The sequence below is a fragment of the Hippopotamus amphibius genome, chromosome 2, assembly GCF_030028045.1.
Source record: "Hippopotamus amphibius kiboko isolate mHipAmp2 chromosome 2, mHipAmp2.hap2, whole genome shotgun sequence".
Classification (NCBI taxonomy): domain Eukaryota; kingdom Metazoa; phylum Chordata; class Mammalia; order Artiodactyla; family Hippopotamidae; genus Hippopotamus; species Hippopotamus amphibius.
Genome location: NC_080187.1, coordinates 187962483 through 188034571, shown reverse-complemented (window position 1 = coordinate 188034571; position 72089 = coordinate 187962483). Strand labels below are relative to the sequence as shown.

General features: G+C 39.0%; 2 protein-coding genes and 1 non-coding gene across 5 annotated transcripts in view; 1 reads left to right on the top strand and 2 right to left on the bottom strand.

The window, feature by feature from the left end:
* Positions 1 to 22430, bottom strand: part of SORD (sorbitol dehydrogenase) — a 35382-nt gene extending 12952 nt beyond the window's left edge. Inside the window, exons 1-4 of one of the 3 annotated variants that reach the window (XM_057724440.1) lie at positions 22225 to 22430; positions 10857 to 10890; positions 5437 to 5601; positions 420 to 579 (exon numbers count right to left, since the gene is read on the bottom strand). In XM_057724440.1, coding sequence (XP_057580423.1) covers positions 420 to 579; positions 5437 to 5601; positions 10857 to 10890; positions 22225 to 22287 — 422 coding nt within the window. In that variant the 5' untranslated portion in view covers positions 22288 to 22430. Of the gene's footprint in view, positions 1 to 419; positions 580 to 5436; positions 5602 to 10856; positions 10891 to 18144; positions 18220 to 22224 lie in introns of those variants that run through there. The other 2 variants (XM_057724438.1, XM_057724439.1) reach the window with 2 other exon arrangements.
* Positions 22431 to 43493: 21063 nt separating this feature from the next.
* Positions 43494 to 43600, top strand: LOC130847100 (U6 spliceosomal RNA). Its single transcript, XR_009051894.1, has one exon. It is a non-coding gene; the product is annotated as a U6 spliceosomal RNA (small nuclear RNA).
* Positions 43601 to 49659: 6059 nt separating this feature from the next.
* On the bottom strand, positions 49660 to 69199 carry TERB2 (telomere repeat binding bouquet formation protein 2). Its single transcript, XM_057725267.1, has 7 exons — positions 69114 to 69199; positions 68918 to 68999; positions 68019 to 68158; positions 65928 to 65989; positions 62935 to 63020; positions 54687 to 54775; positions 49660 to 49808 (listed from the first exon to the last, which is right to left on the bottom strand). The coding sequence occupies exons 1-7, from the start codon at positions 69175 to 69177 to the stop codon at positions 49666 to 49668; spliced, it is 666 nt and encodes a 221-aa protein (XP_057581250.1). The 5' UTR covers positions 69178 to 69199; the 3' UTR covers positions 49660 to 49665.
* Between the last annotated feature and the right edge of the window lie 2890 nt (positions 69200 to 72089).

Below are 72089 nucleotides of genomic sequence, written 5' to 3'. Positions count from 1 at the left end.
AGCTCATGCCCTGGCTCCACGCCACAGTAAACCCCCGTTGTTGCCAAGGTTCCGCCTGTTACCAGATCCCTTTCTTGTAGCTGCAGTGGAAACCAATAATGGAGGACAACCGCGATAACTTATCTCCACAATGGCTGGAGAGGAGTGAGTGATTTCAGCAATGATCTTCTATTATTGCTCTAGGTGAGGGAAAGTTAGATTGAAAGACTAAAAATAAGCACTGTGAGTCAGTCTTAGCCCTAGCCAGACTACCCCTCCCTCAGTGCCTCCAAGAAGGGCAGGCCTGCCAAGGATGCCTCATGTCTGGAATTATGAGTTAAAAAGAATGAAGAAACCACTATAGGAAACTAGAAGAAAGAACACCAAAAGAACATTGGGGAAGAGGTCCCAGGTGGTACAGCTGGGCCATGGGTACTAACTTGTAGCAGAAGTTAGCATTGTGCTTGTAGAACCGGCAGAGATTCCCGTCATCGGGGGGCGTGGCACAGAAGAAGATGGTTGGTGACAGATTGTATCGGCCAATCTTGCAGAATTCATCAGCTTCTCGGGGAGCACCAGGCTCGATGGCAACACGATCACCTGCAGGAAAAAAAACACAGGCAGGGGCAGAGATGCCATGAAGAGACAGGTGCTCATGGGCAGATGCCAGCAGGGGAATCTGGCCAACTGAGTCTCCCTCCGCGCTGGGGACCGAGGGTACTCCAGGAAGCCCAGCCCATTAGCGCTTCCAAAGGAAACACCAAATGCAACACATACACCCTGGAGGAAAATGACCAAATCAATTCTCCACAGACTGGTTTGGTCTGCCTGCCCTTTTACCGGCTCATGGAACAAGCCAACCTGCCCCTCCAGCTCCACAGCCACCTGCCAGCTTGGGAAACATACAACCAGTCCCATCAAGCCAGTTTAACTTCTCATCTCAAACTGCTGCAAAAGAAGTGGCTAGTGTGTGGAATTTGCAGACATTTTTTTTCTTCACCTGTTTTGATAATATGCTAAAAGGAGTCATAACAATGGCAGGTCTTATGTTCACTGTCCTAGACAATAACTGATTCCTGGTTAGCAGAACCAATAAGGCAAATAACCCACAGAGGCCTCAGACTCTGGTTCAAGCTTGTGAACAGCTGGCTCTATCGTACTTCTCTCTATGTCTCACTACGCCCACTTGGAAATCCAGCCTTAGAACGGCCCTTCTATCTTCTTAGTATAAAATTTGCAAACATATAGCAAAGTTGAAAGAACTATATGGTGAACATCCAGATGTTCTCCCCTTAGTTTCTTCAAGTAACATTTAGCTACATTCACTTTATCACATACCCATCCCATTATCCATCTCTCTTCCATCCATCAATCCACCTTCTTTTCTAACGCATTTCAAAGTAGGTTGCACACATGGAGACACATCACTCAGCTTCCTATCGTTATACTTCAGCTTGCATGTCATTAACTAGAGTACAATACTTATTTATGGCTCCTTATTAAGGTAAATTTAGATGCTGAAAGAATGCACAAATATTAAGTAGATCATTAGATGAATTTGATAAAGGCATTCACCTGTGTAATATAAACCCCTACCAAGACACAGAACATTAACACTACCTCGTAAATTTCATCCCTTTAAGTCCCTTCCCAGTCCCCAGAGTTAGGGCCCACCTGTGCCTGAGGACTGTGTTAGGAGCCTGAGAAGAACCTGTGAGAGGTCTGCCCTTCACTAAGCAGAGACATGTTAAGGTATTTTTATGTCTTTTGTGTTAAAAGGACTTACAGGATAGTGTAGAGTCCTGGTATGTATTAAGTGCACATTAAAAGTGCTGGTAGTGATGATGATTGTAGTAGTAGTAATATATAATAGCATTAATAAAATTTTTTATTGAATTTTTCATTATAAAAGCTCAGGCTGGTATTATCACAGAGGAAATTCAAACAATAAGATAAATAGGCAGGAGGGTGTGACCAAGATGGTGGGAGTAAGAAGAACCTGAGCTCGACTTCTCCTAAAGGCACACCAAAATTACATTTACAGAGCAACTCTCAAAGAGAACTAGCAGAAAAGATCTTCCACAACTAAAGATATAAAGAAGGAACTACAACAGATGGGTAGGAGGGGCAAAGATACAGTATAGTCAAGACCCACACCTCTGGGTAGGCAACCCACAAACAGGAGAAAAATCACAAACGCAAAGGATCTCCCCCAAGAGAACCCAAGGTCAGAGCCCCACATCGGGCTCCCCAGCCCAGGGGTCCTACACTGGGAAGACGAATCCCCAAAACATCTGGCTTTGAAGGCCAGTGAGACTTTTGGACAAGAGAGCCAGAGGGGGCTGTAGGAAACAGAGACGTCACTCTTAAGGGCGCTCACAAAATCTCACACACTGAGAACCAGCGCAGAGGCAGTCATTTGAAAGGAGGCTGGGTCAGAACCACTTGCTAATCTTGCAGAGCCGCCCAGAGGGGCAGGAGGTAACGGACCCCTTCTGGGAACACAGGTAGTGGCAGCAGCAATTTGGGGGAGCTTATGCTACCACAAGAACCCTGGTGCTAACAAGTGCCATTCTGGAGTTTTCCCTCTTGCCTGTGAGCGCAAAGGGCTTATACGCCCATCAGTCAGTCAGAACCAGTCCCAGGACCCCACAGGCTGCACAGCCAGCCATGCCAGGACTCAGCCTCAGCCACCAGCAGCTGGCAGCCTCAGCACAAAGCGGGGCATGGCCGCCAATTAGGCCAGGGACCAGACCCACCAACCCACAGTGGTCAGCTTGCTACAACAGAAGACCCCATGCAGCCCACACGGGTGACATCCCTCTGGTGACCAGAGGGAGTGTGCTGCAGGCCCCATGGGACACCTCCTACATCAGTCTATTTCTCTAAGATTGGGAAATGAAACTGACCTAACTAATATATAGGAATAAAAACAGAATTAGGCAAAATGAGGTGGCAGAAGAGTATGTTTTATACAAAGGAACAAGATAAAACCTCAGAAGAACTAAGTGAAGTGGAGATAAGCATCTACCCAATAAAGAGTTAGTTCAAGGTAATGATCATAACATTGCTCAATGAACTTGGGAGATGAATGGATAAACACACTGAGAAGTTTAACAAAGAGTTAGAAAATATAAAGAAGAATCAAACAGAGCTGAAGAATACAATAAGTGAAATTTAAAAAAATACACTAGAAGGAATCAACAGATTAGATGGTACAGAGGAATGGATCAGTGAGCTGGAAGACAGAATAGTGGAAGAGAAAAGAATTCTTTAAAACAAGGATAGTGGGACTTCCCTGGTGGCACAGGGCTTAAGAATCCGCCTGCCAATGCAGGGGACACAGGTTCAATCCCTGGTCCAGGAAGATCCCACATGCCAAGGAGCAACTAAGCCCGTGTGTCACAACTACTGAAGCTCGTGTGCCTAGAGCCTGTGCTCCACAACAAGAGAAGCCACCGCAATGAGAACCCTGCACACTGCAATGAAGAGTAGCTCCCGCTCGCCACAACTAGAGAAAGCCTGTGTGCAGCAATGAAGACACAATGCAGCCATAAATAAATAAATAATACAATAAATCTTAAAAAATAAATAAAACAAGGATAGTTTAAGAGATCTCTGGAACATCAGGCATACTAAAATTCACATTATAAAGAGCCTAGAAAAAGAATAGAGAAAAAGGCAGAGAACTTATTTGGATATATGATAGCTGAAAACTTCCCTAACCTGGGAAAGGAAACAGATATGCAGGTCCAAAAAGTACAAAGTCTCAAACAAGATCAACCCAGAGATCTACACCAAGACACATTGTAAATAAAAACAGCAAAAATTAAAGAGAAAAGGAACTAGTAGCACACAAGGGAACTCCTATAAAACTATCACCTAGCTGACTTTTCAGCAAAAACCCTGCAGGCCAGGAAGGAGTGGCACGATATATTAAAAGCAATGAAAGGGAAAAATCTACAACCAAGGGAAAAGTCTACCTGGCAAAACTATCATTCAGATTTGAAGCAGAGATCAAGAGGTTTTCCGAAGCAGCAAAAGCTAAAAGAGTTCAGCACTACTAAAATGGCCTTACAAGAAATGTTAAAGGAACTTCATTAAGTAGAAAATAAAACCACAACTAGAAATATGAAAATTATGAAAGGAAAAATGTCATTGTTAAAGGCAAATATACAGAAAAGATAACAGATCAATCACTCATAAAGACAGTAGGAAGGTTAAAAGACAAAGTAGTAAAACCATTTATATCCACAATAGGAAGTTAAGGGATACACAAAACAAAAATATGTAAAATATGATGTCAAAAACACTGAGCATTAAGTTTGGGGAGTAAAAATGCAGGTTTGTTAAAATGCATTCAAACTTAAGAGATCAGCAACTTAATCACAGGTATATATAGGTCTTTTACATATACAGATATTTATGTATATGCTGATATCTGGTCTCCTCAACTAAATTGAAGCTTCCAGGGATCATATCTTCTCAATTTTCTGTATCCCCCAAAGCACCAGGCACAAGGCTGGACCCATTGTAGATGCTGATTAAGCACCTGTTATAACTTAAATTTAGAGAAACCCACTTCCTATTTTGACATATAGAGATACCTTGTCCCATAGGTAAAAACCAATCAGTGGCTATTGGAAGCTACGAACCTTCCACTTTGGGATAATCCTGTGAAACTTCAGGGGCTTTCTTGACTTCACTGATGATAAATGCAGGGCCTTACTTAACATTCCTAAATGAGACACCTGTCTAGCTTCTTCAGAGCTAGTGGATCCCTCACCTGAGCCAGGCTCAGAGAGCCTTATAACTAACACAGGATGGCACGCATCTCCTGAGACCTGCCTCCTTCCCCCAAATAATCCATCATCTCCAGGCTATGCAGCGGCCTCATCAGGAAAGGAAGGTTAAAGCCAACAGCTGGCTATTCCAAGACAGCCTGGATTTAATTCACTGAGTTGGAGAATATCACAATCTGCCACAGCTGAGAATTCCTCCCTGAATTAAGCAAATCTAGAAAAATATTGGTGATTTCCCAGTCATTCAATAAAATCGATGCTGCACAGAAGGCCCTGGTTCTTAGCATGAAGAGGCACTCTGTGGTTCCTGTGGCTGGAATGTTTTTCCCCTCCCCTTTACCTGGCTTATTTCTTACTTGCCTTCAGGTATTGAATTAATTGTCTCTTCCTCAGATGAGGCAGGGGTCTGGAGGGTAGTATACACTGATTGCACCCTGTAGTCTCCTCTGCTGCCCTCAACACAATTTTAATTAATTTACTCTCTGTTCCAGCTGCCTTCCCCTGTGGAACCTAAGATCCATGTGTGTAGGTACTGAGACTGTCTTGTTCACTACTGTAACCCCCGTGTTTAACAGAGGGCCTGGCCCTGAGTAATCACGCACAAATATTTGTGTTGAATGAATAAACAAATCCACTGGTGGAAGGCTTTGCTGACCTGGTTTTAGGTGCTTGACCAATGATCCCACTTTTACCACTGTTCCTGAAGCTTCATGCCCCAGCACCATTGGATTTTTCACAACAAAATCTCCAATTCGACCATGCTGCCAGTAGTGGACATCTGAGCCGCAGATTCCAACAGAATGCATCTTCAGCAGCACCTCTGATAAGATAAAGGAGAAGGAGAAAACAAGTGAGGGAGGAAAGGCCCCGTCTATCCCTCTGAGGCACCCTGGCATTCTTCCTCTGGACAAAGGAGAGCGCTTGGTTTCAAAGGCCAGGTACAAAATTTAGATCACAGAGAAAAACAAGCTAAACAGCAAACTTGATCAAGTCTTGCAAGGCAAGAAAGCTTCCACAGAACAAAAGAATCCCATGTGAGGGCTAATTCTATGTATCAACTTGCCTTGGATATGGTGACCAGTTGTTTGGTTAAATGCTAGATGTTGCTGTGAAGGTATTTTTTAGACATGATTAACATTTAAGCACATTCATGTTTACTGCAGCATTATTTACAACAGTCAAGATATGGAAACAATTTAAGTGTCCACTGATGGACAAATGGACAAAGAAAATGTGGCATATATATACAATGGAATATTATTCAGACATAAGAAAAGGAAATCTTGCCATTTGCAACAACATGGATAGACCCTGAGGGCATTATGCTAAGTAAAGTAAGTCAGAGAAAGACAAATACCTTATTTTTTTGTTTAAAAACATTTTTTATTGGAGTATAGTTGCTTTACAATATTGTGTTAGTTCATACTGTACAGCAAAGTGAATCAGCTATACATACATATATATCTCCTCTTTGTTGGATTTCCTTCTCATTTAGGTCACCAAAGAGCACTGAGTTCCCTGTGCTATAGGGTAGATTCTCATTAGTTATCTATTTTATACATAGTATCAATAGTGTATACATGTCAATCCTAATCTCCCAATTCATCCCACCCTCCACCTTTCCCCCTTGGTATCCACATGCTTGTTCCCTACGTCTGTGTCTCTATTTCTGTTTTGTAAATAAGACTGTCTGTACCAATTTTTTCAGATTCCACATATATGTGTTAACATACGATATTTGTTTTTTTCTTTCTGAGTTACTTCACTTGTATGACAGTCTCTAGGTCCATCCATGTCTCTACAGATGACCCAATTTCGTTCCTTTTTATGGCTGAGTAATATTCCATTGTATATATGTATCATATCTTCTTCCTTTTTAAAAAAAATTATTTATTTATTTACTTATTTATTGGCTGCGTTGGGTCTTCGTTGCTGCACACAGGCTTTCTCTAGTTGCAGCGAGTGGGGGCTACTCTTCATTGTGGTGCATGGGCTCCTCATTGCAGTGGCTTCTCTTGTTGCAGAGCACGGGATCTAGGTGTGTGGGCTTCAGTAGTTGCGGCATGTGAGCTCAATAGTTGTGGCTCACGGGCTCTAGAGCGCAGGCTCAATAGGTGTGGTGAACGGGCTTAGTTGTTCCGCATGTGGTATCTTCCTGGGGCAAGGATCAACCCGTGTCCCCTGCCTGAGCAGGCAGATTCTTAACCATTGCGCCACCAAGGAAGTCCTACCATATATTCTTTATCCATTCCTCTGTTGATGGACGTTTAGGTTGCTTCCATGTCCTGGCTATTGTAAATAGTGCTGCAGTGAACATTGGGGTGCATGTGGGATAATCCTACGAAACTTCAGGGGCTTTCTTGACTTCACTGATGATAAATGCAGGGCCTCACTTAACATTCCTAAATGAGACACCTGTCTAGCTTCTTCAGAGCTAGTGGATCCCTCACCTGAGCCAGGCTCAGAGAGCCTTATAACTAACACAGGATGGCACGCACCTCCTGAGACCTGCCTCCTTCCCCCAAATAATCCATCATCTCCAGGCTATGCAGCGGCCTCATCAGGAAAGGAAGGTTAAAGCTAACAGCTGGCTATTCCAAGACAGCCTGGATTTAATTCACTGAGTTGGAGAATATCACAATCTGCCACAGCTGAGAATTCCTCCCTGAATTAAGCAAATCTAGAAAAATATTGGTGATTTCCCAGTCATTCAATAAAATCGATGCTGCACAGAAGGCCCTGGTTCTTAGCATGAAGAGGCACTCTGTGGTTCCTGTGGCTGGAATGTTTTTCCCCTCCCCTTTACCTGGCTTATTTCTTACTTGCCTTCAGGTATTGAATTAATTGTCCCTTCCTCAGATGAATTGTGATTTGGATTACGGTTTTCTCTGGGTATATGTCCAGTAGACAATACCTTATGATCTCACTTATATGTGGAATCTAAAACTAAAACCCAACCAAACCAAACCAAAACAAAAACCTACCAAGCTCATGGATACAGAAAATGGTGGTTGCTGGAGGCAGGAGTAGAGGGTGGGTGAAATAGTGAAGGGGGTCAAAGGGAACAAACTTCTAGTTATAATACAAATAAGTCACAGGGAGGTAATGTACAGCATGGTGACTATAGTTAATAATACTGCATTGCACATTTTAAAGTTGCTAAGAGAATAGATCTTAAAACTTCTCATCAGGACTTCCCTGGTGGTCCAGTGGTTAAGACTCTGCACTCCCAATGCAGGGAGCATAGGTTCAACCCTGGTCAAGCAGCTAAGATCCCACACGCCACACAGTGCAGCCAAGAAAAAAAAAACAAGTTCTCATCACAAGAAAAAAAATCTGTAACTATTTGTGATCACAGATGTTAACTAGACATTGCAGTGATCACTTCACAATATATGCAGATACCAAATCATTATGTTGTGTACCTGAAGCTAATATAATGTTACATGTCAATTATACCTCAATAAAACAAACATTTAAATCAGTAGATTTTGAGTAAAGCAGATTACCCTCCAAAATGTGGATAAGCCTCCTCCAACCAGTTGAAGACCTTAAAAGAAGTGTGAGGTTTCTTGAAGGAGATGGAATTCTCCTCAAGACTTACCTGAATTTTCAGCCTGCTGGTTATCCCTACAAATTTTGAACTAGGCAGCTCCCCCTACCCTGTCTCTCTCTATATAAATAAATCTATATATAAATAAATATAAATAATAACTTTTCCCTAGGTTCTGTTTCTCTGGAGAACTCTTGACTAGTATATGGAATAAAAGATATTATTAGTAGGGGCTTCCCTGGTGACGCAGTAGAATCCGCCTGCCAATGTAGGGGACACGGGTTTGAGCCCTGGTCCAGGAGGATCCCATATGCTGCAGAGCAACTAAGCCCGTGCGCCACAACTACTGAGCCTGTGCTCTAGAGCCCAAGAGCCACAACTACTGAGCCCACGTGCCACAACTACTGAAGCCCACGTGCCTAGAGTCTGTGCTCTGCAACAGAAGCCACCGCAGTGAGAAGCCTGAGTGCTGCGACGAAGAGTAGCCCCAACTCACCAGAACTAGAGAAAGCCCGTGCACAGCAACGAAGACCCAATGCAGCCAAAAATAAATAAATAAATAAATAAATAAATAAATAAATAAATAAAAGATATTATTAGTAGGAAGAAGTGTGTCAATCACCTAAGAGAAAAAAACTGTTTTCGAGATTAACTGTTTCTAGACAATTAATATTCTGAATATTCTACACCAGATTCTTATCTATTCATGAGACAGAGGCTGGCAAAATCTAGACTTGGCAATACTTTGTGTGCTATAAGGCTGAGTTCTTCATGCCTGTTGTTTTGTTCAAAAGTGAAGCTTTAATTTAAACCATCCAAAGAATTCAACTGGCATTTCTCCTTTACAGGTTTGAGTATAGTGAGAGATTTGGTGATATTGTTATTGTCAGTTTTCCAAGTTTAAAATAATGATGCTACTGAGCCCCTTTGCTGAAATAAATCCTAAAGGATTACTGGCCTAGTCTGACTGAGTTTACCATGTTACAAAATATCTCCCTGAGAAAAAGCTCTGCCTTAGAAGGACAAAGAGACCCAAAGCTCTGCTCTGCACTCAGATGTCTGACACACTGCCCTTGCCACAAGGCATGGGAGATCCACCAGGTGGAACTTCCTTCATCCTTGGTTTTGGTGAACAGAGTAAGAAGTGACAGGGTGGATCCTGAGATCAAAGGTAGGGAAAAGTCATTTGAGTTAGGAAAATTATCTCAGAGTTTCCTCTTGTGAAGTTACCAATTTATAATAAGAGATTAAATTTGAGTTGCTAGAACGCTAGCTGAAATTTACCATCACTTCCCCTTCCAATTCAAAGGCAGCAAGAAAGTGAGAGCAGAATGCTGCTTCAGAGAGAGAAATCGTAAAGGATCCTTTGGGTCCAAAACAGCCTTTTTCTTTTTTTTTTTCCACGTCCGGAATCCACACTAACTTTTCAGAACACAGTGAAGTGCCTCTTTCACTTCTCTGACCATAGTATTTCAGAAAAAACACTTGAGCCTTAAATATACATTACTTGCTAAACACTGATAGAAATAGCTATTGTCTGTATTCTTACTGCTATAAATCAGTAACTCAACTGACCTTTGAGTAGCAAAGCTCTAGAGGCCCGAGGAAAGCCGCCTTCAGTCTGATGCTCATACAGAAGCTACAGCTCTGGGGTCAGGTGGGGCAAGGTGGGGAAGCATGCCCCCAACTCATCAAGGACAGAAAGAGACCTGAGTGGCTGCGTGCGAGATGCGCTACCCATAGACACTTCGCCCCTTGCCACCAGCCTCCCTTCCTGCTGTGCGACTCCAGAGATGGAAGCGCTTAGAAAACTGTCAGTTGGGAATCTGCCATAGCTAAGAGGGTGGCATGACCTCCCCAGGTACAGACACCACCCCAGGAAACCTGCGTGTCAGCTCAGCTCATCAGGTTCGGGGAGAAGGAGTGGAACAAAGGTGACAGAAACCCTGCCCCAGTGTGCTCACCCACTTTCTGCTCCCAGTTGACTAGGGTGGTAGGGGAGGGCTCCATGGAGCCCCTCCCATCCCCACTGGACAGAAGGTCCTGGTCTTTCTGGGCCTTCCTGGATGTTCCCTTTTGTAATTAAAAGATTAAGATCTATAGACTCACTCCTTTTCAAAGTTTGGGTTAGGGTTAGGACACGACTCGGCCACCCAAATAGCAGCTTATAGAGGACAGAGTAACCTAATTGTCATTAGTTCAAAAGAGGAAAAGTTCTGCCTTTGGTCCATAAATTGAATAATTTTATGTCAAAAACTCTTTGGGACAAGTCGGCAGTTTGATATGGTAACTCTCCTGGTTCTACCACTGTTTCTTTTATTTCATGTAGCAGCCAGATTGAATCTATCCAGTCATGCTGTGGACCACGGACTAGGTTGAAAGCCTAACAAAAGCATAGTTTTTAATGGAGGCTTTTAAGTAATAAACAGTAGGAAAAGAGGGCTAAGTGGGCAATGCACATGCATCTCCAGGGTAAACAATAGGAAACAATAAAATACAAGTCGTATATTCTAAGGACCTACCATTTGGGCCTGGTTCAGGGATAGGATAGTTCTCCTAAAGGAAACAAAATAGAAAAATCATTTAGTATGCATAATAACTTTACATTATGAATATTTTGAATCTTTGTTTAAATTAAAGTTTCATTCAAATATTTCTTCTTATAATTAACACAGACTCAGACCATAATACTGCTGGGTGGATGCCTGAGGGGCTACCTTGAATACTACTGACTCTGCTGACCTCACCCCACCCACTGGTGCAATTTGCCACGGACCAAGAAAAAGTAGACTACCTGCACACCCTGGCAGAAAGGATGCTTCTGGGTCTCTAATATGGAATGTGGAAAATACATCCTTAGATACAGATTTGTTTGGTCTAGCAAACTCGTACAGGGAAAGGATGAGGTGTTTCTGGCAGTTGCATAGGAGGGCTTTTGTCTCTAGACAGGTTGGAGAAACTGTGTGCTCCACTCATTCACATCAGTGTGCAGACCAAAATTTCTTACCCTCTTCCAAAACATCCCATGTGGAGTTTTAGCAGCCCCTTGGGAACACATAGGACCTGCATTTTGCCCACTCTCACTGGGTTAAAAAAGCAATCTGGTGTTCACAGCTATTAATGCTGAGGATGACGATAATTTACCAAGCTTTTTTCCCACTGCAAGCTGGCTAGTAAATTCCTGGTGACAAGGAGGAAGGACAGTGAGTAGCCAAATCCAAGTGTCCATTTTATTAATTCTTTGAAGGCAGCCAAGCAAGAAGAGGGAAAAGGGGTGTAAATAAAGTGTTCACTGTACATATTGTGTGTCAGACAGTCTACTGGGCACAGGGCCCACCATTTGCAGATGAGAAACATGAGGCTGGGAAGTTAAATAACTTGGTCGAGGTCATATAGCCAGAGTGGATAAACCAGGTCTAATTCCAGGTGTGTCTGACTGCCAAGCCTGTCTCACTGCATCCCACTGCACCCCCAAGGTGTCATTTGCTTTTTCTCCTTCAGTGGGGATGTAAGGAGCAGTCAATCAGGTGATGAGAATTTTGGAACTGGGCCCAGTGCAGAGTGCTCTGGGAGGAAGCACTGATCAAACCTTGCCTCCTCCAGGAAGCCTCCCCCAGATACTTTTATGGGTAGCAGTAAATAACCCTAGGGCTGGGAAGGGATAGTTAGGGAATTTGAGATCAATATGTATTCACTGCTGTATTTAAAATGGATAACCACGACTTCCTGTATTTAAAATGGATAACCACTAGTGGCGCAGTGGTTAAGAATCTGCCTGCCAAGGCAGGGGACACAGGTTCAAGCCCTGGTCTGGGAAGATCCCACATGCTGCAGAGCAACTAAGCCCGTGCGCCACAACTACTGAGCCTGCGCTCTAGAGCCCGTGAGCCACAACTACCGAAGCCCAAGCCTGTGCTCCACAGCAACAGAACCCACTGCAATGAGAAGCCTGTGCACCACAACAAAGAGCAGCCCCCGCTCACCACAACTAGAGGGAGCCCGCACGCAGCGACGGAGACCCAAGGCAGCCAAAAACAATTTAATTAACTAATTAATTTTTTTAAAAAGGCCATAAAAGTAAAAATATTTTAACAATAAAATAAAATGGATAACCAACAAAGACCTACTGTATAGCACATGGAACTCTGCTCAATGTTATGTGGCAGCCTGGATGGGAGGGAAGTTTGGGGGAGAATGGATACATGTATATGTATGGCTGAGTCACTCTGCTGAGCACCTGAAACTATCACAACACTGTTAATCAGATATACTTCAATATAAAAAAGAATAATCCTAGGGCTATTTTGCCAGCAAGATAAGAACCTTGTTGCCAAAGACTATGCCTTCAATCTCTGGCACCAGATACAGTGCCTGCCCCAAACCCGGTCGGCTTGTACTTGTTAAATAATCACACTCCATGACAGTATTTCCACAGGAGGTCAGAGGTTCTCGCTCATCCGATTACCAGTCCTTTCTGTTCTAACAGCTCAATGCTTATTTGAACTCCCTGTCTCCAGTGAAACAAAGGTCAAAGGGATATGCTAATGCTGATTGGCTAACACTGACCAACTTCCTTGTGTCAGGTCCTGTGCTAAGTGCTGTATACGCATCACCTCAGCTCATCCCCAGGACAACTCCACGCAGTGCACCTTTACTATTATTGCATTTTCTGTATGATGAGGGTGAGGAACGGGGAGATTTATAGCAAGCTGTCTGTAGTAACACTAAGGTTGTAAATGATGGAGCTGCACTCAAAGCAGCATGATGTGGGGAGAAGAGGCAGCTTTTTCATCTCAATAAATTTGGAAGGCAGAGAGGAAGAGAAGGAAGGAAGGAGAGAAGAGAGGGAGGGAGGGAATCCATCTAGGATGGGCAACTCTGGATAGCCGACTGTCACCAAAACCTTCCTCAAAATTGTTATTCCCACATCTGACATTACACAGTATCAGGGACTGCTGTGTGAAGTTATGTTTCTGTTACACTGAGTGAAACTGAGAATTGCAGGTTAAGTTGAAACTAAAGACTAAGTAAGGCCTTTAATTTCAAACATGGAACTGCACTCTCCCCACTCCCACCGCCCCCCTGAAGGCACTAGCAGGCAACTTCCCAGGCACTGGGAATTCCACAGCATAGTCTTCACATCCTTGACTCCAACCAGGCCAGGCCCAAACACCCCATTTGGGGTGGAAAGGTGGTAAGATCCAAACTCAAAGTAACAGTTGGGGACACCAAGTCGCCCTTGGGGCATTAGAGGATACTACTGTAAATGTCTGTTGGAGTTAACAGAGCCGACCAACTTTGGCCTTAGTGTCTCTCCTGGACACTAGAGGGTGCTGTGCCGATAGCTTGGTTTTTCCTTAGTAGCAGAACTTAAATACCTCTCCCTGAAAACCAACTTTCTTTTTCTGTTCTCTTTCTTGCTGATTCTAATCACCCTTCCAGCTCAGCTTGGCTCCTGTCTCCTTTCTCTGCAGGAGACATGCCACTTAAGCACAAGACCATGTTAAGATCAGTCCTTAAGTTTGTAAATATTATCCTAAGTGTGGTTGCAGGGCTCACAATGTTTTCGAAAGTTATTACAGCATGGTTACTAAAAAAACCTTGCTTTTCATTTATGGTTCCTTGGTATGATGTTGGCTAAATCCTGTTCACTTAATCTCCTTTTCAGTCTCAAATTACGGTGGTGATATTCTTTCATTTATCCAATTTCTCACATATCAAAATTTCTTAGCTCCTCTGAGATCTAGAACTTTCACTTTTAACCTCTTGGCCTCTTTCTTCATTCCCAAAGGCATATTCAAAGTTTGCTGAACAGGATATCTTATCTTTCTGTGAGGGATCGTAACGAGGGGATAAAGAGGAGTTGAGTAACAGTTCTTTACTGAGTTATGTTTTACAGCATTTTTCACTTAAATACTTAACTTACATATTCTCCTTTCTATGACCTTCAGGTCTTCCCCACCACCACCACAAATAAATCACAGAAATACTTCAGGAAGCACTCTCTGTAGGAACAGGGAATCATCTCAAGCGCCTCTCACATCCTAAATGTTATCTTGCCTTTCCTAAATATATTTTCTCAAATTAGCTTAAATATATACTTCCTGAATATACCCTATTGCCCCCCCCTTTCCTCAACTTCCAGCTGCACATCTGAGTTCACACTCTCAGTATGTCTTGCCTGGATTGCAGCAATGGCCTCAACACGAGGAGAAATTAGAAGATGCCTTTTCCCTCCTCCAGCCAACATGACTGGTACAGTGGTGAAGAACTCAAAGACTCTGGAATCGCTTGTCTGTGCTGAAATCCAGGATCCCCTCCAGGAGCTGTGTGACCTCGAGGCAGTTACATAACCTCTTTGTGCCTTCAATTTCCTCCTCTGTATAATGAAGATAATCATAAAAGAGAGTGCCCTTGGGAATTCCCCAGCAGTCCACTAGTTAGGACTCCCCACTCTCACTGCCAAGGGTCCAGGTTCAATACCTGGTCAGGGAACTAAGATCCTACAAGCCATGCAGCATGGCCGAGAGACAGAGAGAGAGAGAGAGAGAGAGAGAGAGAGAGAGAGAGAGAGCGCGCGCGCCCAATTCACAGTAGATAAGTTAGCTCTTATTACAAAAGAAATAAAATCAAAATCCTTTCTGCATAATCAGATCAGAATATGGTTGAACTAGCTCTGGACAACTTTGTCCTTTTCATTTTTGAAAAGGGTAGTTTTTAAATTGTTTTGGGGAAAAGTTGTATTTCTCTTGTTTTTATGTCAATATTAAGAGAACTTGACTTCTCCTTAAAAGGCTGAAATTTAGAAGACAGTCAAGTAGGATTCCAGCAGTGTTTTTCGGCTTGATTCTATCAGTTGAGTGTAAAAGCCATGCCCCCTGCCTTAGAGTAAAGGACAATAGGCAGGGCTGGGAGAAAGTGGCCAGTTTTGCGCCAGGTTCTTGCAGCCCACCTTTGCCAACTGCTCCTCCTGCCAGGTCACCTGTCAACCTGTTGACTGGCTGCCCTGCACCCTTAAGGAGAGCAGAGCAGACAATTTACTTTTGCTTCCCTCCCTCCTCAACCTTCCCCCTCCCTTGAGGCCTTGAAGGGTGTTTTGAGGTTGGGAGGAAAATCCAAAGGTTTCCCATTTGGCCATTTTATCCCAAGAGGCTTTGTTCTAGCCGCATTGGTCCTGGCAAACTCGGGGTCAAAGTAGAAGGGACAGACACTCTCCCAAAGTTCACTGGGCTAGTCTCCAGCCTCCAGTCCAGGCTCTCTGGGCTCCAACCCGCCTTCTGCTGATAACAATCTTTCTAAAGTACAAATTCATTTAAAGTGCCCAGTGGACCTGCAAAATCCTAAACGCCTCATTTGGTGGGCTAGCTGCCTCCTTGTAAATCTGCAATTCCCAAACCACCCCACACTCACTCCCTTACCTCATGGGGGCCATTTCTCCACTGGCCAATCCCCCACCTTCTTCACTGAGATCCCACAGGAGGTGGGAACTGAGGAGAAGGGAGAGTCATCTGGAATGACTTCCTAATTCCTGTGGGAACTCGGGGAGATTTTAGGTTTGGATGTGTTGGGACTGTGGTGTTGGGGACATCCAGGTGGGGTTGTCCAATAGGTGGTTGTACTCCTGGGACTGGTGCTCAGGCGTGGGTCAGGAACACAGACTCATGAACACGAATCATGAACATGGAGAGAAACAATCCCTCCTGCAAAAAGCCTTCCCTATCCTCACCATCCTTCTTCTCCTGAGCTTCCCCAGCACCTACAATTGAATCCATACTGGATGGTTAAAGGATTAGTTAATTCTCAGTTGTGATAAATAAACTTTTTTAAAAATTCCTCCTAATTCAAAATGTATGAACATAACTATACATGAACCTATTAGTTGCTTTTTTATTTAAAGCAAAAATATGAAGACTCTGAGCCTGGTTGGACGCTCTAGGCTATTGGTATCATTGATTAAATGCTCATTGTGTTCAGGTCTATGTAACTAAACATTTACATTTCTAAAAAATTATTGAGCCGAATATCACTTCACAAAATCTGACTATTATTTTCTCCAATTACATGTTCTTCATGTAAATCTGGTTTGGGGAAAATAGCCAGCTTTAACAGCCACACTAAAAGCCGTATCAAGTGAATGCCAATACTGTATACATGAGTACATATTTCTCCTCCTTAATTTCTCTGTCATGCAATTTTAAAAGAAAATTTCCCCCCATCCATGCATAATTCTAGTTTCCCCCCCAGTACAGGGTTACTTTTACCAAGTCTCTTAGCAGTACTAGGACATCACATAAAATGTTAAAATCCTATTTGTGGTATTGTTTACTGCCCCTCCCGCTTTTAGGAGAAAATGTTAGCTTTGTACTTCTTGGCCTTTTGCAGACAAAGGCACTGCCCTTCCATGTCAGTTGGCAGAGATGTCAGTATTTGCTGGATTTAATTGCCTATTGTTTATCTGGTTTGGGTTTTGTTTTATTGTTGAAACATAATTAAGATGAAAGGGAAAGGAGGTATTTCTTTAGGCTATTTGCTACTACCTGGTTCTCCCTTTTTCTGAAGGAATTTTAGATTCTGTTTTCAGCCTCAACTGCCTCTGACGGATAAGTCTAGCTCAGGTATTCAAGGGTTAAGTCGCCTGCATTTCCTCACTCACATGAATCTCCCAGGTCAACCCAGCTGTTCCTTAAAGCCTTTCAGGGCCCTTTCATTTGATCCTATAGAAGTAGGCAGCTCTGTCTACTGGTAGCAAAACCAGGGAGAGAGACCTGACATTTAGGCCCATTCCAGCTGCTGTGTGTTCATGCCCTCCTCTTTCTACAATCCCCTCCTCCTTACCCAAAATCTTAAGAGCAAAGTGTAATTGCAAGGAGGGGATGCCTTGAATGTGTTGTGTTACAGATACAGAATTATCCTACTTTTTAAAATATCATGACACATTCAAAACAATTCTTTTGACATCAGGTATAACACATTTCCTCACAGAGCAAAACCTCTAAGAAATATCTTCATGGTACTCTGATTAATGTGTAAACTTGTGGCTGACACACTATTTTCTCTGCCGTTTATAATTAAACAACATCAACCCATCACTCTGAAATGACGGTTTTCCCTTTAACTTGTTCTCTTCTCATACAGCTAATCATAAGACAAAAATCTGACTATATTCCCTCCATGGTGTTCATCTCCCTGGAGGCGGAGGCTATGCGGCTCCTGTTCTCCCTGTCCACATGCCTGAAATCGGATAGAGCTGGCTATCAAGAATAAGCGAGAGAACGCGTGTACTCAGTGTGGCCGATGGACTGTTCCTGATAGGTGATGCAATATGCACAGAAATGGACAGGCGCATTGAGCAATGTTTACAGCTTTTTGACATTGCTGCAACATCCAAATGCAGTGATACAAACACACAGGTCCACGGCCAACTGGAAATACACATAAAATTGGTCCTTCATCTCAGATAGTTAGTGAAGCACAAACTATCCCCTCAAATAGCTTCTTCAAGGAAAAACTAATCTGACTAGTTTATATCCCAACTCCGTGAACTAGTAATTCAGAGAGAATTCTGTAGCGGAGCAGAATTTGCCATCCCAAAATATGTCTCTAGGGCATATTAATTATTTCAAGCTTGTTATTTTCTTTAGAAATAGCAGATTTGGGAAAAGCTCTGAAAACCCAAGTGACACATTTGTAAGAGAAATCTCCATTTATAAGGGTGTCTCCCTCAATGTACCAAAAAGAGGAGGATGACCAAATCTCTAGAGACACATCAGTGGAGAAGGTGATGACTTAAAAATTGTATAACAACCTTACCCTTGTTTTCTGTGCTTTTCCTGGCAACCTCCGATAACTGACTCTCCCCACCCTCAACATCCTCTTTTCTCTTTAGCTGAGGATGGTATGTGAGATGAGGGTTTTGGCCATTTTGACGACTTTCTCAGTTTTCCTGGATATCTTCCATGTATATGTGTTAATAAACTTTTGTTCTTCTCCTGTCTCATGTCAATTTAATTCTTAGACCAGCCAGAAGAACCTAGAAGGGTAGAGGAAAATTTCTTACTCCCCAATACTATCTAATACTATCATCCGCATTATACAGACAGGAAACTGAAGCAGAAAGTAATTTGGCAGGTCATACAACCAGAAGCAGTAGAGCCAGGGCTAAACTCCACCCTGGCCCCAACCTGGCTGTGACCTCATTACTGTTTCCATTTGAAGAGGACCTCAGTGAGCTGACACTGTTTGCTGATAGGCTATTTGCCTCTATGCGTCAGCTTGGTCACCTCTTCCATTGCTCCTTTAAAGCCCATATGTTCTTTATTTAAAATGGTGGGGGTGGAGGGGGTATAGGAGTGAAGGTCCTAAGTCCTCATTATAAGGAATGATACAAAGAAACAGGCAGTCTCTCAGTATATACATGTGTACACACAATCCCACCCTCTCTGATTTACCACCCAACTTACAAATATCCCAGAGCCCAAACCACTGTGCAGGCCCAAGTCCCCAGGCCAAGGAGCACTGCCTCTTCCCTTGCTATGGCTGTGGTAATCACTAGCTAACTAGTAGTGAAGGAGTTTAATTTTTCCTTCCCTGCAGCCACAGCTTGGAGAAGGAAAAGGGAATCCTGCCTTCTCCATAGGCAGGTAGGATGAAGCCTGGGTGTCAGGTTTCCTTCCTGGTAGGTAAAGGACAAGTTTCAAGTGGCCCAGGTCTACCTCCATCTCAACCCCAAACCACTTAGCCTATTTGCTTTAAGGAAGGGGGTGCAAGGGCAGAGAGAAACCCTATCAGGGGGTTCCCCATGGAGGTGCTGGGGGACAACCATGCTCAGGAGGGAGTGGTGAGGGCCAGAACGGTCTGTATTGGGTTGCAAGTGTCACTAGGTCCCTAGGACCAAGGTAATTTCTCAGAGACCCCAAAATGTCCTGTCCCAGAAACATCTTAAATTCAAACCTGATCTGGACTTCCCTGGTGGCGTAGTGATTAAGAATCCACATGCCAGGCTTCCCTGGTTGCACAGTGGTTAAGAATCCGCCTGCCAATGCAGGCGACACGGGTTTGAGCCCTGGTCCAGGAAGATCCCACATGCCGTGGAGCAACTAAGCCTGTGTGCCACAACTACTGAGCCTGCGCTCTAGAGCCTGCAAGCCACAACTACTGAGCCCACAAGCCACAAATACTGAAGCCCCGTGCCTAGAGCCTGTGCTCCGCATCAAAGGAAGCCACCACAACAAGAAGCCTGCGCACTGCAATGAAGAGTAGCCCCCACTTCCCACAACTACAGAAAGCCCGTGTGCAGCAATGACGATCCAAAGCAGCCAATAAATAAATAAAATAAATAGAATTAGGAAAAAAAAAAAAGAATCCACCTGCCAATGCAGGGAACATGGGTTCGATCCCTGGTCCAGGAAGATCCCACAAGCCATGGAGCAACAAAGCCCATGTGCCACAACTACTGAGCCTGCCCTCTAGAGCCCATAAGCCACAACTACTGAAGCCCGTGAGCCTAGAGCCCATGCTCCACAAGAAGAGAAGCCACCACGTGAGGAGCCCGCACACTACAACAAAGAGTAGCCGCCACTCACCGCAACTAGAGAAAGCCCACGTGCAGCAATGAAGACCCAGCACAGTCAAAAATATTAATGAATTAAAAAATTCAAACCTGATCTTATCATTTTAATCTACACTCCTTTGTCTAGTAAGTGAACCCCATCACCTCCAACAGATCTGGGGTCCTCCCGAAGCCACCCTGAATCCTTTCACCCAGTTAGTGTACAAATCCCACAACCACAGGCTACATTCTCCAGCCTATCATATTCTCATCTCTATAGGATACACTCACCCTAACCCAGCCCCTAATTCAGTCAGGGAGTGGATTCTAAGGCACAGCTGATAAGACCAATTTTAGGTGAGTCTCCCCACCCTCTTCTATATTCAAGACTTTGTTCTACAGAGCCACATAAAGTCTGGTTGAGCAGAGGGAAAGCCTGAGTTTAGGAATTAAGGCAAAGCAGATCCTGGGGTTGTAATTACAGTTCTGCTTATTATTAGGTACATGCCTTTAAGGCAGGCCCTGAGCAGATGTAGAGGCAGGGCCTGTCTACTTCTCCAGCTTCACCACCAGTGCATGCAGTACATCACACTATTTACAGGACCAGTGAACAGGACTTGCAATGTTGTACTTCACTTAGTTTGCACTTGCTCTTCCACTTACCTGAATGACCCCCAGTTTCCGTCCAAGAAACAGCTCACGTAGCATCCATCGCCCCTAGGGCCTCTACCCTGGGCCAAGGGTACCCTGAGAGGTTTTTACGCTCTGTGGCCTCCATCACAGACCTCCCACAGTTCTGTTGTCTACAGCATGTGTCTGACTCCCTACAGCAGCTTGGGGGTAGGGACGGTGTCCTCCTCTCCCTCCCAGCCCAGTGCTTGGTACACGGCAGGCACCCTCTCATCTCGTAAATGTTTGTAGAATGCAAGGCTGAGTGTGAAATCACTCTGTAAGTTGTGTAGAGCTGTACCACTTTTCCTTCTTCATAATACCATGCGGCGTTTGTCGCAATACAAACTGTGTTGCTTTAATTCAGGACCTTGGGTGGAGGCTCCAAGGGGAGTAGAAAGAGCACTGGAATGGCAGTCTGAACCTCTGAGTTCTTTTCTGGGCTCTGTCAACTAATGAAGCATGTCACCTTGGGGATGGCACTTTCCTCAGCTGAGGAAATGATGAGTTGGCTCTGGGCAGGAGTTCTTAGTCTGGGGTTCACAGACCTCCAGAGGGTCTATGACAGAAGGGCTTAAAGGAAGTCCATGAACTCTGAAACTGCTGCCAAACTCAATCTGTTTGCGTTGTATGGGGAGAGAGACCACAAATTCTCAAATAGGCAGGAACTGCTGATCTGGATAATTTTCTGAGTCTCTCCAATCTAGATCCTGGTGCATGTTCTCTTTGAGAGTGAAGGAAGTGCCAGGGAACAGCAGAGATGGTTGGCACTGGTCCCACATACCCACTGCCCAGGCCCATCTGAGACAGACTTTGTAAGGGAGCCCTGGCACAACCACAGGGCTGACTCTGCAGCTCCCAGAACTTTGGCCCTATGAGCCAGGGAGCAGAGGCAGGGGCTGGGGTGGAGAAGACACACACAGAATGCTCTTAAAGGGACAGGGGAGCAGGATCAGGAAGGAAAATGGCTGGAACATGAACCAGATGTGGACCATGGGAGGTAAAGAGGAGAGGGGCTTTAGAGACATGAAGACTATCAAGATCCAGAAATCTGGCACGGGCATGGCAAACACCAAGAGTCCTGGAGATGGAGGCCTGTGCCGGCAGGAAAGGTGGAAGGAGGTGGCACTTTCTGAGTATCTATTAAGTGCTAGGTACTCTGCTAATCATAATAATCCTGCAAAGGAGGCTTTATCAGCCCCAAGCGAGAAAGATTAAGTACGAGTTCCACAGCTTTTAAACGTCCCTTTGGCCCCTCTTTCTGCCCTGCACGCTCTACCCATAGAAGAAGCTCAGCACATGTCCTAAATCAGGCAGCCTCCCTGGTATGTCTTCTGCAAAGTGCAATGACAAGAGGCTGGACTCTGAATCTGCAGCTGGCAAAGGGTGGAGAAGGCTTCCATCATTTTGCAACCTTCCTGGGTTCTGGCCACGTGCCGGCCACAGGGCTAAGTTCCGGGAGGCATGCGACAAGAACCCTGCCCTTAGCACCTTAGAACCAACCGCCTACCGTCCCCCTCCCCCCAACATGGTAACCAGCTCCGATCCGGGCGGCCTGGGCGCGCGGTGTGGGGCCCGCACCGCGCTGGAACTGGCACGCTGAGACCGCCGCTGGGCTTGGAGGCGAGTAGGGCAGGAACGGGCTAGACTTCCCACTCCCATCCCAGTTTTACCAAGCGCAGGTCTCCGGGTCCGTGCACCACCAGCGAGAGGTTCTCGGACTTGGCGGCCGCCATGTCGCCCTTTGCCTCGCGGGTCAGCCGAGGCTGCCGTCCGCAGTTCGTTAGGTGGTTCGGCTGGCGGCCCAGTGGAGGGTTTAGGGTAAGGGGCGGTAGGCTGGGCTTTGACTGGGAGCGCGCGCCCGGCCCGGGGCGGGGCTTCCTAGTCCCTGACAGCCGGGGCGGGGCTAGCGTGGAGGGGCGGGGTTGCCCTGCTCCCTCCCCAGGGCAAGCCGGGGGGCGGGAGCAGGCAAGCCGGAGAGGGGGCGGGGCAGGGAGGAGATAGGGAGGGGTGGCGAAGGCCAACCCACCTCCTCCTGAAGCTCGCTGTTTATCTCACATCCAGGGGGACCAATCTGCCCTGAAAGTAGTTTGCAGAGGCAATAATCCCCCAGACCAGAGTTCTCAAAGTTCAGCTGCAGAATGATGGGGATGGGCAATGTGGGGCAGTTTCTCAGGACCAGCACTGAGATTTTGATACAGTAAATCTAGTCTCAGCTGAGGCCTGAGGGTCTGTATTATTAGCATTGACAATGCCGAGGCTGCAGGTGGGGCACGGTCTACAAATGGTGAATGCAAGTTACACTGATGTAGTGTCCCTGTTGGCCCCATGTCCCCAGCATCCACAAAGTGCCTGCCACCAGAAGAGAATGAATGAATTAGTGCATCATCCCATGCGCCTGATGCATCAGTGTAAAGAAGCTGTGAAATGAAATCTGTGAGCTCCTTTCTCTTAACCAGCTCTGCTTCTTATATTAGAAGCAGGATTTCTGCCCAATTCTTCCTTCAAGCTTCTCTCCCTTTCAAGAAATAGTGAAGTTTTACTCTAAGGGGAGAGAGCTGCCTTCTGTAAAGGCCCCACCCTCCTCTGAGGACTCTGAAGACAGTGTAGGGATTTCATTCCCTACAGCCTTTCCTCGTCCTCCAGACACTCTACCAGATCCTCTTACCTCCACCTGAACACTTTTCCCAGAACCTCATTCCTTGAAGATGTCTCAGTGTGGCACCTACTGCATGCCTCACATATGGGACACAGCCTGTGTTTTCATCAGTAATCATCCCTTCCCCAGATGCACTGGAAGCCCACTGAGGCTAAGGCCTCCTTTCTTTCTTTCTTTTTTAATATTTATTTATTTATTTGGCTGTGCTGGGTTTTAGTTTCAGCACATGGGATCTCTAGTTGTGGCATGTGGGATCTTTAGTTGTGGCATGTGAACTCTTGGTTGCAGCACGTGTGATGTAGTTCCCTGACCAGGGATCTAACCCGGGTCCCGTGCATTGGGAACACGGAGTCTTAGCCACTGGACCACCAGGGAAGTCCCAGGCTTCATTTACTGAACAGAACCTGATAAAGTGTTCTATACAATGTAGGAGCTCAAAAATAAATGTTTTTTTTTTGATGATGAATGTTGATCAAGCTCTGGAATGCCAATAATGACAAAAAGGGAAGTGTGTGTGTGTGTGTGTGTGTGTTTGTGCGCATGAGTGTGTGTGTGTGTGTGTGTGTATGGCAGGGGGTGTATTACAAGGTATAACAAGGCAATGGGATGGATTTTGCAGGGGACTTACAGAGTCAGTCATGTTTTTGCTTTGAGACACCTCCCAAAAGGTTTGGCTGTGATTGGCCTGTTCCCCAGGCTGCTCTTGCACTCAGCTCCTGAGCAGGCTTTGGAGAGATGACTGACTAGGGGTTTCCTGCCTTCATTCATGCACCTGAATTTAAATCTCAGCTTCCCCTCCTTGCTTTGCGGAGTTTCATCATAGTCTCCCAGAATGTCTTTCCAATGAAAGCTGCAGATGGAGAAAGCCCCAGGAATGGCTTAAGAGCTCAGGGCTACTTGAAGTAGACACTTCTTGAGTTTTAAATTAAGAAAACAGAACACCAGAACCAAAGCAAAATCACTAAAATAATGACACAACTGCCACACTTGGAGTGATATTTGTTTTCTCCTGAGCAACAGCACTTTGAAACTCTCTTGATGGTTATTGGCTGAGGACCAAGAGATTTGGAAGGGCAAGAGACACATTTAAAAATATATTCTATTATGAACACCAAGTGGGGAAACCGGGGGAAAGGGGGGGTTGGGGGGATGAATTGGGAGATTGGGATTGCCGTACATACATTACTAATTATAAAAAAAAATCAAATCATATGCTTTAAACATATGCAGTTTATTGTATGTCAATTGTATCTCAATAAAAGTTCTTAAAGAAAAAATAAATAAAATAAAATAAAAATATATTCTATGACTAGGACCCTTTATAGAAAAGTTGACATGGTGAGTTGATAAGGATTCTTAAGAAACTGACATCTTTAAAACAAAAAAGCAAGTTATTATAGTATATAAACAACTTGTTGTGATATTTCTACATAATTTCCTAACAGAGACCAGCATCCACAGCGGTGAGAAACACATTTCTTTATGCGTTTTACTGAATAAGGGATAAAATGATGGCTTTGCATCTGCAGGTGGCTTGCTTAGCACAGCTTCTCTGGGCCTCTGCCTAACTTTCCCAAATAGCACGGCACTTTTAGGCACTCTTTCCACTGAATACAACTTAAACAACTTGTCAATAAAATTCTGCTGTGAAAACTTATTTGGAATTTAAAAATTAAATCACAGGATGCATGTCTTCTGGGTTCACATATCCAGAAAAAGGGAGACATTAGCCCAGGGAACATCCTATCACTGATACTGGGTTACTTCAGATCTGGAATTTTACACAGTATACTAACAAGAAAAATCAGTGTGCCGCAGGGCCTTAGGTTTCCAAAGGTCAGAACAGTTATAAAATTCTGATTTCCAGATTTCTCCATTTGGTCATCAACTATTCAGTTACTCAAACCTGGCTGTTTACAACAAAAGAAAGAAAGAAACAACAACAAAAACAAAAAGAAACCATGAGGTTTCCTGTAGGCCTTGGAAATAAGGTTACCAATGAGAGTTAAACTAGTAAAATCCATATGCGATAGATGAGATTAATGGGCTTCTCCAAGGAACTAGTAATATACCTGCCATTAGCAAATCTCAAGAAAGGATTAAGAAGGGTTAGGAAAAGGAACTAAGAGAGCAAGAACTTTAGTCTAGAACTATTTAGGGGAGAGAGGCGCTTGGTGGTAGTGGTGGCAGTGCTGCTGCACAGAGGAGTGGAAGCAAGTGGACGGGCAATTAAAGGTTACTCTGACATGTCAGCTGAGGATGATGACTTGGACTTAAATGGTAGAAGTGGAGTTAGAGTGAAGAGGATAAATCCCAGATTTATTTTTGAGGTAGGTTCCATGGGATTTGATATGGGATTGGCTCATAGGAGTTGAGGAGAAGGTAGTGGAAAGCTCTACTCTCAGATTTCTGACATGATTAACTGGATGAATGAGATATAATTATCTGATACGGACAGCACTGAGGGAGGAGCAGATTTGGGAGAAAGATCAGGCAGGTAATTTTGAATAGGCCAAGTTTGAGATGCCTATGAGACATCCAGATGAAATGACCAAGTGATGTGAGGGCCTGGGCCTGGGAAAGTCTAGGCTTGAAAAGTCTAGACTAAATTTGGAATCACTGGTATATAGACTATGTTCAAAGCATAAGAGAAATGAGATAACCTAGGGAGAGGGTATAGGATGAAAAAGGAGACAGCTCAGGTCTGAGTTCTGAGCATCCAACAGTGAGGGATATGGAAAAGAAAGAGGGACCAGCTAAGGATCCTGAGAATTAGTGAAGCCCATTAAGGAAAAGGCAGTGTTTTAAGAAGGAAGTGGCCAAGGAGTCACAGTAGAAACCAAAAAGTATCTCGTGAGTTTAGCAACAAGGAAATCATTGGTGATCATGGAAAAGAGTTTTAGTGCCAGCATGGGAATAGGAGCCATAATAGGGTGGGACCATTCATCCATTTATTCAGCAAATATGTAATAAATGTCTACGACATGCCTGGTACAAGGTGTTCAGGAGACAATGAACAAGACAAACACAATCCCCACTTCAGGGAGGGGAAGCTGTTAAATAGATAATCACAAAAGTAATGACTCATCCATAACAATGGTAAAGGCTATGAAGAAAAAGGTAAGGATACCACAAAAGTGTATAAAAGGGAAACTCAGGCTAGTTTGAAAGCAAGGAAAGGTTGCCCCAAGACAGTGCTGTATAAGCTGTACTTGAAAGAATTGGGTAGTCACAGCAGTGAGACAAAGGAGAGAGTGTGTATTCCATGCTGAAGGAACCACGCACATGGAGTCCTTGATGGGGAGGAGATCATCATCAAAAGTCAGCAGTGGGGTAGGGCCACAGTGAGCAGGTGGACCCAACCCTGGGGTATATGTAGGTCTTCCAGTGTTTCACATTGCTGCAAATGCAGGATTTCAAGAAGAAATGTGAGAATGCCCGTGGCTGAAGACCACAGGGAAAAAGATGGAAAATTACACTTCTCCAAGGTGAGGAGTTCACTCTAAGGTACAAAGTCTATTTTGCAGCAAGAACAGGGAGCATAGCTTAGTGGTAGAAGCTCCCAGAACTGGTTTGGTTCTGAGAATCAAAGATGGGGTTGAATAAGGAATCCTGTTGACTAGGAGGCAATGGGAAAGAACTGGTAGTTTCTGTTTCAAACATCTCAACAGTTGCCTATCTTTGTGGCTGGGAGAAGTAGGAGCTAAAAGAGCTCTTATAGACAATCTGGGTCATAGGGAAAATTCCTGTTAGCCTAGAACTTAGCCTTATCCTCTTGCTTCATGTCATGTCTACAAATAGCTGGTCAGAAATAATTTACTTCATTCAGAAATTAGTTATCAATAAAGGACTATAATAGGAACTATATAAACATGATACAGGAAAAAAAGGAAGAGGGGAAAAAACGAAAAGAATATTCACCAGAAAAATATTGTTGAGGAGCAAATGAAACTTGTGATAGAAGAGTTTGTCATAAAACTGAAGAGGGCATCTAATGTGGACACACTACACACTGGAGGAAAGGAGGCAGTCAACGAGGGGGTGGGAGTTTGAGTGGGATGAGAAGGGCATCCTCACAGGGGAGTGGTAGTAACATGGAGTGTCAAAGCCCTAGAAAGGTGAGGAGGAGTCCACCTGGGGGGAGTGCAGCTCAGTGTGAGGTGAGGGAGACTGAGTATGATGAAGACGATGACCATGGGGAGGGGCCCGTGTGGGGTATGGGAGCCTGGGTAAGCCGGGGACAGCATTTGCTCAGGTGAGGGGGCAAATGAGTAAATATATCAAGGATGATAGGAGCAAGGTTTCTCACTGTTAGAGAAGGAAGTTACAAATACGGAGAGAGGGAATTCCCTGGTGATCCAGTGGTTAGGACTCCGGGCTTTCACTGACAAGGGCACGGGTTCAGTCCCTGATGGGGGAATTAAGATCCCGCAAGATGCATGGTGAGGCCAAACAAATACAGAAAGAGAGAAAAACAGAATGAACCCTGTGTGGTGTTGCATAAAACTGAAGAGATCAGTGTGAACTTACGGTTTTCAATATAGACAGAAATAGATATAAATATCTGTATGTGTATACTGATAGTAGTTCTGTCTACTGAAAGAGCTTGGGAACAGTGATACTCAACAGCAAACGCACATCTAACACCAAATCTTGGCTTTTAAATACCATTCTCCACTAAAATGAACTAGGGATTCTTGAAGAAATGACAATCTAGGACTGAGAAAATAAAAGTACACTCAAAAAGGAACGTACAAGATGAACCTGTGACATGTTGTGCAAGAAAGTAAGGAAGTATTCTAAGAATGATGAAATATATTAAAGGTGACAGAAGCCAGCTTGAAGACACTTCTACTGGTCAAATTAGAGACAAATTGAGCATAAAAATAAATAATAGTAACAGATCATAACCCATTGAATAAAATAGGAAACCACAACTCCATACTGATGAAAATTAATTAATGCTTTGAAAGTTTGACAAAGAATGGGTAGTTACGTAATCCAAAGCACTTCCCCACAAAGTGTTAATTAATTATACAGGGAAAAGAGTAACTTTATAATGGAGAAGACTGGCATATACCACCTTAATCAAGTGATCAAAGTTAATACCATAAGGAATGGGGCAACCTGCAATTCGGTACCACTTGATAGGACACAGTGAGAAGAAAAGAGCATGACTACTGAGATATTCATGCCCAAAATGCATAAAATGAATCTAATAATGAGAAAGCATTAGACAAGACCAAACTGAGCAACATCCTGCAATAACTGGTCTTTAATCTTCAAACATGTCAATGTCCTGGACGTCAAAGAAAGCCTAAGGCAATGTTTCAGACTGAAGGAAACTAAAAAGATATGACACCTAAATGCAACACACGATTCTAAATTGGGTCCTTTTGCTATAAAGAACATTATTGGGGGTGTCCTAGGTGACACTGTGGTTGAGAATCCGCCTGCCAATGCAAGGGACACGGGTTCGATCCCTGCTCCAGGAAGATCCCACATGCCCGGAGCAACTAAGCCCATGCGCCACAACTATTGAGCCTGCACTTTAGAGCCCATGTGCCACAACTATTGAGCCCATGTGCTGCAACTACTGAAGCACACGCGCCTAGAGCCTGTGCTCTGCAACAAGAGAAGCCACGGCAATGAGGAGCCCACACACCACAATGAAGAGTAGCCCCCACTCATTGCAACTAAAAGAAAGCCCAGGTACAGCAAAAAAGACCCAACACAACCAATAAAATTAATTAATTAATTAATTAATTTTAAAAAAAGAACATTATTGGGGCAATTGGTAAAATTTGAATGGGGTCTGAGGATTAGCTGATAGTAATACTATATATCAATGTTAATATCCTAATTTTGAGGGGGCATCATGTTGGCAATTTATACTCAGTGGGTGAGGAAATAAAGTTCTTTGTATTGTACTTGCAAATTTTCTAGAAATAAAATTTTAAAAATAAAGATGAAGGGAAATTCAATAATGCACTTGCCTTTATAAGAAAATAGCATAAAGCAGAGATGAAAAGCTCAGGTAAGCAATCATGAAATATTAGAAAGAAATGAGATGTGAACTGGAAGACCTCTGGAAGGAAAGTAGAATAAAACAAGAACATCAAAAAAAAGAAAAAAAAAAAAAGAAAAAAAAGGAAAGCAAAACTGGAAGTATCACAAAGGAGAAAAGACACTGCCAAAAATACAGCAAAGGACAGAGAGGACAGGATTGAGGACAGTAAGCAAAATGAAATGGAAATGAGAAGTTTAAAAGGATTAAAGCTTAAATGATAGATATGAAAAATAGGCAAAAGAGATCCAATAGTTGCATAATGGATTCCCTGATAAAGAAAAAAATAACAGAATAGAAAATAATTTCAATGTGTAATTCAAGAACATTTTCCAAAAATAAAAGAACATTGAATCTATTAAGATTATACCATATCCAAATTAAAGTTAACATGGGAAGGTCAACACTGAGAAGCAGTTTACTTGGTCTCAAACATAAATAAAGAATCCTTTTGCACCTAGGCAAGTAATCAAGTCACCTAAAAGGCGGAAAAAAATTCAGGCTTAGCTTAGACATTTCTACAGTAATATTCATTGCTAGAAGCAATGCTTAGGAAGTCCTCAAGGAAAGTAAGTGTCGCCCACACATTTTATACTCAGCCAAATGTGGTTTATACAAACAGGCACAGTGAGACACTTTTGAACATGCAAGAACTCAAGAAATATTGTTTCCATGAGCCTTTCTTGAAGTAAATACTAGAAGATGAACTTAAGCCAACTAAGTGACGAATGAGAAAACTATGGCAAAAAGAAAAGGACTTTAGAGGGCAGGAGAAGGAGAAGAAAAGAAAATACACTAATTTCATTATTTCTTCATATTAGGGGATTGACAAAATAATGACTAAGAAATGAAGATTAAATGTATAAGTTATAAAGACACCAGCTAAAACAAAAATATAAGCCTTACAAATTTTCAGAAAAAATACAAACATGTACCACATTTTCAAAGAATTTTTAAAGAATCTATGAATAGAAGGAATCATACCAAACAATAAGACAGAACTAAGACTAAATACATGACAATTTGATAAATATAAATGGACCAAAATAATTTATTGAAAGAAATTTATTGAATCATAAAGCAAAATCCAATTTTATGCTGTATACAGGGGACCCAAAACAAAATAATTCAGAAATCTTTGCAATTGCAAACAAGAAGAAAGCATTTTAATATAATTTTAATATCAGGCAAGATTAACATCAGGACAGACAGGTGTTAAAGGTGAGAAATAATAGTCATTTACAATGATAAAGAATGCAATTCACATTGTTTACAAGGCTATGTATATATATACCAAATAATATGCATCAACATGAATATTAATTAAATTATAAAACCATAGCATATACAAGGAAAAATAGAAACACAGTAGTAAAAGCCTTAAAGACATTGGTCTAAATTGCATAATTAATAACATAGATAAAATTTTCTTAAAAAAGAATACACTTTCCTTTAAGTAACCATGAATAATTCACAAAAACTCGCCATATATTAGACCAAGAAGAAAATTTCTGTGAAGTACAAATGGTACAAATAATATAGATAACATTTTCTAAACACAGGCAATAAAAAAAGAGGGAACCCTTTCTAACTTGTTTTATGAGGCCAGCATAACCTTGATACCCAATCAGACAAGGACATTAAAAGAAAGGAAAATTACAGGCCAATCTCATAAATATAGATGCAAAAATACTGAACAAAATATTAGCAAATGTAATTGCAATAATACATTAAAGGCATATGTGGTTTTTTGTTTGTTTTCATATGTGGTTTTTAAAAGCTCAACATGATTTGATATGCAGTCAGGTTTGAACCACTGTTGTACATGGTATAAGATGTTGTCACCAGGCAACATAATAGTAAATTTCCAATTGAAATGTCAGTTTGGAAGCTTGATTTTTCACAGTCGTTTTTCATAGTCACTTTAGTATTGTGTGGGAGGAGGCTGAACTTTGAAATCAGACTGATGTGGAATGTAGTCACAGTTCTATAATTTACCAGCTATGTTATTTTGGACAAGTATGGACAAGTCTGTGTCAGTTTTTTTAGCTTTAAAATGAAAATAACACTAACTACTCCATAATGATAATTTGTAGAATCAATGAGAAAGTATTTATATGGACAGTAGGTTGGGTTGACACTCCAGTGTTTCCTCAAACTTAGAATAAAATCAATAAGATCCAGATAAAAGGGATGAGATCACACAACAGTAGAAATGAGACAGCCAAAGGGATTATTTGTAAATGTGTAATAAATGAGTCTCACTCAGATCAAATTAAAGTGGCATGGGTATATTGACATTTCAGGAAAATAGAATGGGGCTGGATAGGTTAAGTTTAAACCTAAATCAGTTGCATAATAATGTGAGAAGAAAAAAAAATGTGCTAGCAGAATGGGTACTTGGTTTCTAAAAACATCCTAGTTTCCTGACCTGAGGGCATAAGAAGCCAGTCTCTATAGATGGGATATCCCGATGACAGATGTAGATGCATCAGGCCACAAAGCAAGCTGGCATCAGCCATTGAACCCTCCAGTACACACCCCTCCCCCACTCCTTAGTATCATGCTTCCGGAGAAATCCTCTGGTGACATTCTGGCTTCCACACAGATTTGCCCACAGGAAGGGCAGGTACTGGTGAGCCAACAGTGTATCCAGTCAATTCCCTTAGAGTTGTATGGGTGGAAAGCTAAACATCCTAGACCAGGACATTGTCCACCTCACTTCCCCTAGTGCCTTGGAGATGCTGGGGAGGATACCTGGTTACTGTTTGTAGTTTCCAACTTTTCCTCACCCCAACCTACTCAAGTTATGTGACAATAAGGAGGGAAGAGGAGGCTTTGGTGATTCAGGTTTCTGCGGTGGCTGCTACATGAGTCATCAAAGCCAAGGTTGTGATGATGATTTTTCAGACTTCCCAAGTATTAACTAGCATTTACCCCTTCTGAGGGAAAACAGGATTATTAACTTTTATATGGTCACTTCTGGTTTCTTCTCTCATGTTTTAGAAAAAAATCTTGCGTCAACTAAACTCTTTCTCCTTTTCATTATCTAGTTCTAAGCCTCTTTTTTCTTCTCTTTCTTCATGTTTCATTATCTCCCAGGAATGCAGTTCCAATATCACATACTTCCATCACCTTCCTTCTCCTTCACACAGTGCTTTTCCCCACTGTCACTCAGAATGCCTATCGCTTTGACCTTGTGGATACCTCTTTCTTCATAGTTCATTTTCTGGTTTGACCTTCTGTTGAATGATGTCCATCTCCTACTCATCCCCATGCTATACTAAATTTAACCACAGTCCCATCATGCTGGAGAGACCAGAACACACTGCATTAACAAAACACTATGTATTCTTCATAGAAAAAAACAAAATGTTTTCCTGAGGAGTAGTTGTTCTAATTTCTACATGTCCCAGACACCAATAGACCAGCTAAACTTCCAAATTTCAACTCACCCCCTCACTATGTCAGCTTCTAAGGGTGGCACAATAAAGATGTAGATTTTGTTGTGTTTGATCAATATTGTTTGCATTTAATTATCTTTATGGTCTCCAGCTTTAGCACTTAAATCGACAACACTGACTCATTTTCAGCATAGGCAGAGCACCAAACCACAAGGGAAGGTGCATGACAGAATCCCTTGTCCTGAAAAAGATGACAGTCTACAGGGAAGGATCTCTCCTCCCCAAGAAAATATGCATCAACTCAAATGACTCAAATAGAGAAGTAGGATGGAGCTTCATTTTTATTGCAAGGAGAGTAATAGATGTGCTCCTCAAAGCCAGCATTGATAGAGCCCAGAGCATGGGCTCTGGAGTTAGTCTCTTGCATTGGATTCCACTTACCATTTAATTTTAGGTAACTACATAAGCTCTCAAATCTCTTCTCTGTAAGACAGGGATAAATACAGTCTCTACCTCATAGGGTTGCACTGAGGATTAAATGAGATAATACATTATGAAGTGCTTAGCACAGTAGTAATAATAGCTAATGTTTCTTAACGTTTTACTTTATGCCAATGTGGCAGGCTGTATAATGGCCCCCAAATATATCCAGGTGCTAATTCCTGGAACCTGTGGATGTTACTTCATATGGCAAATGGACTTTGCAGATGTGATTAAGTTGAGAATTTTGAGATGGGGGAAATTATCTGGATTAACTTGGTGGACACTAAATGTAATTATAGGTGTCCTTTTTTTTTTTTTTTTTTTTTGGCTGCGCTGGGTCTTCATTGCTCTGTGCGGGCTATCTCTAGTTGTGGCAAGCAGGGGCTACTCTTCATTGTGGTGTGCAGGCTTCTCAGTGTGGTGGCTTCTCTCATTGCAGAGCACCTGCTCTGGGCACTCAGGCGTCAGTAGTTGTGGCACATGGGCTCAGTAGTTGTGGCTCACGGGCCCTAGAGCGCAGGCTCAGTAATTGTGTTGCCTGGGCTTAGTTGCTCCGCAGCATGTGGGATCTTCTCAGACCAGGGATTGAACCCATGTCCCCTGCATTGGTAGGCAGATTCTTAACTACTGTGTCACCAGGGAAGTTCCAAAACTTATTCATTTTGATTTGCATTATGTTTAATACACTGCTGAATTTGGTTTGCTAGTATTTTTTGCTGAAAATTTTTGCATGTATATTCATCTGGTTTGTAGGGATAGTGGTCTATAGGTTTCATGTCCTGTAATTTTTTTTTTTAATTTGGCCGCTTGGCTTGTGGGATCTCAGTTCCTCAACCAGGGATTGAACCTGGGCCTTGGGAGTGAAAGCATAGCGTCCTCACCACTGGACTGCCAGCGAATTTCCTCTTGTAATGTCTTTATCTGGCTTTGGCATCAGAGTAATGTAGGCCTTGTAAAATGAGTTTGGAAGTGTTCCCCATTCTTCAAATTTTTGGAAGAGTTTGAGAAGATTATTAATTCTTTTTTAAATGCTTGGAAGAATTCACCTGTGAAGCCATCTGGTCCTAGGCTTTTCTTTGTTGGGAGGTTTTCGACTACTGATTCAGTCTCCTTACTTGTTATTGGTCTATTCAGATTTTCTATTTCTTCATGATTCAGACTCAGTAGATTGTATGTTTCTAGGAATTTATCCATTTCTTCTAAATTATCCAATTTGTTGGTGTTTAATTTTTCATAGTAGTCTCTTATAAGCCTTTGTATTTCTGTGGTATCAGTTGTAATGTCTCATTTTCCTTTTATAATTCAATTTATTTCAGTCCTCTCTGTTTTTTTTTCTTAGTAAATCTAGCTAAAGGTTTGTCAGTTTTCTTTATCCTTTTTTTTTTTTTTTTTGGCTGAGCCGCACAGCTTGTGGGATCTTAATTCCCTGACCAGGGGTTGAACCCATGCTCTCGGCAGTGAAAGTGCAGAATCCTAACCAGTGGACCACCAGGGAATTGCCAGTTTTGTTTATCTTTTAAAAAAAAATTTTTTTTGTTGATATTTTCTATTGTTTTTCTATTCTCTATTTCACTTATTTCTGCTCTGATCTTTATCTCCTTCCTTTTGCTAACCTGTTTCCTAGATTCTTCATCTATAGAAAACAGGATGATATCTATTGTCAGGATTATTATAAGGATTAAAATGAGATGATATAAGTGAAAGTATCTTGGACACAGCAGTTGCAGTGACTGGTATACTCACAGCCCTTGTTGAGAGAGAACTTGGGCAACCTTGTTGGTCGACAGTTAATTGGACCATGTGTGGGCACCCAATTCTCCAAAGTCAGCCAGATCCACAGGCTGATCAGATATTAATGATGTAGCTTAGTGGAGAAAGTTCTGCCTAAAGAGTAAGATAGCAGCAGGTTGCTCTCTAGAGTCTGAAATGGGAAATAAGGAGAGGATCAGGAAATTAGGGGCAGGAACTGAAGCTAAAAAGACATAAGGAAGGAGGAAATTGTGGGGCCAGAAACAAGTTGTAGTTCTTGAGTAGGGCTAAGATATGAGGAAACAGAAACTATGAGTACACAAAAGTAGTGAGGTCAAGAAGAGATACTGAATGGATGCTGAGGAAGTCAGGAGAGGTGGGAACTCCCCTAATAAGCGAAGTCAGTAGATGAGTCACAAATGGCAGAACAGTACAGTGAAGATCTATTAACTCCTGCCCCTGAAATTCCTAGAGCCATCTTGCACCCAGAAGAGTTCCTGTTCTTGGATGTCCATGGTTTACTTATCTTCCTTATTGCTACATGTCATCTCTTTTTTAAAATAAATTTATTTATTTATTGTCTGCATTGGGTCTTCATTGCTGCACATGGGCTTTCTCTAGTTGCACTGAGCGGGGGCTACTCTTCATTGTGGTGCTCGGGCTCCTCATTGCAGTTGCTTCTCTTGTTGTGGAGCACAGGCTCTAGGTGCATGAGCTTCAGTAGTTGTGGCATATGGGCTCAATAGTTATGGCACACGGGCTTAGTTGCTCCGCGGCATGTGGGATCTTTCTGGAGCAGGGATCAAACCTGTGTTCCCTGCATTGGCAGGCGGATTCTTAACCACTGCACCACCCGCTACATGTAATCTTAAACTCCCATTACTTGACCTGGACTATTAATCCTTATTTCTTACAAAAGAGCTTAATTAAAACAAAAAAGAATCCATGTGGTAGTTTCATCTCGTTGTAAAAAATGGATCATTAAACAGTGGGGCATAAGGGAAACAGGAGAATATTCCTGGCAAAGGGAATATCTTGGAGAGAATATTAAGGGTATTGGTGGGTGGGGAGAATCTGAAAGCATTAGTCAGAGGGTTGTGGGAGAACAGAACCAAATGGTAAAAGCAGTAGGGTAGGGTAGGGCAGTTGGGAACCTAGACAGCCATGATGGGCAGCTTCACTGTGTCCCAAAGGCTGAAGCTCCTCCACTAAGGCTTTGTTGTTTTCAAACCCTCAGGGTTTTATTTTAGTAATGCATATCATCTTAAAGATCTTTAAAGATAAGTCAACAAGTTGATATAAGTCCCACCCCTACCTTGGGTAAGCAGTATGCCAATCTAACTGATTAATGATCAAAGGCTTAGTTGTTATTATGGAAGCCTCTACCAGACCAGCCCCTTATCTTTGCCTTTCAGAAACCTTAAGGAAGCTGCTTGAAAGAAACACAGAAAACAAACCAACTCCCTGTCACATCTGAAATGCAGTAGGGAGAGAGTTTCCCATCTGTGGCCTAACTCTGCCCCAGCCCAGATCCAAGTGATGACTGAAGTCCCTGGATTACCATTCCCAGGTCAGGAATGGTAAATACCAGTGGGCCTGGGTCCTAGTTCAATATCAAAATCTTTCTGTTTCCCTCATGTGTTTTCCAAATTTTCTAGGCTCCCTGAATCTGGGGAACAGACTTCAGAACAGCGCTGCCCAATAGAAGTATAATGTAAACCCTGTATCTAATTTTAAACGGTCAAGTAGTCACATTAAAAAGATAGTAAGAAACAGGTGAAATTAATTTTAATAATATATTTTATTTGACCCAATATATTCAAAATATTATTTTCAACATGTAATTGATATAAAATTAATTTTTTGTACTAAGTGTTCAACCATCCACAGCATATTTTATACTTATGTACATCTCAATTCAGGCTAGCCATATTTCAAGTGTCCATTAACAGCTACATCTGACTGGTGGCTACTGTATTAGCCAGCACAGGTCTAGAGTAGCCTGACTTGTTTCCTCCTTCCCACTCTTACCTCCCATTCCCATCAGGTACAGAGATTTGAGAGGTGAGCCAGAAAAGTTCAGGAGCCTTGTTGTCATGCTGATGCCATGAGTCCACTGGGAAAAAGAGTTGCTCCTCTTCTGAGCCATCAACATCTATTCCAGAGTCCCCCATCTTTCTCCCTCCTGAAATCAAGGACTAGTGTTCTTAGAGAATTTGGTCTATACTTTATTATAGCACCTATTTCACTTTGCCTTACAGTCGGATGTTTCAAACTCCTAAACAAGATTACTAATGCCTTAAGGGCATTTGTCCTATTTCCTGTCGTCTTTCTTCGCTAGGTTTAGCACTTAGTCTCAATAGGTGTTTGTTGATGAATAAGTGAGACAATTCTTACAAGATTGATGAACATGTTTTATGGAAGCCTTTGTTTCACCTGGGACCTCCAGGTTCATACAACCCATTTCCTGATTAAACAATGAAGCCACTCAGGGCACTGTTGGTCTCAGCCTGGAAAACTGAGGGAAACACTTGCCTTTATCCTCTGGGGTCTCATGTTCATGAATTCAATTTAACAAATAGTTCCTGAACAATTCTCATGTTCCAGGCACCATGCTGGGTGTTTTGGGAGCTGCAAAGATGAGTAAGAAATATCCTTGCCCTCAAGTCCCTAAGTATCTAGCGGAGGGCACAAATAATTATACACAATAATTATACACAAATAATTCTAATTTTATCTTGAGTAAACTAAGTGCTATAAGTAGAATAAAGAGTCCTGTGGGGAGAGGGGGCAAGAAGAGGGACTTGCAAAAGAGGCTCCATTCAGACTTATCCTTTGAGATGATGCTTGAAGGTAGGACAGAACTTGAACAGTTGGAATGGAGGGGGAGGGAAGAAACAGCTTTAAAAATTTGAAGGGTGAGGAAGGAACAAAATACAGAGGAGGTGTGATGAAGAGACCAATTAAGACAAGGAAATTAAATGGACTCCAAAGAGCAGGGTGGAAGAAATCACAGGGTGGCAGAGAGAAAAACCCCATTAGAGGTATGAGGGCTCCACAGGTCCTTCTTTTTTTCTTTTCTTTTCTTTTTTAATTTTTATTGGAGTATAGTTGATTTACAATCTTGTTATTTACAAGACAGAAATAGAGTCACAGATGTAGAAAACAAACTTATGGTAACCAGGGGGAAGTTGGGGGGAGGGATAAATTGGGAGATTGGGATTGACATATACACAGCTCCTTAAACTTGTTTAAGAAGGCAATGTTACGAAGAAAAACTCTCTTGGAGAGGGAGCAAAGCTGAGAATTCCAGGAGGCGAGGTAAGTCTGTATCACAAACTTGAAGTGGCATAGGCAGGGACTAGAGGAATGAAGAGGCCTCCAACCAAGGAAGGGGAAAGCTCCTAAAGAATGTTACACAACAAGATCTGAGCAAAGCCCCAGAGTGACAGAGTATGAGAAGGATCAGATAAGCCAAAAAGAACTTTATGTGACACAGGAGATGTGGGCGATATTCTGGCTAAAAAGTACTGAATGCCCAGAGATCACAGGAGCAGTCAGAACAGGAATCAGACAACAGCCTGGGAGAAAGAAGAATAATGGAAACAGCCATTGACTGGGTGGGAGTGTAAATTACAAGTTGTGATAGCCTTTTCCAAGCCACTATAGTCGAGATTCATGCCTGGATGTGTGTAGGCAGTTCTGCACACACAGAAAAGTTGCAGCCACAGCAGCAGAAAAAATTGTACACTGAGGCAGGTGTACAAAAGGAAAGCAGAGAGAATCTGATTTAAGGACAAGACTGATTTACTTTCAATTTTATTTTAAAATTTCAGATGCATCTATTGTCCCTGAGCGCTTTCACTTCAGAAAAAGAGAGACCAGGCCCTTTTACCTTTCAGAACACACATACCAGGTCTCCTGCAGAACACCATTTTGCATTCAGTGATACACACCCAGAGCTGTAAAGGAGACTCAATGACTCGCATACACTGAGCATGTGGCAACTACTAGGCCATGTGAAAAGTGTTTTTATAGGCATTATCTCATTTAATCCTCACAGTATTACCTATGACATTATGTTATTATCTTCATTTCTCAGATGGGGAAACAGGTACATAGCTTGCCAAGATCACAACGCTAGTAACTCATAGGGCTGTAGGAAGTTTTTTATATTATAAATTCTTATTTTTTATAGTTATAGGACTAATCAGATTTCCTCTTTTTTGTATGTCAGTTTTAGTAAAATATACTTCCTAGGAATTTAGATAGTTCATTTAAATCTTCAAACTTATTGGCATAAATTTGGTTAAATTTCTCTCATAATTTTTTTAAGGTCTATTGGGCCTGAGATGTATTCCTCTTCATTTCTGTTATTGGTTTTATGTGCTTCTTTCTCTTTTCCTTAACTAGTCTTGCCAGAAATGTATCAATTTAATTAGCCTTTTCAAAGAAACATTTTCTTGATTTGTTGCTCCTTTCTGTTACAGGTTTGTTTCTTATTTCATTAATTTCTTCTCATCTATATTATTTCCTTCCTTCTATTTTCCTTGAGGGGTTTTGGTGATTTTTTTTCTAGTTTCTTTAGATGGATGTTTATTAGATCATTGCTTTTTAGCCTTTGTTCTTGTCTAAAGTATGTATTTAAGACTATACAATTTCTTAAAGCATACATCTCACATGCTTTGCTTGCTGCATCCCACAATTTTTGTATTTTATTATCATTTAGTTTAAAATATTTTCTAATTTCCACTGTGATTTCTTTTTTGATGCATAGGTCATTTAGATGTATATCTCTTATTATTCAAATATGAGGGTTTTCCAGTTATTATTTTCATTGATTTCTTGCTTAATTGCACTGTGGATCTGAAATACTTTGCAAAGTATTTCAAAATACTTTGACTATTTCAATTATTTGAAATTTCTTGAGATTTGCTTTATGGCCCAGTATATGGTCTGTAGAAGATTCTATTTTCCAAAGATGGCCACAACAATATCCCCAATGCCATATACTCTTTTGCTATGTGACTTTGCCACTGACCCATCAAGGGGCGAGTCTATGTTTTTATCCCTTTTTATCTAGGAAGGTCCTATAACCAACCAGGATAAAATAGCTGGCCTGGAAGTTTTTGCTTCCAGCTTCTTGGGTAGGGCTCTGCGTTTCACTGCCGAGGGCCCAGGTTTGATCCCTGGTTGGGGAACTAAGATCCCATAAGCCATGTGGTGTAGACAAAAATAATAATAAATTGCTATTTTGAGTTCTACATTTAATGACAATTTGTAATAGAGCAATAGTTGCCCAGAACATGGTCAATTTGTTCATATGCTCTGTGCATATTCAAGAAGAATTAAGAACTGTAATTTAGGGGTGTTATGTTCTATATGTGAAAATTAAGCCAAGTTCATTAGTTTGTATATCCAAGTATATATCCTTAATGACTAAGTTTGTATTCTATAAATTACTGAGAGACGTATTTTGAAAATCTCTCAATATGATTCCTTATTTGTCTATTTCTCCTTTTAGTTCTATAAGTTTTTGTTTTACTTGAGGCTAAATTATTAGGTTAGTACAAATTTAGAGTTGTATATCTTCCTGGTGAACACAATCTTTTATCATTGCCAAGTATTCCGCTTTATTTCTAGTAATGCTTTTGCCTAAAGTTTACTTTGTCTGACATTAATATACTTACACCAGCTTTCTTCTGGTTAGTGTTTGCATGGTATATCGTTTTCTGTTCATTTACTTTCAACATTTCAAGATCCTTCTGTTCTATAACATATATATGTATCATATGTATGAAATATGTATATATTGAACATTTCAACATCTTTGTATTTTAAATGTCTTTCATAAGTAGCACATAATTATTCTTAAAGCCCAAACTGCCAATAGTGATCTTTTAATTGAAGCATGTAGTCCACTTACCTTTAAGGTAATTATTGATATAGTTAGGGTAAATAATGAATATTTCTACTATATGTCTTCCCCTAAAAAGGGAAAAATTTTTTCTTGGGGAAGAATGATGGGTATTAACATTGATGCTGTTCACTGAAAAAAACTACTTTAATATAATTGTTTCCGTCAATCAAGCTTTATTAAAGCTTTTGTTCAAGGTCTCAACTATGTGATTATCTTTGATAAATACATTTTTTTTACCTTCAGCTGCTCATGGACTCTTGTCTCTTTCAACCCTTTAGGAAAAATATGGAGCTGTCTTGAACTCTTTGTGTCTTACAGGAGATAACACAGAGCGCCCTAAGTCTACTTAATTCCCCCATATCCAGTAACCTTAATTTGAGCTTAGAAAGTACTAATTTGATGATCATTCATCATCTATTTTGTAACAGGAACCAGAATATGCTAGTAATAATAATATTGAAACTATATAACTCTTTCATTGAGTTCTTACTAAGTGCCAGGTGTTGTCCTAGGTACTTTACACGTATTACCTCCTTAATCCTCACAATTTCCCTATAATTTTGACATTATGATCTCAATTTACCACAGACAGGTTGAGTAACTGGTCCAAGATCACACAACAAGATAACTGCTATAGTTGAAATTTAAACCAAGACAGTCTGACTCTGTTCTTAGCTACTCCTTTTTATTGCTACTGAGATGTGATGCCCTCTCCAGTGCAGAGGGTAGGAATGCAAGTATCATTTAGGAGCATGTTTGCTTGGCATAATGAAGAATGCAAAGTAAGAAAAAAAAAAAAAACAGATAGGTATTCTAAGAAAGATCTGCATATTTTAGTGCAAGTATTAATAGCTTAAAGTGGGTTCTCCTGGTATAGAGTAGTAACAAGATGACAGATACATCGCTGGGCCACTAGGCCTTTCATCTGAGTACTTCAGGGAATCACTCATGCTAAATAGGAAGTTATACTAAATAGTATTTCTCGGAATAATTTGTACCTAGTAAAATTTTATATACACATAGGTCTGGAAGGTCCCTTAGAGATCAGTTATTCCAGACCACTCATTTATAGTATTAACAGTAATTATCTTTGGAGGTGGCATTCTAAGGGCCTTTTACTTTTTATATTATTTGTTTATATGCCATTTTATTTTTTATAGGAACACACCACACATAATCAGAAAAATAAAATGGTTATTCCTGCTAAGACAATTAAATGGGAGAAAGAATAGTCTTGTTAACAAATGGTACTAGAACAACTGGATATTCACATGCAGAAGAATGAATTTGTACTCCTACCTCACACCATGTATAAAAATTAACCATTTGAAATGAATCACAGACCTAAATGTAAGAATTCAAACTATAGAAGTCTTAGAAGAAAACAGAGGACTAAACCTTCATGATCTCGGTTTAGGCAAAGACTTCTTAGATACAAAACCAACAGCACAACCAACAAAATAAAAATAGAAAAAATTGGATTTCATCAAAATTAAAAACTTTTGGGCTGCAAACAGTGCCATAAAGAAAGTGAAAAACAACCCATGTAGTGGGAGGAAGTATTTACAAATTATTTGTATGATAAGTGACTCATATCCAGAATATATAAAGACTACCCAAATTTAAAATGGGCAAAGAAGAAAAACAAAAACAAAAACAAACAAAAACAACAAAAAACAAAACAAATAAAATGGGCAAAGCACTTGAATAGCTATTGATTGGCAAGCTTGGGAGCTTCCTGGTTAAAATCTGTAACTGATCCCCTTACATGGAGGGTAAGGAAAGACCAAAAGAAAAGGCAGACCATTGCAGATTAGAAGATGGCAGGTTCAATAAGCAAGAGAACTTACATATGAGGTTTGTCTTAGGTGGCTGCAATACAAGTAGATCACCACAACCATCCACCAGAATCTTAGAAATTTATAAAGAGGGCTTAACTGGGTTCAGTCATGTATACTGTCCAGATGGTCTCAACAACACATTACTCTCTCAAGGCTGCGCACCCCCCCCCCTTTTTTTTTAATTTTATTTTTTGGCTGCACCACATAGCATGTGGGATCTTAGTTCCCTGTCCAGGGACTGAACCCATACCCCCTGCATTGGAAGCACAGAGTCTTAACCACTGGACTGCCAGGGAGGTCTCAAGGCTGCATCCTTGAAAATGGCCCCCACTGTGAGAACAGTGGGCAGAACAAACATTCCAAAGATAGGGGATGGGGTGATAAACTTCTGATTGCCCAGATCCAGCTCACACATAAACCAGTGGTCACATCCTCTCAATGACCAACTATGTCCCCCAACAATAGATATCAATGAGATACCACTGCATACCTACAAGGACGACTATATTCAAAAAGATAGATAATAACAAGTGTTGGTGAGGATGTGGAGAAACTAGAACCCTCACACATTCCTGGTGGAAATGAAAAATGATACAGCTACTTTGGAAAACAATTTGGCAGTTCCTCAAAATGTTAAACATAGTTTCCATGTGATCCAGCAATTTCATTCTTAGATATATACCCAAGAGAAATGAAAACATACAACCACACAAAAACTTCTGCATGAAATGTTCACAGCAGCATTATTCACAATAGCTAAAAAGTGGAAACAACTCAAGTATCCATTAACTGATGAGTAGATAAATAATAAAATGTAGTGTGCTTGCTTTGGCAGCACATATACTAAAATCGGAATGATACAGAGAAGATTAGCATGGCCCCTATGCAAGGATGACATGCAAATTTGTGAAGCATCCCATATTTTTCTGATGAATATAGATGCAAAAATCCTCAACAAAATACTAGCTAACAGAATCCAACAGCACATTAAAAAAATCATACACCATGATCAAGTGGGGTTTATCTCTGGAATGCAAGGATTCTTCAATATACACAAATCAATTAATGTGATACATCATATTAACAAACTGAAGGATAAAAACCATACGATAATCTCAATAGATGCAGAAAAAGCTTTTGACAAAATTCAACACCTATTTATGATAAAAACTCTCCAGAAAGTTGGCATAGAAGGAAATTACCTCAACATAATAAAAGCCATATATGACAAACCAACAGCCAATATCATTCTAAATAGTGAAAAACTGAAAGCATTCCCTCTAAGAACAGGAACAAGACAAGGGTGCCCACTCTCACCACTATTATTCAACATAGCTTTGGAAGTGTTAGCCATAGCAATCAGAGAAGAAAATGAAATAAAAGGAATCCAAATTGGAAAAGAAGTAAAATTGTCACTCTTTGCAGATGACATGATATTATACATAGAAAACCCTAAAGATGGTACCAGATAACTGCGAGCACTAATCAATGAATTTAGTAAAGTAGCAGGATACAAAATTAATGCACAGAAATCTCTTGCATTCCTATATACTAGCAACGAAAGATCCAGAAAGAGAAATAAAGGAGACACTCCCATTCATCAACAAACAGAATAAAATACCTAGGAATAAACCTGCCTAAGGAGGCAAAAGACCTCCTTCAGAAAACTATAAGATACTGTTGAAAGAAATCAACGATGATACAAACAGATGGAGGGACATACCATGTTCTTGGATTGGAAGAATCAACATTGTGAAAATGACTATAATACCCAAAGCAATTTACAGAATCAATGCAATCCCTATCAAATTACCAATGGCATTTTTCACAGAACTAGAACAAGAAATTTTAACTATTTGTATAGAAATGCAAAAGACCCCAAATAGCCAAAGCAATCTTGAGAAGGAAAGATGGAACTAGAGGAATCAGGCTCCCTGACTTCAAACTATACTACAAGACTACAGTGATCAAGACAGTATGGTACTGGCACAAAAATAGAAAGGAAGATCAATGAAACAGAACAGAGAGCCCAGAGATAAACTCACACACATATGGGCACCTTATCTTTGACAAAGGAGGCAAGAATATACAATGGAGAAAAGATAGCCTCTTCAATAAGTGATGCTGGGGAAATTGGACAGCTACATGTAAAAGAATGAAATTAGAACACTTCCTAACACCATACACAAAAAGAAATTCCAAATGGATTAAAGAGCTAAATGTAAGGCCAAACACTATAAAACTCTTAAAGGAAAACATAGGCAGAACATTCTATGACATATATCAAAGCAAGATCCTTTTTGACCCACCTCCTAGAATCATGGAAATAAAATCAAGAATAAACAAATATGACCTAATGAAACTTAAAAACTTTTGCACAGCAAAAGAAACCATAAACAAGACAAGAAGACAACCCTGAGAATGGGAGAAAATATTTGCCAATGAAGCAACTGATAAAGGATTAGTTTCCAAAATACACAAGCAGCTCATGCAGCTCAATATCAAAAAAGCAAATAACCCAATCCAAAAATGGGCAGAAGACCTAAACAGACATTTCTCCAAAGAAGACATGCAGATGGCTAACAAACACATGAAAAGATGCTCAACATCACTAATCACTAGAGAAATGCAAGTCAAAGCCACAATAAGGTATCACCTCACACCAGTCAGAATGGCCATCATCCAAAAATCTAGAAACAATAAATGTTGGAAAAGGTGTGGAGAAAAGGGAACCCTCCTGCACTGTTGGTGGGAACGTAAATTGGTACAGCCACTATGGAAAACGGTATGGAGGTTCCTTAAAAAACTAAAAAAAAGAACTACCATATGACCCAGCAATACCACTACTGGGCATATACCCTGAGGAAACCATAATCTAAAAAGAAACATGCACCACAATGTTCACTGCAGCACTATTTACAATAGCCAGGACATGGAAGCAACCTAAATGCCTATCAACAGATGAATGGATAAAGAAGATGTGGTACATATATACAATGGAATATTCGCCATAAAAAGGAATGAACCTGAGTTATTCATAGGGAAGTGGATGGACCTAGAGTCTGTCATAGAGAGCGAAGTAAGCCAGAAAGAGAAAAACAAATACCATATGCTGACTCATATATACGGAATCTAAAAAAATGGTACTGATGAACCCAGTGACAGGGCAAGAATAAAGATGCAGATGTAGAGAATGGACTTGAGGACACAGCGTGGGGGGCGAAAGGGAAGCTGGGACAGATTGAGAGAGTAGCATTGACATATATACCCTACCAAATGTGAAATAGATAGCTAGTAGGAAGCTGCTGCATAACACAGGGAGATTAACTCGATGATGGGTGATGACTTAGAGGGCTGGGATAGGGTGGGTGGGAAGGAGTCACAGGAGGGAGGGGATGTAGGGATATATGTATAAATACAGCTGATTCACTTTGTTGTACAGCAAAAACTGGCACAACAGTGTAAAGCTATTATATTCCAATAAAGAGCTTAAAAAATGTGGTATGTCCACACAATAGAATACTACTTGGTGATAAAAAGGAATAAAGTGCTGACACCTCATGCTATAACATGAATAAACTCTACATTATACTAAGTGAAAGAAGTTTGTCACAAAAGAGCATGTGTTATATGATCCCATTCATATAAAATGTCCAGAATGGGCAAATCTATAGAGACAGAAAGTAGATTAGTGGTTGCCTATGGTTAGGGGAATGGTGTGGGAGAGGGGCATGGGTGTTGATTCTTAATGGGCAAGAGGTTCCTTTCTGGGATGATGAAAGAGTTCTAAATCAAACTGTGGTGATAGTTGCACAACTCCGTCACTATACTAAAAACCATTAAGTTGCACCCATTAAATGGGTGAATTGTGTGATTGTGTGATTATATCTTAATAAAGCTGTTAAAAAGAAAAAAAATGACTATTCCATTAAATTGATACATTATGATTTAAGGTGCCGTTCTATTAATTCATTATTAAACACTGAGGTTATTTTCAGTTTTTCCATACTGCTAAGTAATAGTATAACCAAACATTCCATTTGAAAGAACTATTTTTTACCAAAGTTGCTATAAATCTAATAGACATGTAATGTCACTAAGGTCATCTTTATAACTTCAAGATTAATACTTTGCAGATGTGAAGAACTAGTTACCTTCCACACAGTTATCTTCCATAAAACAAGGTCAGTAGCCTGTTCTTAAGTCTCGTTTATGGTTAGTTTAGCAGTAAGAGACACAAAAATATTGTGCCTTAAACAAAAGAGTTTATTTCTCTGTCATATAAAAGTCCAGAGGTAGACAACCCAGGGCTGAGGTGGCAGATATCTCCACAATATCCTCAGGACCCCAGGTTCCTTTTAGTCTATTGCTTTGCCAATCGTAGAGTATGCTTTTATGGTTCAAATAGTAGCTATCACAACCCCATTCCAAACAACAGGATGAAAGAAGCAAAAAAAATCAGTGGAATCAAAGGGCAACAAAGGGGATGTGCCAGCTGTCTTTAAGAAAAGTTCCCAGGGAATTCCCTGGCGGTCCAGTGGTTAGGACTTGGCGCTTTCACTGCCAAGAGCCTGGGTTCCATCCCTGGTCAGGGAACTAAGATCCCACAAACCGCGCAGGCCAAAAAAAAAAAGAAAAAAGAAAGAAAAGTTCCCAGATGCCATTTCTACTGTGAATCCATTGACCAAAACATTGTTATATATTTATACTTAATTTCAAGTGAAACTGAGAATATGGTCTTTATTCTAGGTAGCATGTGCCCAGATAGAAATTAGGGGTTCTGTCACCATGGAAAAAAGGGAAACAGACATTCAGAAGTAAGTAGCAGACTCTGCCAATGACTCATAACTTATCTAATGACACAAAACCCTACCAAAAGCTAGGAAGAAAAATAATCTGATCAAGAAGGATGAAATAAATAAGATGAACTAAGAACTACACACAAATAAACAGTATGAGGAATGACTATGCCTAATAGTGAAAAGCATCAGAGGAGACATTTGCAAAAGGGTAGAGAAATAACCAAAAGTTCTAATGTGGGACAGCGTTTTTAATAAAATGGGAACCAGAGGCAATCCATCAGATGCAGGAAGGCAAATAAAAAGAAACAGTTTAAATAAGTAATAAAAAATATCACACTTCTCATTAAGACAACAGAGTTTTAACAAAAGTTTATCTTTGCCTATTTTATTTGCTCACACTCTTCTAATTCCTGAAAGGTTTATATTATCAACTGATTTTATTGTTCCTGATTCTATTTCAAGGATATATGTTGCATCTGACCTTTTCTATATACATTTAAAGATATAATCACTTTTGTTTGGGAAACACTTTTTTTGTAATTTTTTATTTACTTTGTTAGTACCTGTATACTACCTATGTCAGAAAAATACTTGAACACTCTCAGGAAATCCCAAGTATATAACTTGGGGTAAACTTACTTAATCCTTTTAATCAAATCAAGATATACAGACAGGCTTGGTTTTTATATAAGAAACATAATCAACTGAATGTGACTAAGATAAAGTGTTCAGAAGAGATAATGTTTAATACATTTCAGGAAAAGATAATTAATATTTAGATGTTTAAAGAATTTAACCACAAATATGAAGATATATAAGGAAAAGTTACCATATGGGAAAAACAGAACTTTCTCAGCTCATGCTGAGATTAGTGTTAAAATTTTGTATTATGAATTTGAGCCATAAGAGTAAGACCAGGGCCCATATATACACAAATGATCCAAACACTAAAAAAAGTTCCTTTTCTTTAGATAATTGTACAACTGGTATGCACTTCCTAGATAAAAGTACAGTTTTAATAAGATCATAGCTTCACAGATAATGTCATTTACAAATCTTCAAAATGTAATAAACCCACTAGATTCTATCTAGCATGATCATATGAATAAAGATAAGAAGTTGCTTTCTTGACATCACTAAATATCAATACTAGTTCAGCTTATTTAAAAGACAAGAGGGCTGGGATAGGGAGGGTGGGAAGAAGTCATGGGAGGGAGGGGATATGGGGATATATGTATAAATACAGCTGATTCACTTTGTTGTACAGCAGAAACTGGCACAACAGTGTAAAGCAATTATACTCCAATAAAGAGCTTTAAAAAAAAAAAAGAAGATAAGCCAAGCATGCTGGCTTGTCTCTCAGTCTCCTTTGCAGATCTGGTTTTATGTCTGACATAGACTACAGCACATACCATGTGGGAGAGTGGGGAAGCACTGGCCTAGAAAATCAAGAGGGTTGTGTTCCAGTCCTGGTTTAGCCCCCAATTAGTCAGTCTAAGCAAGACGCCTTCTCAAGGCCTTCATTTCCTCATTAAAAACAAACAGGTTGTGCTCAATATCCTCTAAGGTCCTTTCTAGCTCTACAATTCTATGGCACCAATAATTCTATGTGGGTTCATTTCAGAAGACATAACACTTGTTTACATTAAATCACTTCTGATACATTTATTATCTAAAACTGTCCATACATGAGGTCTGAATTATTAAAATGTTTTACTTTTATTTTTTTACATATTTTTCAAGTCAGAAACAGTAATTCAAAACACAACTACCACATTCTAATTTTTTAATCAAAATAAGATGACCAGAATCATAAAACTTAGCATTCACAACATTAAACCTAGAAAAAATATACGTAATTAATAGAATATTAAAGTCAAAAGAATATCTGACAGAGAGAGAGATTAAGACTTCTTATGAAGTATGTTTCATTGACAACTATTCCATAACAACTGTGCACTCAGAATTTGTGGACATAACCTTATGAGCTGGGGAAAAGCCCAGCCCAAATGTCAAAACACAGGGCCAAAGTGATTCTGAATTTCCTAAAGATACATTTTGAGGAAGAAAGAATTCTTTCTTCCCCATTTCCCCATTCCCTTATCCCAAAGAGAAGAATTTAAAATTATGCACATCTTTGGTAATATTTTACAGAAAACAAATGCCCAGATAGAAGGACAATATTTAACTTAATATTTCCTCTTCAATTTGTTTTTTATAGCAGGCATGTTAATTTCATTCTGAACATGGTATGCCAAATAACCTGAACTTCCAGGAATGAAGTCATGTAGCTCCCCAAGAAATTTCTTCATGGCATCAATTGATATATAACCTACAGAATAAAAAATATATATATAGGAAATTCTATCATATTATCTGCTTTTCAATGTCTTTGATTTGTTAGAGTTAAGATTTCCAAAAAACTTTTTTAGAAAAGAAGTAAAAAGAAGAAATACCAGTGAGATGATTCTCCATGAAACTTGATAATTATCAGCAAACACCCTGCTTCCCCTTTCACCTCTATCCCCAGCCTTTTACCTCCTTTTAAAACACAAATACCTGATTTGCTACTTTGACTACAGAGGGTGTGATGTGCACGCTGGGGATGAAACATAAAAGTACCTAGACCAAAATAACTGGGACATTTGTTTGGCTTAGAATGTAATCACTTAGAACTACCTATCCAACTAGCTACTAACAGCACAAACAGCTAGCTCATCTTCCCTAAAAGAACAAGCGACACTTTCCTGCACTGCTAACACTGAGATAACAGTCTTTAATAAAAAATTAACAGGAAAAGTGTTATCACTGCTTGGTCAACAAAGGTTACAGGTGTGCATAATTCTAATGTGAATAATCTGAAAGAGATGAGAATCAAAAAGAAAAGCTAGAATGGGGAGAGCTTAAGCATTCAATGACTTTAAGAAATATTACCTTGATAGCAGCTGCTTAGCTGAGTGATAATGTTTTATGTGTAATATGTGTTTGTGGTTTATACTAAAGTTGAAACCTGATATAAAAGTAAACACTGTATAAAAAAAATTCTGGTAGAGCTCAGGGATGATTGAATTTAGACCACTACCATCATAACAAGGCTATCTATACAGTTTGATTGTTTATAATAATAGATAATAAATTCATAGTTAATAAATTAACTATGAAGCCAACTACATAAAATTGACGAGTATTTTTAAATATATTTTAATCACTGCCATTTACTCAGAAAATCTTTTAAAGCACTATTACTATACTCCATATTATTCATGGTCTTTGACTAATGGCTAGATTTCTGTGTAAAATAAACTAGCACATAAAAATATTAATGTTTAATTGCACATATACACTGTGTGAATTTTTAAAGTTATATGTGAGGATAGAAGTTTTTAAAATAATTACTATATTAATAAAAATATTCCTGTAAGTTAAAGGATAGGACATTTATGCATAAAAATGGATTATTGTAGCCGTTTTGAAGTATTTAGGACTTAGGCTGAAGTTGACATACACCCAATTTAAATTAGCTTAAACAAACGGGGAGTCTACTGGAAGGACGCTGCCATATCAACCAAACTATAAGGAAGGCAAACATATTGCTGGGCCTCAGAAATAACCTGAACCAGCTCTCATGGCCATCTCACTGATCTTCAGTTTTTTCCTCTACATGTTAGTTTCATTTTCCTCTCTTGACACAGCTCACTTTCCTGACATGGTAGAAAACATGGCCACTGATAGTTCTCAAGTTTTATATCTTAGAGCTATGGTCACTGAATAAGAATGACATGACTTGCTGCTTTCCATGTCTAGAAATCCAGACAAAGAACTGTGATTGGCCCAGCTCAAATCAGGTATTCACTCCCAAAGCAACTGTTGTGGGTAGGAACTAGCTCATGTTTTAGAAAATGTAACCCAAATGAATTGAGAAGAAGAAAAGAGAGTTCCTGGGAAAGGCATTCTTGGTGGACAATTCCATATGAGTCTGTGGTAGCCAGCCCCCACCTCAGATGGCTCTGAATGATCCCTACATCCTGGTATTCATGAATTTGTGTAGTCTCCTCCCACTTTGTACTTGGATTGGTCTATATGACCAACAAACAGCACTTGACAGAAGTAATGATATGTCACTTCTGAGAATAGGATATAAAAAAGCCAGTGGCTTCTGTCCTGGGGACACTCTTTCTCCCACTTGCATTTCTCACTCCGAAGAAAGCAAGCTACTATGCTGTGAACAGCACTTATCAAAAAGTCCACTTGGTGAGGAGTCTAACACTTTTGCCAAAACCCAGCAAGAACCCAAGGCTTGCCAACAACCATATGCATGAGCTTTGAAATGGATTTTCCAGTCCCAGCTGTCCCTTGAAATAACTGCAGCCTGTCTAACAAAGTGACTGCAACCTTATTAGAGATTATGAGACAGAAGTAACCAACTAAGATGCTCCTGGATTCCTGGCCCTCAGAAACTGTGAAATAATGTGTTCATTGTTTTAAGCTGTTAAGTTTTGGAGCAATTTGTTACACAGCAATAGATAACTAATACAGTATCTATTATAAGTCCCCAAACTTTTAATTATCAGAACTTTTTGGTTTAAAAATTTTGTCTGCAAAATATTTATCATTATTAGCAATTTTTTTCCTTTTATTAATCACACATGTAGCTGTTAATCAGAACTTTTTATCATGGGTGATAACCAGTGATACCAGACCTAGAGGATTTAATTCCAGTCAAAAACAAAAAACAGACAAAAAAAATTCACTTGATATCTTATGGGACATTGGTAATATTGGTACATATTTTTGGTTGTCACAACTTGGGGGCCAAGACAGCTGGGGGGGGGGGGGTGGGTCTGGATGGGATGCTACTGGCATCTAGTGGGCACTGGCCAGAGTCCCCCTCTCCAACAGAGAATTACCTGCCCTAAAATGCCAATAGTTCCAGGACTGAGAAACCCTGTTCTATGGTATAGCTCCAACCCGTATTTTCTAAAACCAAACATACAATTAGTTTTATTTTAAGAGAGTTAACATTCACTGAGTTGAACTCAATACGTTTTGAGTAAGAGACAGTCAAGTTATAGTCACAAAAGTTGATACCACTGCCTAATTTAGAACTCTCACTCACTACATTTTCAATTAACACAAGCTGATTTTCCCAACAAGAAGTTATTTCTTCCTGTACAAGCAGATGGGCATGATAAAAAAGAAAAAAAAAGGAAGGACTGTCACTTCACATCAAAATTAAAGACAAATAAATATCTTTTTTTTTTTTTGCCCATGCCATGCAGCATGCAGGATCTTAGTTCCCCAACCAGGGATTGCCCCCTGAAATGGAAACATGGAGTTTTAAGGGGCATGGAGTCTTAGCTACTGGACCACCAGGGAAGTCCCTGAATTATCTTTTTAAAAATGAAGGTTTCTCCCAATAAAGTGCTATTTAAAAATTTAATGTAGAAATATAAAGAAAGGAAATAATTATTCAATTGCACAAATTAAAAAAATCAGAAAATTTTACTTCCACCAATAAAATCAATACCAGCTTATCGCAGGTTAAAATTCTACTGTAAAGATTCTAACTAATGGTATTTCTATAGTTCTTTTTTAGTTTGTTTTTATTAACTGTTATTTCTTTTTGAACAGTCAGATGGCAATGAAACATACAGCAGCATTGTTACTTGTCCAAATCTAAGCATCTGTCATTACTGTATGGCTGATTTTAATATTTATCATTTATTTTTATAGTATGTTGTCAAACACTTGGTTAAGTCCAAATGAACAAAAGACATTTAGTACCTGGTGATGGAGTTGCCCGACACAAAATCAATACCAGCACTATACCACAACCATGGTTTAAGTTACCTACACTTTATCTGAATATTTAGGTTTAGGGATAATCTAGGCAGCAATCAGCTACTCCCAATCTTAGTTCTTAAGTACAGTTGACTCTCCAGTAATGCGGAGGTTAAGGGTGCCAACCCTTCCCACAGTCGAAAATCCATTTATAATGTATAGCTAGCCCTGGGGATTCAAGGTTCCTCGTTATCCATGGTTCTACATTTACAAATTCAACAACTGCAGATTATATAGAACTGTAGCATTTATTATTGAAAAAAATCCTCATATAAGTGGACCCTCGCAGTGCAAACCCATATTTTCTAAGGGTCAACTGTACTTCTACCTAGTGGATTGCCCTTTGCAGTCAATAACTGCTCCTAAGAGTCCAAAACTGACTTTTCTACTATCACAGTTGGATAGAAGTTTTCTTTGATGTCTTCAACACTCAGCCCCAAACTATACATTAAAAGCTCTTTTTGAAGTGCGTTTCTGAAGGCTATTTTATATTACTCAAATGAACAGAAGAAAAAAAAATAATAAAACAAATGGCTAGACAAATTGTTTAGAAGGAATAGTAACATGAGAGAAAACATTTAGGAATTTGTGAACTGTTGCAAGAGGTAGTTTTGACACTGCTAAATAAAGAGAAAATGATAAATAATTTTATAATGAAATATCAAAAAGCTTATACTTTTTAATTGCAGTTTTAAAAACAACTTTTTAAAAACCTCTATTTTTTAAATTATCAATGACCCTACTGAATACTACCCAGATCAAATTATCCAAATATTATTTCCTCATCTCACTTCAGTTAGCACTATCCAAACCCTAATGTTCAATTTTCAATTAGTTCCCTTGTTTGCACCCTCTCAATGTCAGCCTCAGTGAGCTGTCTTCTCTTTACCTCGGGCACTAGGAAACCCAAATATGGAGTCCATTGACACCTGGGTGATCCATGAAACAGCTTTTGGGCATATGTGAGCCTCTTTAAATTACATATAAAGTTTGTGTGTTAAGTTTGTGCGTGTGTATGCTTCGGGAAAGGGACCTATGTTTCATCAGATTCTCAAAGGAAACTATAATCAGAGTTGTCCATGCAATTAATCTTCCAAATTGGGACACTTAAGAGTAAAAGCTAAAGCCAGGACAACTTGCATAAACTGAGACTTTCGTTAACAGGGACATGTTTTCACCTCATCTATAGACCACCATTTTAACACAGAAAATATGGGGCCTATCTTTGGGTTAGTTCTGCAGATTAATTTATTTAACATGTGAATGATGTCTCCTATTAGCATGTACAATATAGAGGGCTTTACTTTGTACAAAATATTCCCGTGTTTCTTCCCTACTTGGGTTGACTCTAAATTTTATTTTAAATTACCTGTTACCATGTTGTTCACTGGATAATTCTGAAGAGGGAAGTACATCTGCTTTTCTACAACTGGAGTCCTTATAAAATGCTTTTCTGTGCTATAAAATGAAACATATAGAAAGTCATATTTGTATTTTTTTGGACTTGTCTTACAAATGAGAAATGTTTCCAGGCAATATATATAGCAATCTAATTGCTCTGTGATCAGACTTCAGTATTTTTATTGGATGAAAACGTTAACTATGAACTTCTTTCATGCTTCTAAGTAATACAAGGGCCCATATAAATATATTTGGTTTTCTTGTCTGCTTCACAAAACAAATATTTATTGAGTAAATAGAGACCTGGGTCTTTTTCTCAATATTCTTGAAAGCATAATAGTGCAATAATACTTTTATAATTAGATAAAATACATATACACATATGTAATCTTAAATACGTTAAAAGAAAAGGCTCCATTTTAAATAACCACAGCATTTATTATTATTCAGTGTTCAAATAATTGGAACTCAATTAGTACTTCCACACTTTAAATTAAATAAAAAATGATGTCTGGGAAAATCATGACTTCTAAGTGACTTCTGAATTAAAAAGAAAAAAAGTTAAATTATTCGGAATGTGGTTGCATAGTATAATTAATTATATTCTAATTTTTAAAGAGCTAAGCAGTTTTCAACTAAAATATCCTATTTTCTAACTGCCAAATAACAATGTTTACTATTTTTAGAATACATACAATCCGCAGATATTACAACTGTATGAAAAAATAAAATAAAAAATTGGAGTCATTCTTAAATTTATTTTCTTAAAAAATCTAAAATTACACTGAGTGATGACAAAGGCTTTATTTTCAATTTGTTTAAAAGTTAGAGCTCATCTTGGACTTCCCTGGTGGCACAGTGGTTAAGAATCCTCCTGCCAATGCAGGGGACATGGATTTGATCCCTGGTCTAGGAAGATCCCACATGCTGCAGAACAGCTAAGCCCAGGTGCCACAACTATTGAGCCTGCGCTCTAGAGCCCAAGAGCCACAACTACTGAGCCCACCCACTGCAACTACTGAAGCCCACCCACTGCAACTACTGAAGCCTGTGTGCTCTAGGGCCTGCATGCCACAACTACTGAGCCTGTGTGCCGCAATTACTGAGGCACATGCGCCTAGAGCCCATGCTCCACAACAAGAGAAGCCACCACAATGAGAAGCCCACACACCACAACAAAGAGTAGCCCCCATTCACTATAACTAGAGAAAGCCCATGTGAAGCAACAAAGACCCAATGCAGACAAAAAAAAAAAAAAAAAAAAAGAGTTCATCTAAACTCTTCTAAAAGAAACCATAGCTCAGTTAGGATGAGATCCTACAAACAAAGCAAAACAACGTTCCCAGAAAACTCAGGGACTAAACAAGCATACCTGTTATCAGTGTCATTATTTATCATGGCTCTAAAATTTGTGGCCAAGCAAAAAGAGATGGGGGAGGGGAGAGAAAGAAAAGGAAGAGTTATATAGTGAAAAGGAAGAAGAAATACTTTCATTATTAACAAGTGACATAAATGTGTACCCTGAAAAGCCAAGAGAATCAACTGAAATATTTTCAGAATCTTAAAGATTCCAAGTGGGTAAATATAAGACAAATACCCCCAAACAAATAACTTTTCTATATCAGCAGAAACTAATGAAGGAAATAATGATCCAATCCACAATAGCAACAAAATTCATAAAAATCTAGGAATAACATAATAAGCAGTTTCTGATTCTATCTGTAGAAAAATCAGGAAACTTTACTGATATATAGAAAAGAAAAATAAAGAAAAACAAAAAAGTTGTCTTAGATAATAATACTGAAGATTATAAAGACATCAATTCTTCTCAACTTTAAGTTTAATACAATTCTCAATAAAATCCCAAAGGGATTTTAGTGTTTAAGAACAAAGTAATTCTAAAATTCACAGGAACAATCACATGTTAGAATATCTAATAGGAGGCAAGAACAAATTTACAATAGAATGAAGAAAATACCTAGGAATAATCTTAGAAGTATAAGATTTATATGAAGAAAATATGAAAATGTTTTTTAAGGGCCACAAAACAAAACTTGAACAAGTAAGGAAAAAAATACCATTTTCTCAGACAGGAAGATTCAGCATCATAGTCTCCCTAAATTAATCTATATTTTTTTGTAATGTCATTAAAAATAACAGGAATTTTTGTTTTAACATGAACAAGCTAGTTTCAAAATTCAGATGGAAAAATAAGCCAGGAAGAATAGTTAACTAAGAAAATTTGGAAAAGAGTAAGGAGGAGGAACTAGCTCTAGATGTTAAATCACATTACAAACAATTAAAACAGTGGCACTGCTGCGTGACAAATATAAAGTCCAGAAATAGACCCAAATACTTATGGGGATTTAACCTAGGATAAAGGTGGCATTTCAATACAGTGAGGGAAAAGATGAATTATTCAATCAATAGGCAGGAGTATAGGTAAACTATCTGAAAAAAAAAACGAAGAAGAAGGTGGATTGCCACCTCACATCTTATACTAAGATATATTCCAAATGTATCAAAGATTTAAATTTAAAAATAAAGAAATCACTAAGAAGAAACCATAGCAAAATAATAATAATAACAGTAATCTTAGAGAAGATTTTCCTAAGAATGACATAGAACTCAAAAAGCCATTAAAGAAAATATTAATAAGAATGAATACATATAGTAAAAAATTTTCTGCATGCAAAACCCAACATTTTTTAAGTCAAAAGACAAACATAAGCCAATAACTGTAATTTATTTCACAAAGAATTCATTCTCCTAAACATAAAGGATTCTTGCAAAAAAAATAAAAATAAAACTCAGTCAATAGAAAAATGTGCAAAGGATATGAACAAACAATTCACAGAATAGGAACTATAAATGATTCTTAAACATATGAAAAGACATTCAACCTCACTCATAATAATGGTAATTCAGAAAAAAAACTAGAGTGAGACACCACTTTATATCTATCAGTTTAGGAAATACCAAAACATACTTTAGCACACTGTGTTGGAGAAAGTATAGAAGAAAGAACAGTGACTAACCATCCCAGTTTATCCTAGATTGAGGGGTTTCTCAGGACATGGGCTTTTCAGTGCTAAAACCAGGACAGTCCCAAGCAAACCTGGATGGCTTGTTACCCTAGCCTGGAAAAGGCACTTAAGTACACAAACAGCAGGAATGTAAACTGCTTTAACCTCTGTGCAGGGCAATTTGACAAGACCTATCAAGAATACAAAATGTATATGCCTTTTGACCTAGCAATTCCTCTTCTAAGAGTTACCCTACAGACACTCACACACATGCAAAATCACATTACATGATCAATCACTGAAGTACTGTTTAACAGCAAATTAGAAATCACCCAAGGGACTTCCCTGGTGGCGCAGTGGATAAGACTCTGAGCTCCCAATGCAGGGGACCTGGGTTTGATCCCTGGCCAGGGAACTAGATCCCACGTGCATGCCACAACTAAAAGTTCACATGCCACAACTAAGGAGCTGGGGAGCCACAACTAAGGAGCCCACCTGCCACGACTAAGACCTAGTGCAACCAAAAATAAGTAAATAACTAAATAAATATTTAAAAAAAAGAAATTACCTGAAGGTCCAGTAACAGGAGACTAGTTAAATAAATTATGGTAAACCCATACAATAAAACACTACACAGCACAAAAATGAAAAAGCTCTTTATGTAGTAATATGGAATGATCTCCAAGGTAAATTATTAAGAGAAAAAAGGAAAGGTGCTGAACAATGTTTATAGAATATTACTATTTGTGAAGAGAAGAAAAAAATGAAAGAATATTTATTTAAATTTGCTAGTATATGCGTATATAAGAAACTGATAACATTGGTTGCCTCTGGGAGGGAAACTAGCTATCTAGGAGCTAGTATATTTCATAGTTTCCCCTTTTGTGTACCTTAGATTTTGAACCATATGAATATATTTCCTATTAAAATAATTAAAATTTAAAAATAGAAAAATAGTAAGTAGGAATGAAGAGATAAGGGAGACATTTTTAAAAGGAGAGTAATGAGTTCAGTATTTACTTGCCTTGTCAGGTATTAAAATACATAAAGTTATATAACTTAGAATATTGTATTGATATCAAAATAGATCCATAGATTAATGGAGTAAAACAAGTGGTCTAAAAACAGATCTCCATGTGGAGGGTCCTAGAGAGTGTCATACAGAGTAAAGTCAGAAAGAGAAACACAAATACGGTATAATAATTGCATATGTGTGGAATCTAGAAAAATGGTATAGATGATTTTACTTGCAAAGCAGAAACAGACATAGACATAGAGACCAAATGCATGGATACCAAGGCGGAAGGTGGGGGAGGGAGGAATTGGGAGACTGGGATTGACACATATACATTATTGATACTATGTATAAAATAGAAAACTGATGGGAACATACTGTATAGCACAGGGAACTCTACCTAATTCTCTGTGGTAACCTAAATGGGAGGAAAGTCCAAAAGGGAGGGGGTATCTGTATATGTATGGCTGATTCATTTTGTTGTGCAGTGGAGGCTAACACAACATTGTAAAGCAACCATACTCCAATAAAAATTAATAAAATAAAATAAAAATAAAAATAGATCTCCAGATACATTAAAAACAACATATGACAAAGGAAATCACATCAGTTGGAGACAGATTTATTCTTTAAAAAACTGGTGGAAAACTCCTATTTGTAAGACAAAAATAAATTTTTATCTTCACCTATTACCATAAACCAAAATTAATACCTGCAGAATTAAAAACCTATCTGATACCTGAATGGGAAAGGACTTTTCTGAACATAAAAGCAATAGAAAAAATAATAAAGGAAAAGTGATTAGTTTAACAATATAAAAATTGAAAATATGTATCTCTAAAATATATAAGCCAGACAACAATCTGAGGAAACAACGTGACAAATTGGCAAAAGGATAGATTATATAGCTAAAAATGTCAGACAAGTTGATAAGAAAAACTATAAGGCTCCCAATAGAAAATGGAGAAAGGGTAAAAGTAAGTCACTGAAAGAAAATGTAAAATGCTAATAAACAAATTCAAAAAGATTCAAACCTACTAGTAATGAAAGAAAAATGCAAATTAAAATAAGATGCTATTTTTCTCTATTAAATTGACACAAGACCTTTTATTAATACTCAATATACTGATGATGGTGTGGTGAGACCAACACTGGTGGTAGTTTTAAATCTGTACTTTTGGGGGAAGTAACTAACAATAGGCATCACGGCCTTTAAAAACATTCATATCTCATTAATACTGTAAATTCCACATCTGAGAATTTACATTAAGAAAATTATCTAGGAAATTCCCTGGTGGTCCAGTGGTTAGGACTCTGCACTTTCACTGCCAAGTGCCTGGGTTCTATCCCTGGTCCAGGGAACTAAGATCCTGCAAGCTACGTGGCACAGCCAAAAAAAAAAAAATCTAAAAAGTAGAGAAATTTAGTTTTAAAAAGATATTCATGAAGGTGCCACAAGAGTAACAAATTGTAAATAATTGTTTTAAAAAATTTAAAGGAAGGTGGTTAGACAGACAAGATTAAATGCCGTATACAGCCATTACAAATCATAATATCAAATACGGTTTTTCAAAATGGGGAACTGCCCAAAGAATACTAAATGGAAAGTCGAGATAGACTATATCTGCAGTCTGACATCAACTCTACTTAATGTGTCTATCTGTATAAAACTACCAAGAAATGTACTAATGTTGATGGTGGTTATCTGAGTGGTGAGTTTGCTTAGAATTTAAATTTTCTTTATTCTTTTCTTTTTTAGTATTTTTTCTTTTTTTGTATTTTCTATTTTGACAAATTACATGCATTATATTTATAATAAAATAATTAAGAACAAGAAAAATAAGCAAAAATTCATGCCATTTTCAGAAGATTTGGGAACATACTGGGAAAGGAAAACAGCATAGTGATTAACAGTTCAGACTGTGGATCAGCTAGACTTGGTTTCCAATCAGCTTCACTACTTAAATAATATTGGGTGAAGTATTTAGCTCTCTGAAACTGTTTCCTCAATTGTAAAATGAGACTAATGCTATTTAACTATCTGATAAAGTTGTGAGAATCAAATGAAATACTGTGAATGGCTTAGTTCACAAATATCTTGTTTTTGGCAAGTGTTCAATAACTAATTCAACACTTAGTGTTCAATATCACTGGTAGCAGGCCACAAAATAAACTTCCTGAGTAGGTTCAAAGTGTATTTTGTTCTATGTTCGCACTGCACCCTCTGGTGGTTCCACAAAGAAAAAGCCTCTAGGTAGACAGCTACCTTTGTCTATTTTTGTTGTTGTTATTGGAAAATAATGGACATATTTTCCCCAGATTTGTAAGCCCTGTTTGTACATTAAGGAAAATAGCCTTTGTCAAATGCTTTTACAAGTGTATTTTTTTATCTTGATTTATGGTATTTTTATTTCCATGTACAAGTTTAAAATATTTTTGGTAGTCATTTTTTCCTTATGCTCCTGCATTTTGTAGGACAACCATTTTTTTAAAATTTATTTATTGGCTGCATTGGGTCTTCGTTGCTGCACATGGGCTTTCTCTAGTTGCAGCGAGAGGGGGCTACTCTTCATTGTGGTGTGCGGGCTCCTCATTGCCATGGCTTCTCTTGTTGCGGAGCACGGGCTCTAGGCGCGTGGGCTTCAGCAATTGCTGCAAATGGGCTCAATAGTTGTGGCTCATGGGCTCTAGAGCACAGGCTCAACAGTTGTGGCACACAGGCTTAGTTGCTCCACAGCATGTGGTATCTTCCTGGAGCAGGGATCAAACCCATGTCCCCTGCATTGGCAGGCAGATTCTTAACCACTGCGCCACCTAGGAAGCCCCCAATTTTTTTTTTTAAACTCATTAAAAAAAATTTTTTTTTGGCTGTGCTGGGTCTTAGTTGTGGCATGCAGGATCTAGTTCCCTGACCAGGGGTCAAACCTGGGCCCCCTGCATTGGGAGCATGGAGTCTTAACCACTGGACTACCAGGGAGGTCCCAAGACAACAATTTCTTGAAAAACAAAAAATATATATATATATGTATATACATGTATATATGTGTATACAGATATGTATAGCTGATGTCTTTCCTAGTCAAGTGAATCACTGGGAGTTACTTTTAATTTCTATTTCCCATTCTTCTCTTACAAGGTCACTTAGGATAACCATTTTCTCCTCTACTAATTCCTTAATATCTTCATGGTCTCACCTTGGCTTTTATTTTTCTTCCTCTCCTTACCAGTTTCTTATCTCAAAAAGCATAACAAGTTCAAAGGAGTGCTATACATAGAGATTCCAAAGATCTAGAATATGGATACTCAAATTTAAGTGGTAGGTTATCTAGAAGTCATAGGACCATAAAGCAATAGTTTACTAAATTTAAAATAATTAAATACACAACTTTGCGTTAAGCCAGATAATAACTTGTTTCAAATTAAAGAAAAACAGGAGGTACAGAAGGTATAAGGAAAAATTATGGAAAAACCTTAAAATTAAAAAAACTATATACATTAAACTCATTAAACTTTATATTGAAGAAAGATCATTTTTATTTCAGTAGCAAAATACAAGACTTTCAAGTTGTTAATGCTCCCTACATTACTTGAAACACTTGAAAACCACTGATCTGGAAAATATGGAATCAGGACTAGATAACGAGTAAGCCTGGAACAATGGGGCCTTCTCATAGGTTGGCCCTAACACAATGGCAAGTTCATGTTTGTTTGTCTTTTTAAATATAATTTAATTTCTTAAACCAAAGTAGCCACATTACAAACAGTTTGGAAAGGGGAAAATCACCCAGAACTTCCAATCTTAATAAAATTACTGCTAGTATTTAGTTTGTTCCCTTCTTATGATTATAATACGTATTTTAAAAATAATGTAACAGTGATCAAAATACACATAAAATTTTTCTTTCCTTCAAGGATAGCCTAGCATAATAGTTAAATACATGGGTTCTGGAATTAGACTGACTCAGTTCAAATCCTGCTTCTCCCCACTTAATAAAGTTTTGTATGACTTTGGGCAAATTACTTAATCTGTGTATACTTGATCTCTTTTTCTGTAAATGGCAACGGTGATGATATCAATCTCATAAGATGACTGTGAATATTAAATGAGATAAACACACAGTGTTCAAAGGTATCTATATTGAACTGAATATCAATGAAGTATTCAAATTCAGTACCTTTTGGATAATTCTTTTTTGTGATCTGTTGCTAGCACACTGCTTTCCCTAAGGGCCTTGATTTCATTTGATGTTACTTCATCATGCTGTGGAGAGCAAAAGAAATCACATTTAAAAAAATCAGCACACCAATGATTCAATCAAAGTAAAAATTAAATTGGCAATATATATCAAGAGTCACAAGAATATTCATACACTCACGTCCATTCCATCTAGTTTGGTGGAAAAAACAAAATTTTGTACACACACACACAGAATTATATATTTTTAGAGATACATAAAGAAAGAAGACCAGGATTTTAAAAATATAAGCTGTGCTTGATATTCTCTTTCTGATTTTTTGAAATTTTCCCTAATGTGGTCATATTACTTTTTAGTTTAAAAAAATAAGGAAATCAGAAAAAGTGTTATTAATCTAAACTTTCTTAAAATCCTTGACTTGAAAACTTTTAGGCTTCCTGTGAGCTACAAATCAAAAACGTGAATTAAGCCGAACAAACTCTTTCCCCTTCAAAATTAAAGTGGAGTATTTAGCTACGGGGTTACAACAGAACTAAAGGTATATTAAGCTTTTCCAAAAGATTATGTGAAAGTGACTGACCTCAAATAGTGGTATCTATCACATATTATATTTACTTAATATGCCATTAGCAAATTCCCATATTTAGGTCACAAATTCACTCCAAACAATAATCATGTTCCCCAAATTACTTTCCAGATTTACCCTTGTTACTGCCATTCGATGAAGTACTTTCTACTTACATATTCCATGGTTACATTATTATAATTGGATAATATTCAATATCAACATTTGAAAGAACAAAATCCTTTATCATGTAATCATACAGTTTCTAGAGTCAACAGTCAATACAGGCATGTGCTACTAATTTTTTAGTAAAAGAAAACATTGGATTGGGTTGGAGCTGAGAAAATTTCGTTCCACTTTGCTAATATCTGGCTATGTGAACTAAGTCAGGCCTTTATCTTCTTACCTCAGTTTTCTCATTTCTAAAACAGAATGATTAAATTAATGATCTTTAAGGCTGTTTTGGTATACCCAATAATTATTATCAAGTAATAATCATTCTACCACCATTCATGTCCCTGGAAACACTGACAAGTCAAGGATTAGATATTTGATCCTTAGTACAACATAGGTAAAGATACTAAAAGAGCTATTATTTTCAGATGATGACACTTTGGGAAGAAAATACAAGTTAATGAAAGAAATACAAAATGCATAAATTAATTGTTTGGCTTTAGACATATTATAGAGATTTTCTCTCTTTTTATTTTGAAAAAATTCAAGCTTACTGAAAAGTTAAAAAAAAATACAATAAGTACTATATACCTTTTGCCCAGATTCACAGTGTTAACATTTTTGCCTGTATGCCCTTTCTCTCTCATTTTTTATTTTTGCTGGACCATTTGAAAATATTTGCAGATATTATGACATTTAACTCAATCTTTAGCATGCATTTTCTAAAAAAAAAAAACCAAAAAACAAAAACAAATAAGAAAACAAAAAAAAACCATTTTTTATCATAATACCACTATCACAATTAAGAAAATTAACATTAACCCAATATCACCTAATATACAGTCAATATTTAAATTTTTCCAACTGTTCTCAAATTTTCTTTTTTATCTTTTTTAAATTAAAAAATCCAGAATCCAATCGAGTTTCATACACCACATTTGGTTGTTATGTCTCAATCTAGAATAGTCTTCCCTGCTTTTTTTGTTTTTTTTATGACATTGTTTTAAAGAGTCTAAGCTAGTTAGTTGCTTTGTGATATGTTCCATAATCTGGAATTATCTGAGTATTTACTTATATTTAGATTCAGAATTTTGAACAAGAACACTACAAGATAATATTATGTACCTTTTTTTTTTTTTTTTTAGCGCCGCGAGGCTTGCAGTTTATTATATCCCTGACCAGGGATCGAACCCTGACCACAGTAGTGAAAGCGCCCAGTCTTAAACCACTGAACTGCCAGGGAAGTTCCTGTATTGTGTATTTTTTATTATAACACATTGAGCGGAACATAACAAGAGGTTGTTCCAATACTGGTGATGCTAAATTTGATCAGTTGGTTAAGGTGGCATCTGCCGGATTCCTCCACTGTAAAGGCATAAGCATTGCTTGTCGTTGTAATTAATAAATAATCTGAGTTGATCATTTTAGATCATGATTTAACATCCATTAATGACCCTTGCCTAAATCAATTATTTTATTGGGGGTGGTAAAGTGCGAATTTTCTATTCTACCATCCTTTCTAAGTTTATTACCTTTTATTCTGTAAGGAAAATTTTCCGTTATCCCACTTTTTCCTTCCTTCCTTCTCGCTTTCCTTCCTTCTTCCCTTTTCACCTTTCTTCCTCCTTTCATTCCTCTGTTCTTCCTTTTTTCTTTCTTTATGCTTTTGGAGTATCACTATGGAATCATGGATTTTTAAAAATTTAATGTATTATAATCCATTGCCACCATTATTTTTTCTGATGCTCAAATTATCCCAAATTTGGCTTTGCATAAAGATTTTGAAGTAAGTCAAAAGCATCGGCAAATTTGAGGCAGGACGGCAAAAGCTAAAAAACCTTCCAGTATTGCACACATTTATTAAAGGGTATTATTTATAACATTTAACAAATGGTACAACACAGGAATTAATCAAATAGCATCTACACTGGCAGTAAAGAACTGGTGAATACTCTGTACCTACTACTCCCTTAATATTACTAAGAGAGGCAAATTTTCGTTTTTTACGTGAATAATTTTATTCATACAAAAAATCTCAATTTTATTTTTTTACTAACATACTAGTGTAAAAACAATGTCAAACTAGATAATGTTCAATAAAAGCATGTCCTTTGAATTTCTTACTCTGGGTCAATGGTGCTAACATGTCACAAATACGAATTTTTAAGATTACATTGCTTTCAAAATTTTTTGAAACTATAGATTCTAATCAAGTACCTTAATTTACTCTTACCTTTTCTATCAGAAAATGTTGGTCCTGTTCCCAAATAAAACTACCAATTTTTCTTCTTATTTCTGTAGTAAGAAAAACAAATCCAATACTGTTCTTTTTAAAAAAGTAACTTTGTAGAATTTTCTGAATTTTGTTTAGGTTTCAAATCTCTAGGTCAGTATTATTCCACTTGCATCAAAAGTACCTAAGATACTTGTTTAAAATGCAGATTCCTATTGAACCAGATCATTGAGGAGAAGCTGGGGAAACTGCATTTCTAAAAAACTCTCCAGATGATTCCAATGCATTATGAGAAGCATTATTGTAAACTATTTTTTTTGCTGTAATATGTATTTTCATCAGATGTCAGTGTCTTCAGGCCAAGTATTTATTATAAAGAAGACAACTGTCCAGGCAAAATAAAAGGCATAACATTCCTGAATTTGCAGAGTGCTTCAAGAATTCAATAGTTTGTTAAAAGAAGGTTGGATGAGCAACATGTCTAGCAGGCATTGTAGTACAGGAATTCAACAATGCTCAGCATGTCAAAGGACTATAAAATCATCTAAAATCAATGATCTTAAAAGTTTCCACAGTGGCCCACTCAAGGACAAAAAGTTAACATTCCTCTAGACCTAAGCTGTCCAATACAGCAGCCACTAGACTAGATACTACATGTGGGTATATATTGAAATGTGTGGCTAGTCCAAACTGAGATGTGCTATAAGTATAAAACAAACACTGGATTTCAGTGTCAAAAAAAAAAGTAAGATTTGTCATTAATTTTTATACTGATTATATATTGAAATGATAATATTTTAGATACATTAGGTTAAATAGAATATTTCTTAAAATTAATTTCATCTCTTTTTCCTATTTTTAATGTGGGTATCAGAAAACTTAAAATTAGTATGTGGCTTACATTTGCCTCTCACACTTTTACTAGATAATTCTGGTCTAAGCAGATAATAATGCATACTTTTTATTTTTAAAAAGGAGCATGTTTTCATCTAAAACAGATTTTTTTAAAAATTTAATACATTTTAATGTAAGATGCTAAACTCAAAGACTTAATAAGAGTGATAATTTGAAATTAGATCAGATAGTCATTCCACAATATAAGCTCCCTGCAGGTGGGTATTCACAGATTTGCACAGTTTTTGAGTAAATCAATTCTCCTATCCAGTCAGTAATTTACTTGCATAACTGGGAATTTGTACTACTTTCAGTCTGTCTTTCTGAGGATGGGCACATACACATCAAAAAACACATCAAGAATTGGATAATAATGCAAGACCTACAACAATGGGATATATAAAGTTAGTCTATAAAAGATAGGTAGGATTCGAACAGAATAGGATAAGAAAGGGTGTTCCAAGTAGGGAAAACTAAAAGAACTAATCTCAGAAGCAATTTATTCACTTGCCCTTTATTTCATAGAGTTGCTGAAACAATTAATGTGAGAGTACTTTCAATAATGGAAAGAACAATATAAATATATGGGTTTATTATCATAATGAATCTTAAAATATAAGGGAAAAAAATCCAGGGCTTCCTAGGTGGCGCAGTGGTTGGGAGTCCGCCTGCCAATGCAGAGGACATGGGTTCAATCCCTGCTCCAGGAGGATCCCCCATGCCGTGGAGCAACTAAGCCCCTGCGCCAAAAAAAAAAAAGGGAAAAAAATCCAGAATAATGGTGAGATTCAAAACTAGCAATGAACATTTATTAGATACTCACAGGTCAGACTACTTAATATATTATCTCATTTTATCCTCAAAACAACTTGGGAGAAATTGCTAGAGGTCACAAAATTAGTGTGTTGAATCCTAGCCAGTGAACACTGTGAGGACAAGATCTGTATCTGTCTTACTCACCACTGAATCCCCAGCACCTTGGTTGAAACATGGCACACAGTAGAAGCTTGGTGAATGTGTGAATGAATGATAAAGCGAGGATACACACCTAAGGCAATCCGATCCAAAGTACATGATTTTCGATTTATATTAAATGATACAAAACACAAAAATCTCTAAGAACAAAGATCAGAAAAGTTGGGTGACATAGCTGGATTTGGCACTCTAATAGAGATTAGTTGAAAGATCTTTGCTAACCTTTTTGAAGGCATGCAGGAGGAAGAATGAAATGACCTAAAGCCACCGAGTTTTTTATTTCAGCGTTAGCTACTGCAGAGAGATAGTAGGCGTGAAAAACTGTAGCATTATCTTCTATGTAATCAAGACTCTGATATATTCTGGGAGAAAGAAAGGAAATATTTTCGGTTATGAATTAAACAAGAATGTATTCAACATTTCAAAAGAAAGAATAAATGAACGGAAATCGAATTATCTGTAGGTAATCAGGAGACTGGGGGAGGGGCGTGAAGGGGTGAGAAGTGCAGCAGCCAGGACGGTGATCAGACCGCTGCTTTGTAAACATAATCGGACCTCATTGTGAAGGGGGATCACAGGCGGACAGATTGGAGGCCCAACAACCTCTCAGAAAGTTACTGTGATTATTGGGGCAAGAGGTAATTTAGGGTGTGTACTAAGATAGCGGCAGTAAGAACAAAAAACATTTACAAGGGCACAATCCATGGTGTTTGGTCATGGATTAATTGGATTAATTAATGGATTAATGGGGGTTGGGGTTATTATCCAAAAGAAACTACCAAGGTTTTAAGTTTAAGAACACAGCAGCTGGTACAGGTATGAGGGGCAATCAGGAGATTTGGTTTAAATATATTGAATACGAGGGTCCTTCAAGACGCCACAGAGATGTGGGAGAGTCAAATGGAAAACATAACTGGAACTCGGGAAAAGATCTGAGGGCTAGGTAGGAGGCCACGCCATTGCGGCAGAAAAGAGAAGAGAAAGGTATCTAGGACTGGACTGAAATCTTGCTCGTTTCCAGTATCTTCCTATTATCAATATTTATTAGTGCACTGCAACTTCTATCTCCAACTCCTGGCTCCTCATGACCCAAAAGGTACTGCCAGGTGGCCTTCAGGTACCTCAGCGTGTCTGGGTGTGAGGCATCGCAGCTGAACAAGAAGTCGGCGGCCTTCGGGTCACTGATGGTCCCCCCTTCAGCCACTGCGGAGGCAAGAGCACAGGATGAGCCCAGCAAGTGCTCTGCGGCCAAGGTACCAGAGGGAGAACGGGAGCTCCCTTCACCACCTCACCCACCCTTTCCGCCCAGTTTCCTACCCCAGAACTGCCTCAGGTCGCGGCTGACGCTGCGGCAGAACCAACCCCGCTGCCCTTGAAACATGGCGCTGCCTCACACGCCTCACGCTCGGCTCGAGGCGGGGGGAGGGGGCCGGGAGCTGAGATCACTGATTGGTCCCGGGTCCAAAGCCAAGCTCCATGATTGGTTCTCAGAGTAATGGGCGGGAAAAGCATGAGCAGGCATGAGAAGGAAGGTTCCCGTCACCACCAGCCGGTGCAGACCAGCTCACAAGATCGTGAAGAGGCCTCTCAGCTTCCCCGACTCAGTGGAGGAGGAGGGTCTGTCGTGCTTGTGAGTTTTAAACTGTAAGTATTAACAAAGTTATTGTGCTGTGTTATTATTTTGAAGCAAAACTCATTTTACCACTTCATCTATAAATGTTCAGCTAGAATCTCTAAAAGATGAAGACTTCTTAAAAAACATAACACAATATCATTATCCCACTTAAAAAGGGAGTTCCGGGGCGGGGGGGGGGGCAGTGGTTAACATTTAGTGTTTCCTCTGCAGGGGGCATGGTGAGATCCCTGTTGGGGGAACTAAGATCACATATGCCACGCGGTACAGGCAGACAAACAAAATGCTTAAAAAGTAACAATTCTTCAGTATAGTCATATATCACCAGTGTTTGAATTATGTTTTTCTGTATAGCTTCCCCAGCCCCCCTTCCTCACATCAGTTTTGATAAGCTATATTTTTCTGGTGTTGGGTCCATTTAATCTAAAATTTAAAAAATATTGATATAAAGTTGACCATAAAATCTTTTATAAATTACAGAATTTATAAATAATATTTTGTAATGTCTGCAGGCTTTGCGGCAATGGTTCCTTTTTCATTTCTGTTGTTGCTTGTGCCTTTTTATTTCTTAGTCTCGCCAGAAGTTTGTCGTTTTTATTAGACTTTTCAAAGAACAAACTTCTGACATTTTTGATACTCTCATGTATTTCTTTTGTATATCACTAATTTCTGCGCTTATAATTTCCTTCTACTTTTTTTGGCTTTAAATTACAGTTCTTTTTCTAATTTCTTGAAAGAGATGACTGATCTTCATCTGTTGTTTTTCTGATATGCACATATAAGACTATCGATTTCCTTGAAACTGTGTGCCAGTTTTTCAGATGTCATTTTTTATTGTCATTCAATTCAGAATATTTTCAGATTTCCAACAGGAGTTTTTTGATCCTTGGCTTATTTACAATATTTAAAAATTTCCAAATTCATGTGATTATTTAGTTATCTTGTTATCGATGTCTGGTTTAAATGAATTAAGGTCAAAGAATATAGTTTGTGTGATTATAATCCTTTTAAATTTGTTGAAATTTTCCTTCTGACTGACGTATATGGTCAGTGTTCTGTGTTTACAAAGAATGTCCTGCAGCTGTTGGATGTTCTCAGATGTTTGGTACAGTGTTCTAACATAGGTTCATTAAATCAGGTTTGTTAATGATATTGTCTGATTCTTTTATCAATTACTAAGAGAGGCATGTTAAAATCTCCTAAGTTGTTTGTAGGTTTATTAATTTATTGTTAGTTATTACTGTATCTATATTGAAATTATGTTGCTAGGTGCATGCAAATTTATACTTGTTACTTTCTAGTTGATTGAACAATTAAGCACTTAAATATAAAAGGCAAAACTTTAAAACATGTAGAATAAAGCACAGGAGAATATCTCTCTGACCTCTGAGGAGGATTTTTTTTTTTTAAATGAAACACAAAATTAAGCCATAGGAGAAGATATTTGCAGTACAAATAACCAACAAAGGATTGGTATCCAGAACATATAAGTAACCCTATGAATAAATAAGAGACACTCTGATGCAAAAATGGGCAAACATCTGTATAGGCATTTCACAGAAGAGGAAACTTAAAGTTTAATAAAATTACGAAAAGATGCTCAGTTACAGTGATAATTAGGGAAATGCAAACTAAAACCACAAGATACCATTATGTATACCCACCTTACTGATAAAAACTGAATTGGCAAAGACATAGATTAAAGGGAACTCCCTCTGCTTGTAGCAGTGTAAATAGGCACAATCGATTTGACCAGCAATTCAGCATCACTTACTGGAAAATGTGCATACCCTATGTACCAGTGCTTGTTAGTTATAAACCTAGAGAAATCCTTGCTCCCATTTACCAGTATACATATCCAATAGTGTTTATGGCTACATTGTTGCTAATAGCAATAGCAATAGCGATAGCAGCAATTTAAAAAATAAAACAACTAGAAACAACTACTTACCTATTAACAGTAGTTTGGATATTTAAATTGTTGAATTTTCATGCATTGGAATACAGCATAAGTTTGAATTTTAAAAAAGCTAAGGAAGACAAACGAAATAATTTCATTCATTTGAAGTTCAAAGAACAGACATAATGAAACTATACTTTCTAGGAATACATACATATGTAGAATGGAAAAAAATAATACATTTGTTGGAAAAACATACCTATGAATTATTTGCAAAAAGGAAAAAGACACAAAGTGTAGAACAGTGATTACCTCAGGGCTGGGAGAGATACACAGGGGCCTACAAAGGTTTTGATAGTGTTCTATTTCCAAAGCTAGATGGTGAATTGAGTGTTTGTTTTTTTGTATTATTCTCCAAACTGTACATATGAATTGCATAATTACATAAATTACCCTCTTCTGTATGTATTTTACAAGGCATTTTCCTTTTGAGGTTCTCACACCTCAGTGAATCCCAACATACTGACTGGGGCTTCTTTATCCTCTACTTCATTTTTTGGTTGCTATTGGCCTTATCTCCTGTGGCCTGAGAGAAAACAGTATATAAGATAGCCCCAGCCATGCTTCTTAGTGAATACTATTCAAAGTTTATTTCTAGCAGGGAAGTCCCATATTGATGTTTCATAATTCATACTCATTAGAAGAATTCCTGCCTTTAATTATAATCTGAGTTCTAAGTAGAGGGATTGTTCATATTATT

Bases quoted from the DNA above. Each gene is read 5' to 3' on its own strand.
- TERB2 (XM_057725267.1), bottom strand. From the start codon at position 69,177: ATGTTTCAAGGGCAGCGGGGTTGGTTCTGCCGCAGCGTCAGCCGCGAC. The intron at 68,159-68,917 runs GTACCTGAAGGC...TCTTTCTCCCAG, and splicing joins TCACACCCAGACACGCTGAG to AATATATCAGAGTCTTGATT. The intron at 63,021-65,927 runs GTAAGAGTAAAT...TGCTCTCCACAG, and splicing joins AACATTTTCTGATAGAAAAG to CATGATGAAGTAACATCAAA.